We start from the raw sequence: 67,137 nt of genomic DNA on the forward strand, positions 1-67,137 counted from the left end.
CAAGTTAAGATTGTGGCATTGCATCCTTATTCTACATGCAGCCCTAGCCTGGTTCCGGCTTGGTTAAGAACAAGCATTCCCATAGACATACCAAAATGGTTAGTTAACTAGTAACTATGGTGCCATTATTTTGGCACACGATTGTAGAACCATCATCTCTGGAGATGAGCAAAACGATTGTACAGTTGTTCATTAGGAAAATATGTACAGAATAATGAAGCACGACAACATTAATCAGTGGATGAGGGACATTTACATATGTACATATTTGACTCCATTAATTATTCTTTTGTATATTTGTTCTTGTATTAGAGGCTAGACAAATTTTGAGCATTCCATACATTTTTCATTAAAATGGTCTCCCCTGAAATGAAAAGATAGATACAGAGTCTATCTAGGCTCACGTCCCACGTCTCATGGTACATTTTTTATAAGCAATGCACTGGCTGGTTGGTGAATTGTTTTATGAGAAAGTAAATCACCCTTTCTATGTTGGAATTATGAATAAAAAGCACTAGAGTGCAGCATATAAAATCAATGATGGCGGCACACAGCTGATATTTCAGTTTATGTTGGAGAACATGATGATGTCAAATCGCTCAAATAACAGCATAGATGGTAGCTATCAGGCATGGAAGGTACTGGGAGTCTGTGGTATGCCCTATTTGTTTGGTTCTGTACAGCAATGACCCTATGGGCTAGAATAGGTGCTGATGATGGTGGACAATCTTCAACCAATCAGCCAGCAGCAAAGAGGGCCAGGATAGGTGGTGATGATGATTTGGGATATATGTTGCTAAGTGGTCTTGAAAAACTCTCAAATGCTATTGTGCAAACTGCTGTTGCTTCTGTAGATAGTGAGCTCCCAAAAGACCTATATGACAATCTGATGGTTGTCCCTGGATTCGAAGAAGCCCATCTGGTCCACTACTATGCTTACTTATGTGACCATCCTTCAGTAGCAAGGGCGTTCAACAGGTTATCGTTGCCAAACAAAATGGTATGGGTTGCTCGATAAACCAAATATATAGTGGATTAAATTATTTTTAACTATATGGTCAATCCATGTCATTATGTCGTTTTCTAATCTATTCCATAAACTCTTGTTTGTGCTGTAAGGTTGTCATAGTGCTTGCAGCCAAAAAAATTTAGTCGTCTTTTTCCAGTTCAGTCTATGGACTTGGTGATTGAAACATATGTGATTTTGGTATATTATAGACATATCATTACTTAACTTGTGGATTATATGCATTATTTGAATTTTTGAGAGCATCATGAATTTGGTTCTGGATTATGTATCATAGACAGTGTTTGGCTTGATTTATTTGGAACTGCATTACAAACCATGAACCTGTACATCCATCCAACCAAACAATAACCTGTATGAACCTGTACATCTTATATACAAGCAACCAAACACAAGTAGGTGTACCATCCTGTGCTGGATCATCCCATCCAAAATGTACCATTCTGTCTATGAACAATTTAATTCAACAAACCAAACACATCCTGAGGAAACATACCAGGGCTCAGATACTGATGTCTGCAAGTCTGCTGCTCTGATCCTTGTAATGTCCAGGTCCCTCGCTTGAATTCTTCTAGTGTCTGTGGTTCCTAGGTATGGCATCACATGAAAACAGTATTTGACTTAAAATAATTAGGATGGGCAGGATCTAGTTGATCATAGAGTTCGAATATAATGGAATGCCCATAATCCCTAGAGGATCCGTGCTGGGTTTTTTCTTAAAGAAAGCTTTACTAATTTCTATGATCATTACGTCAAGACATACATGAATTTTGAGAGGCGATTCATTGATGTCCGTTTTCAATCACAAGTCTCAAAAAATAGCGATCTCTTTGGTTCGGAATATATTCACGTGACATAAACTTAGCAGCATTGTAACTTTACTCAATTGTGTACTCACTACCATCCACCGCAACTTTATTATAACCTCAATATTGTGTAGGTGTGCGCCTATTCAACTTGCCGATCTGAAGCCAAGCACAAGTTTGAAGAGCATGAGTACCACTTACGGTATTGTTAGGTCACATAGCCATAACTAACACAGTGCGGGCCGGTGTAAAATTCTGGATATTCAATTTCATCCGTTAAGGGCTGCGACAATGTTGCATAAAGGTAACCTTAAGCCATAAATGCAGAGGCAATGACCATTGTGGGCATGCACCATTAGTCAGAAAACGCTAAGGTGCACCGTAAGCTTACGGTGCAACCATAAGCAATAAAAAAACAATTTCTCCCTCTTCCTCCCTTCCTTTCACTCCTCTGTAGACATGGTCGTTGGTCTTGGCGCCACCGTCGGAAGCTCACCGAAAAATCTCTTCAGAAGTTGATGGAGATGTGGCATGGCTTGGTGAAGTCTTAACGCTGATTGCTGTCTGGGATTTGGCTGCGTGGAGGTCGTCTCTGGATGCTGCTCACTAAATCCAAGGCCAAAGCCAGGGACATCGGAAAAAGCTGATGTTACCACCAAGGATGCGGAGCAATGGGCGAGCTCGGCAAGGACCAAGGAGGGAGATAAGGAAGGCGATGGAATCCTCACCGACCTCAACGAAGAGCAGGCGCCTCCCAGAGTCAGGGATGAAGAGGGGAACGATCAATTTTGCAAGATCTGGTCGCCACACCAACGGATCTGGGGATGGTAGATATGGATTTCATGGATGCGGCGAGGAAGCGAGTGAGAGGGGTGGCGGGCGCGCAATGCAAGCGGGAGAGAGGATCAGCAGCAGCAGGATAAGACGATATGTCACATTGTGGGTGGGGCAGTAATAAAGGTTACCTTTTTCTGACCCCACCTTAATGCTACTTGAAATATAAGCATTGCCCTTACCTTAAGAATTATGTTACTAGACAACGATGGCCATGCCCACAGTTTAGCTCAAAGCATTCAACATCAGGCCAATTGTCCGGGTCAGCTATTGGTGATTTTTCCGGATCTCAATACTTTTCACTGCTATATGTAAAATTCTCCTTTGCCTCGCATACTACATATGGTAGTTTCCACTGTAAGTCAAGAGTTAGCCCTCGAATTTAACCACAGACTTGAAAAGGCACCTATACATATGCTTTAGCCCAATCATTCTGGACAAAACTCTTGCATCCTCCATCATACCACGGCTGCTGGCACAACAGTTAGCATGCAATACTTGTTTCTTAGAGATTGCTTCGTGCAGGATTATTGGCAGAGCTCGGCACGGAGAAGCCCAGCGCGGTGTGAAGCTTGACCCCGAGCACCTCTGTGCATGCCCACAGGAGTGGCACCCCATAGCCAGCGGCGACGGGTCATGGCAAGCTCCCGCGCGATGGATTGGGGCTAGGGGTGCCGGAGCGGCACCGCGAGGTGTAGGCGGCCTAGAGGCCACAGCAAGCGGTTCCGGGCTGCGCAGACGAGTACGCTGGGAAATAGGAAATGTCGGCGGGACCAATATAATTGATGTGAGACCACCGAATCCTCTCACCGGGTGGCATTTTTTCTATTGTTCCTTTTTTCAAAGTTATTCCTACGATCGAGTAGTGACATTAGATTCTGACACCCTTGTGGGTTGAAACACAAAGGTACCATCAGGCTGCCGGTTATACACCAACCAACAACAAGGGCAAACCATAACATATTTCTAGTTTCAGATTAGCAATGAAAAGTGAAAATAGATGACTACACCGCATAAAAGGTAATTGAGGTTGCTCCGAGAGTCCGATGTGATGGCGCCTAGAGGTGATGGGAATTCTCAAGGTGTAGGACCAAATCATCGAGGGGTGTCCAGTCCATCCCGATCTCCATGATGGAGCAGAGCACCTCGCATTGTTCTGTGCTGGGAAGTTATTCGATTCCCTTGTGGTGTGTTCACAGTATTGTCCTCCTACAGTAGGCATGATTATTTTTTATCGTCAAGATGGTGTTGTTGCACGCCAACTTGATAGCTTTTCTCCCTCGCCACCAACAAAACAGTTAGTGTAGTTAACACGTACGTGCCTCACATGTAGTAATACCTTTTTCTCCCACTGTTGAGTGCAACTATGACATTTATTTTGTTGGAAAAGTCTTGGATGACATTAAATTTTCAATAGATGTTTGGTCATTCGTGGGGTGCCCAAGGTATGTACCCCATATTTACTTATGTGAAGAATAAGCTATACTAATTAGTCTAAAGTAAACTGATCATGTTATGTATCTTGTTCTATAGATTGTTGAATATTTAAATACTCTAAGTAATTATTCTAAAGGTACCTTTTAGTACCGCATGGTGTTATTGCCCGGTACTAAAAGTCTGTCCATAGATTACTTAAAAAAGAAAGCATACACTAGTAGAGAAATGACTTTCGATCCTCAATAAAAATCTCAGAATGAATTGAACCCGGGACTAAAGAGTCCCAGGTCTAAATTTCGTAGTCTGTGTAGACCCCTTTAGTCCCCGTTAGTGATACAAACCCGGACTAAAGTCTCTCGGGGTAGTCCCGGTTGGTGGTATAAACTGGGACTAAAGGGTCCACCATGGGCAACTACAAAAGGATAGCATCCTTCTACTTAGTCAGATGTGCTGTGTAAGTGAGATGATAAGGAAGCTAAGCGTGAGGCAAGAGGTTGTCGGTTCAAATCCCATGCACCGCGCACACGTATATTTCGCATGAAAAAATCGTGTGACTTGTGACATGTGCGTGTGTGGGGGCTTCCCGAGAATTTCTAATATTTTTTGGCAGAAAATCCTTTAGTCTCGGTTGGAACTTCGAGCTCTATGCGGCTCTCTAACCGGAACTAAAGCCCGTTTTAACCGGGACTAAAGGTCGGGACCTTTAGTCCCAAATTGTTAGTCTTGGTTGGAATTTTGAGCTCTATGTGGCTCTCTAATCGGGACTAAAGCCTAGTTTTCTACCAGTGATATCTAACTCCAGCACATGTGCAGTGTAGGTGAGATGGTAAAGGAGGTTTGCTTGAGGTTTGAAGTCGTGGGTTTGAATCAAACAGACTGCGCACGTGCATATTACCTGTGACTTGTGACTTGTGGCATGGTCACGTGTGTGGGAGCCTCCCAGCTGTTAAAAAAATTTCTTTATTTTTTGGGCGCAAAGCCACCAACGGGTGGCGCATTTAGTACCCGTTGAACTACCTGGTACTAAAATACATTGCATTTAGTACTGAACTAGCTATACCAGTCGGGCATCCGGCACTAAATGGGATTCCCAACCGGTACCAGAGGTCGATCGTTCAGCAGCGCTGAAATCTTAGTTGCATGCTATTCATGATGTCATGTTTCTTTATATTGAACGGGTGGCCTGCATATGTTGAGCTCTCAGAGGTTAACAACCCACGGAGAGTATATGAAGCTATTTGTGCTACCTGAATGGAGGACCAATGGATTTTTGGCATCTGATAAACGTCCTGCTGCAGGTGAACACTTCGCTGCTATTTGTTGTGATCAAGGACCTCTCTCTGGAAATACGCACTTTTTAACTTATTCAAAGAATGCCAATTACACTAAAGCGTTCAATTTATCATCTTTTTGGTGAGCTTTTTCTTCTTCTTCTTTTGATGTTGGAAGATCTATTGTTTTCTTCTTTTGCGAATATCTACCATTAGCACCGAAAAATTTACTGATTTGAGAAAATGTATGACTCGACAATTCAAAGATTCTCACGGCAGAACAGCCTCTTTAATTTTTCCATGGATGAAATGAATCTGCAGTTAAGGAAAAAGACAGCTTTTTGCAAGCTTTGATGCAATAGAACAAGTATACTATCCCAAAATTCTTCAATGAAATGCCAAATCGTATGGTTGTTAATGAGCATTCGTTAGTATAATTAATTTTTATCACCAACAAATTGCTTATCTGGAAGCTTCTTTCCTTTCTGCAAAATCTAACACAGAGACAATGTTCAGGACCATTGTTAGACATATACTTGTGGGGCTTATACGGCTGCCCTATGGGCCTTGGAGGTTGCCGCACAGGCCCTTGTCCGTGCACCCTCCTTCATGGGATAGATAATAGATTGTCATCTATTAGGCAAAGATCTCCGTTGATTGGTTCTATTGCTATAAACCCATCCTTGCCGATATATGTACCCTGTATGGACAATTCATCTAATCTATTATTTTGCCCAGCCACACAATTCTACTTTCAACAATAATTACTTATATTCCTATCAACTTTGGTCTATATGCTGCTGGGTTGTTATTGGTGATTTTAAGCTTAATGAAGTAGGCACCAAACTGTTGGTCCAGCAAAGCACTGTAAATTGGTTCCACTAGATATCATAACTAATTGGGGGTTTCATAACAGAGGCAATTTTGTAGAAAAGCAGCAGTCACCAAGGCAGCACCCTGACGATGAAGTTTGCATCAACGACGACTACATCATCAACTGTCCATAAAGATATACATTCTGACTACGGTGTCTTTGGAGACTGAAAACGTTTCTTCATCTTGATGATATCCAAGCTGACCATGGTGTCACAGCTGGAAAAGAAGTACATGACGTGGAGAGTGGGCGGACAAGGGCATAACTGGACAAGATAATAAATAGCCTACTGGTTTAACCAGGCTGTCTTGTTACTACTCAGCCTCCATTTTACCAGGATTGGCGCATTATTGCACACACCAGCATACTCTTCTGCGCGAAACTGTAGGAGTAGGTGAGAGAGGAACAGCAGCATGTGTAAGAGCTCTGCATAAATAGCCTACTGATTTAGCCAGGCTCTCTCGTTACAACCAGCATATGCAAAACTGTAGGAGTAGGGAGAAAGGGAGAGGACCATGTGGAAGAACTACTCTAGTTATGCTTTAGATGATCATATTTGGCTGCCCACATGGAATGGGAGGTCTCGGAAACCTCAATTGCACAATCATAAAAAGTCCGCTCTTCACCTATTAATGTATGGATCACGCATCTGTTTCGAACTGGAATGCATTGAGCAACACAGGTCCGTGAGGTCAACAAGGTGCGTCAATGGATAGACAGTGGCCAGTCAGTCTGTCAGTGCAATTCAACAAATTTGGGTAATTGGCTTCAAGGTAATCTCACAACTTGCTAGCCAGGTGTTCTAGGGCACTATGGAGTGCTACGGCATCGTACATATATGTTAACTCTAATAAACTAATAACAACTCACCCTTTTATTGTAAGCAGAAAATGGGCTTCATTCTTTTTTGCTATATTTTCTGATGATTATTGTTAATTTTTTCTGTCTATATGTACTTTGAAGTACTGTAGTTTTTACAATCTCAACTAAAAGGCTTCAGCAAAAACGGGACGATTTATCATTCAGCTTTCTATGTATATATTGCTTTAGGATTTCTTTTTCCACCAACAGAAGTGATTCCAACAGTTGATGTTTCATAACCAGCACGTATTTGGTATGCTTTATTTACTATGCTTTTCCCAAAAAGTTTCCGTAAAGAAAGGCATTCATATGAACAGGCAAATAAAATTGTTGATGAAGAACATATGAACAAGCGAGATTGACATCAATTTTAATATGAAAACATTGATGATGTGCATGTTGATGTGCACAAATGGGAAATTCATATTGATACATACTCCCTCCGTCTTGAAATATAAGGCATCCTTGAGATTTTATGACATATTAGCAGGAGTAGCAAAAGATGCATCTACCCCTGAGTTAATGGTAGTTGCAGATAATAAGGAATTTATTTTTAATAATAATTCACCAATCATCCACCCTTATATTGTCAATTATAGAAAGAAGTAAATGAGCAATTATCCAAATATGCCTACAATGTCTTATATTTGAGGATAAATTTTGAGTGCTTGGATGCCTTGTATTACAATACAGGGTGGAAGGAGTATTAATAATCACCTCTAAAAGTTTGAAATAAATAATCATGCAGAAAATCATAGGTTAGGACTCTCAAAATGGCTCCTCGAATGGCTTCACGTGAAGCTAGCCAAACAGCAAAAAAAAAAAAGAAATAGCTTCACACGTGAAGCCCTTATGAAGCCGTTTTCGCCTTCCACTGCACAGGAGGAGGTCCAAATACTGGCTCCAACCAGCTCCTCTTCAATTCACACGTGATCGAAGCACCTCATGAAGTCATTATGATAAACGTTTTCCAAAACGGCTTCAGCTTCACTAGAAAAAGTTGCTCCACCAAAAAAGCTAGAGCCGACCATTTTAGGAGAAGCCGAAGCTTTGCCAAAGGGACCCCAAAATGAAAGAACGAATTAATATGCCTTTACAGAACAGAAATAAACGTGCTTTAGTTTCATGTGGAGCAGAAGCGTGGAACAACACCTAATATCTCAATGCCTGTCATGGATTTCAGTCTTCAAGTACTATTGATGGTGTCATCAAACAATCTGATTGAAGTAAGACTAATTGAAAAGAATAAGTTCTATCCGCAGGCGAGAAGCAACAGCATGACTGCATATTAGAATCAACAGCTCCTTTCAGAAAATTAAAATATCAATAACTGGAAGGCAAATATAGGTTCATCTTCTTCACCTTGAGTTTAATGGACTCTAAGAATCCACCCCAATCCTCAGACGGAGAAGCATGAATGAAACACAAGAAATCTGAGGTCCGATCTTGCCATTCAGGTTATGAGCTAGAAGGCACAGAGCAGAACCCATCTGGGCACAGCAAAAATACGATGGGAGAGGTAGATTCGTGTAGGACGGATAGTTTCCATCTCAAAATATCGTTCAATGTCTTAACTAAATGTTACAGTCAATAAGGACCATTGATACTTCATCAAATGGTTAATTTTTTAGTTTTTCTCCCATTAAGATGGGATTTTCCTGGGAATCTGTAATTAGTATAGGTATAGTGGTATAGATATTATTGTCACTCAAGCCCACATCTTATATATGAATGCATCCACTAAAAACAGAGTTAAGGTGTCTCTGTGCTGTTTATACAGAGAGTGGAGGTGTCTGGCATAATCTTTTTTGACATTCCAATTTTCTTTCCGTGTATGTTATATACAATAATTCTAGTTATTGCAATGCATGGGAGCAGCAAAACTGCTATACTTTTTTGTAATTACTTTCACAACTTCTTAAAATTATCACTTCATGCTAACAGAATTTATGGTTTTAGCTACACCTGGAGCAGCATACTGTGGGTAGAGTTGTGCTAACGAAACATAGCTTGACTGGAAATTTGTACTGAGGTAGGAAATGAGGTAGCCTGAGTCCGTAAAAAACTGAGGACCAATGGTCGTCACCTTTGTATGATAAGTGATTGACAATGTTGTATTAGATTGATGTTGCTCTTAGCTTATAATGTGCAGGTGTAGGATGCGACGTGGCAGCTGACGGCGTACGGTGAAGGTCAAACGAAAGGTTCATGCCGATGGACCAAGGGCGGTGAAGGGTGAACGCGAGTAGGCTTGGACCGAGAGACCCGAGGAGTCCGGGCGGAGTCATGGGCGATCCACATAGTGCACGGAAGAGCATGAGAACATGACGGGATGGGGACGGCGTCGGTCGAGTCAAGCGGGACGGGCGTCAGAGGCTTGGTGGAGGCCGGACACGCGTCGACATCGAGGAGGTCGCGTGGCGGCCCAGTGGAGATGCACGGTTTGGGTGGTTTGGGCCTCAAAACCACCGTATAGGCAGGTTTCCCGGTTTGGATCGAGGGCGAGCCCGGTGCAGCCGAAGCTTTGAGAAGGAGGGCTCGTGGTGCCATCACGAAGCTTGCGTCGAGACGAAGTAAAGTCGTGAAGGCGGCGTGTCCGTCCGATGCGTATACAAAAAATTTGGACCAAAATACCTTTGCGTGGGCAGTTATCTTAGTTGTAGCTGTAGGGGTTTTTTCATCATCAGTCATGGACTATATATATTAGAGTTGGCTGGTTTGGGAAGTGTTTGTAACCCTAATTTGATTTGCTTAGAGGCTAACCAAGTGCTTAGTGAGAGGAGAGGAGGGAGATGAGAGGGTGAGAGCTTCTTTTCTCTTGATTTCTTCATTTTAGAGGGAGGAGGAAGGGAGGAGGCTAGTCCTCATCTTGTAAAGATATTGCCTTCGTGATTTAGTCGAATTTGTGTCTCAAATCCGTGGCTAAATCTTGTTGTTTCTTTCATTTTTTTAGGATTTTTAGGGTATTTTTGTGGGAATTTTCGTACTTTGAGTTTGAACCCAAATCCCGCGAGGTTTGCAGGGGAATTTATTGCTAGGATACTTGTGAGCATCTACGATATGATCCCTCATCAAATCTCCACAGATTCGGCTTGAATTTGAAGTTTTTCCAAAAACTCGTGTTCTGCAAAATTCGCGATAGATACTCGTGCTTTTCGAGATCTTTTTCATGGATCTATTAGGCCTTGGGTTGTGCATATATGGCTCAAATTTTGTCCGAATCGTTGAGTTTTGCGGGAGGATTTTAGAGTTGAAGTATCGTTTCTTTTGTTCTTGGTGCTCTTGTTTCCTACTCTGTTATTCGTGCTACAGGGGGCGAGCGCGAGCTGCTGGAGGACCAGGCGCCAGCGCGCAAGCGCGTGCGGCAGCGGCAGTTGCTCGCAGGCCAGCGCAGGCTCGCGGCCCAGGCCAGGCCCTGCAGGCCGGCGCAGCAGGCTGGTAGCCCAGTTGCCCGCCCGTGTAGCAGGCCACGGCCCAGCGTGCGTCGCAGGCCGGCCCAAGCGGAGCAGTCCACCCGGACGGAGCAGCCAGTAGCAGGCGGCCCAGTGCGTGGCACATCAAGCAGCCCAGCTTGCCCAGGCCGGCAGCCACAGCCCACAGCACGCACGGTGCATCTCGCCCCTGGCAGGGTTGCAGGGCCACAGTTCGTTTTGCTTCTATGGGACCGTTCGGTTGAGCTGGCTGTTGCTGTTAAGCAGCACAGCTGATCAGCCGGCCATGCAGCTGCTACAGCAGCGCATCAGCTAGGCAGTGGCGTATGAGCTAGGCAGCAGCGGCTGCAGGCAGCTATTTTTGTACCCAGCGATCAAGTCGAGTTTTGAAAACAAACAATGTTGTAAACTCAGTTGGAACTGGATTATATAAAATGCAAAATTCAATGAGCAAACAAAGGTCACTTTAAACAATCATTGAAAGAGCAAGTACAAATATTTTTTGATTGGGGCTTCAGAATATAATTGCAACAAATTACAGTACAGAACCACATTGATAATATTCAGATGACTGACCTATTAAAATAAGATCACAAATGCATACCATATTTCATGATAATGTCTCCAGTGAATCATTAATTCATCTAAAAGACACATTTTTTTCAGCTCCTTGAGAAAAAAGAAATACCGTGACAAGCATTGCCGTCTCAGCTCCTTGATTGTCTTTAAAAGTAACGTAGGCAAGCAAACAAACAGAGAAATAGGCCCAAGATATTGACTAAATATATGATATAAGCATAACCAAACATCTGCAGACGGTGATATGAACGAAATCACCAGAAGCGCTATCCATAACTCTCAAACACCTCATTTTAGTTTCCAGGACCTGGGCACCCTGATAACAGTCTAGTCTAGCACAAAATAAATGACATGCATATTGAACTCAAGAGTACACAGGGCATACAATTAGAACATTTCAGCCCTACAATAGTTGATCAGTGCTTTCTCAAGTCACAACAACAACAAATTAGAAAGAAATTGATAGGTTATATTCATAACAACTAATTAGCAAATTGAGAAAAGATCTCCGTCATGTCAACCCATAAAGTCCTGCTGCAATCCAATCACGAACTTTACTAATATCATCGTTGGCAGTAGCGGCAAACCAATCTGATGCAGGATCATTTTCATCACTTGTCCTACTAAGGTAGGTCCCATGAGCAAACATGTCAGCACCAACCATTCCCAGTTCGTTGTTGTCCAATGCAAAATTGTGTAGCGCAAAGCATGCAACAATAATCTTTGATTGCTTCTCCATATTATATAACGGTATACCTCTTAGAATCTGCCACTTATTCTTTAGCACTACAAAAGATCGTTCCACAACATTCCGAAGGCACGAATGATGGTAGTTAAAAATTTCATTCAAATTCTCAGGACCTTTGGCATTAAACTCCGATAAATGGTACCTGCCCTTGCGATATGGCGCCATATAACCCTCACGCAGTGGGTAACCAGAATCCACCAAATAGTACTTTCCTACATATCAACATTGTTATACACATAGCAATTTAGATTGGCACTCCCATATGTTGCATACTATAAAACTTACAAACAACATAAGATCACCTTGGGGTGGGTGAGGGAAATGCTCAGCTTGGTTTAAAGCCTCCCTCAAAACAGCAGTGTCATGCACAACACCCTTTTTCCCCGTAGCGACAAATGTGAACCTCATGCCCATGTCACAAACAGCTAAGACATTCTGGCTGGTGAACCCCTTTCTATTGATAAAATCATCATGTGCGTGCTCAGGGACTGACACCGGAATATGGGTTCCATCTATAGCTCCTATGCACCCATCAAAATATGGTGAGAATTGATGCAGCTTAGGATGCACATACCTGAACAGTGGATCCATTGGCCTAATAATAGTACGTGCAAAAGAGACCACGGCATCTAACACTTCACCGAACTTCCGACTCACGGTGTCTAGTGACCTACGGAATCTATCCGACATTTGTCTCTGGCATTGTCTTGTGCCACATGCCCATAGGAACATCCCTAATGCCTCAACTGAATCACATTGTGGTGATGGCCGCATTTGTGGCATTCTAGAGTAGCAGCAGTGCACGTGCACCGTCCAGTTCAGTCAGATAGATGAGCATCAGTTGATTTCCGAGGGCAAGGCAGAGCAAGTAGGCAATGCAACAAGCAGGCAGAGGTAGCCAACAATGCAGCCCTTTCAATTAGAGGTACTGGTCAGTGCAGCTGACAAAAGCACACCAGAATAAGGTTACTTTAGCTAAAGCGACTAAACCTCTAGTCAGAAACTCAGAATTTAATAACTGCAGGAGATTCTTTCATAATTTACAGCAGAACCATGTCTACCACAACTATTGCCAAGAAACAAAAAAAACACAATCCCACGTTAGAGATGGTTGTCAAAAATCCAAAGTAGTACTAAACAAGCTCAAAAACAATGAAAAATTTATGTGCTTGCCAATTTCATGAGTTACTTTGCAAACCTCACACTTACGAGCGAAATCGTACCTGGAAAACAAGAGGCTTGTTCAGATCAACAGTGAACTCCTGGACAACCATCTTCCCCAACCAGAGCTGCACCACAGAATTCCACATTACATGCCAAACAGAACAGTCAAGAAAAAATAAACAGCTTCGGAAAAATACAGCACATACAGCACAGAGGCACTCCTACGCGCAAGACAGGTGATGACTGAAACCAATTATGAATGACAACGGAGAGAGCTGGTGCCATACCAAACTACTAGTGAGTATCAGGCCTAAACGCAAATGCGGATGCCATGATTGCCACCTTTTCCCCCAGCCCTTGACAAGGTTCCTCTTACTGAGCAATCCTCAGCATGTGGCTCCAGGCACAAAACAGGCAATCTTTATCTCCTTCTCACCCACACTGGATGTTCACACGAATTTGGCAACCAATACTTCAGTGCTATAAGAGTGTGCTACACGATTTTTTTTCTCAGGCAAATGTTTACGCGAATTTGAACAGAATGACAACACCGTCGCAGCAAAATGCGGCCACAGAAATCTCGGCCTAGATCCAAAACTTCAGGTCAAAAAGCGCGCTGCCCTCGAGTCACCATTGCTGAACCACGAAGATCCCGAAAAATCGATGCAATGTCCTACATCTAGGAAACTATACACCAAGCGCCATGCGCGCGAATACAACCAATGCGGCCGCGAGGTCTACGACACAGAACCCGGAACAGCACGATGGGATCGAGATATGGGTTCAGGGGGACCTCACCAGCAGTGGCAGCAATGGCGGCCTCTTCCCCGGAGCCGGAGACGCCCTCCTCCCCGGGCGGCGAGAGAGAGAACGAGCGAACGACGACGAAGAGGAGCAGTGGAGCGGATGACGCGAGAGGGAGCGGCGGGGCGGATCTAGCCGGCGGCGGGGGAGGGGCGGAGCTGGGTGGGCCTTCGACGGTGGGGCGGCGACGGCGGGGGCGAGGCCAGCCAGAGGCGGACTGGGCGGCGGGGTCGAGAGGAGTGCGGGGCGGCGGGGCGCAGTTCGGGAGACGGGAATAAGTGCAGCTGTTCGGCTGCCGTGGTGGGCTGTTGCTGTTGGGCCGCAGCCGAACGGCTGGGCTGAACAGCAACAGCTGCAGCCGCCCAAATAGCTTAAGCGAACAGGCCCTATATCAGTTGCTTAGTTGTTTAATCCATGCAATTAGTTAGTTAATCACTGTTACATGTTTTAGCTACTTACTCAGTCATATCTTTTGCTAATCATGTCTAGTGTTTGATTAATTGATTATCATGCTTGGTTGAGTAAGTGGTTAGTAGTGGTTCCTTGATTTCGTTACGCAAGCTTTTCCGAGTCACGTTGTGCTTTGCTTCCGTGAACGTGTCTAATTGTTCTTAGGGTGAACTTTTGAAGCGTCCCCACATAAGTAGAGACTAAATGTGATCCAATTATCAGTCCCAGGAGGCTGATAACATATTTATTCAACAGATAGTTCAGAAACCGTACAGCTTCCAAAGGAGCGGGCGGGCAAGCTACACCCAAAGTAAAACTAAAGCGATAACAATACAAATCCAAGTTGCAGTCCAGTCGGACTCCGGGCTGTACTCGGAACTATGCGTCAGTGGAAGCATCCTGCAAAAGGGCCAACACCGCAGACAGCGTTGGGTGCAGACGCAACCTCTTACTCGAGATCCTCGGCGACGTAGTCCGGATTCTCCTCTGAAGCAACAAAACAGGGGTGAGTGCAAAGGTACTCAACAAGTCCAACCCCATCCACGGAGGGGGATACAGCAAGAATATGCACAGGATATAACAATGATGAGGTTAAGGTTCATTTGCAATAAAGCTAGATTTTTAACTCATGCATGGGTTCATTTTCAAAGAGTTTTTGCAAAGTATTTTATTTAGTAACCGAAACATTGAGTGGGGTTTATCCTACACAAAGGATCCAAGTTTTATCGCTACCGGACTCCCCGTCCGCCATAGCGCACGGCACAACTGCCGGACACTTCCAAAATCAAACACACGCCATAAAAACCAACCATCTCCAAAAGCTAGTTATGTGACCAAGCCGTAACTCGTCCAATACCGTGGACACGGCTACCCGGATAGGTTTTAACTCTGCAGAAGTTGTACACTTTTCCCACAAGTAGGGTACCGCAGCACGATCACCTTAGTGACGGTGCGGATCCTAGCAAAGCCATTACCCACCTTAGCCAAAACTGACTAGTCATCACGGAAGCACCCAAGGGGTTAACGACATATCCACGAGGCCAGAACCGGGACCTAAGTCACCAAGAGCTTACTCCTTTTCCATGGGCTCCCGTTGCTCATCAGCACACCTGAAGCCTAGCAGTTTAGCTAGTAGGATTTATGCTAAGCCGTTGCCCATACAACGGTCGAGTGGTTGCATGATGGTTGAATTAGGCAAGATGACACATCAACTCGGTCCTTAAACATGACAAGATGGATATCTCCCAACCTTGCTCAACCACTAAGGTACGAGCCCAACATTCTGGCATTTCACACAAGAAACACCCATCCATCTCATCTATGCATCCCGTCTCTTTACACCCGAGAACCCATTTTCTCAGTTGAACACACTCACACATTTATTTTCTGAATAAACAAGTGTAGTCGTGTTTCAAATTGAGTAACGAGTTCCTAAGCATTCTAGCAGTATTTATCATCTAAACAAAGCAATTCATATTTAGAGACAAATATGGGACAATAAGGAATAATCATAACAATCAAGGGGTGGCTATCCAACCATGTCTTCCGATAAAACAATATGCATTTTATAAAACAGGCCAATAGGTGGTGTTTGAAAAAAACTAGGTATTAAATATGCATCAAAGGGTGAGATTGGACTTGCCGTTCTCGAAGCCCTCCGGGAGCTCCTACTCGCGGTACTGGTCCTCGGGCTCGGGCTCGCGGTCGAACTCCTCCTCGTGCTCCTCCTCGGGTACTCTGCGATCTACGGCACACACAAACAAGCACACAATAAATAAAAAGGAAATAAGATTTTACCTGTTGAGCTCTGAACAGAAAATGCAAACAGAAAATAGGTAGGAAGGGTATTTTCATGAAATTTGGATATGCCTCGGCGGGATTATTGAGAGGAGGCCGTGGTCGAATTTGGGATCGATTGGAGGAAGTTTGGCGCATGAAATGACGAGTTAAATTGGTGTTAGGGGCTTAAAAGAGAGTTTAGGACTAAACCGCGAGAAACCAGGGACCTATTTGCAATTATTTATGAAATGGTGGAAGGGCTTATTTGTGAATATAGGAAACTAGAGGGTCAGATCGAGAGGGGGGGAATTTATCCCTTCTTATTTCTTTGGCTCGGAACAGAGGTGGGGGAGGGCACGACCGGCGGCGGACCGGCAGGCCTAGCTCGCCGGTGGTGAGGTCGAGCGACGGGGGAGGGGGAGGAGAGTGTGGGGGACCCATTTTGGTCCTCACCTTGGCCGGCTAGTGATGCGAAAGGGGGGCGCCGGTGGTGATTCTGGAGGTGGCGGCGGCTCGGCGGTGGCGCGTGAGGCGGCGGCGCAGCGAGGCGGGAGGTGGATGGTCGGGCGAGCTCGAGGCGTGGGAGGTGGAGGCCGGCCTCGGGCGGCTTTTATAGCCGGCGGGAGGAGGCGGGCGGAGGGCAGAGGTGATGATGGCGGCCGGACTTTCAGCCAGTAGCATGCCGGAGTAGCGAAGCTCATGGATGGCGTGGGCTCGGTCGACGAGGGGGCGCAGCGGCGACGACTGCTTGGGGAGGCGCGCCGGGAGGGGCGGCGTGCGGTGGCCGGCGGGCGGGCCGGCACACAGGGCGGTGACGCGACGGTGGCTTGGCGCGGAGCGAGCGGCGCGGCGCGGTTGATCGAGTGCGGGCTCGGGTGTGCAGGCGAGCGCGTGGGGCAGGCAGGCGCGCGCGGCGTGGGGCCGGCGCGGCAGGAGGCGGTGCAGGGCAGCGCGGCGCCGCCAGGCTAGGTGCGCGTGCGCGCAGCGCGCGGCCAGGCGCGCGGCCCAGCGCGTGTGCGTGCGTCCAGCGGTAGGCGCCCAGGAGGGAGGCGCCAGGGGAAAAAGAAGGAAAGAGAGGAAGAAGGAAGAAGGAAGAAAGAAGAAAGAGAAAGGAAGAGAGGAAAAAAAAGAAAAGGAAAAAAGAAAAGGAAAAGGGAGAAGGAAAAGGGGAAACGGCGAAAGTTGCGGGATTGGACCGGCACGCGTGATGGATTTGACGGGCACACGGTGAAAAATACGGGGAACAGAAAAAGAGGGTTGACGACATCGAGGGTTGAAACGATGGGTCCGACGGGAAGGAAAGGATTTGTCGGGAGCTCAACGGTCGGAAAAAATTTGGAATGCATTTTTAACGAGTGAATTAAATTAGTAATTTTTATGGGCATTACAAACCTACCCCACTTAATTTGAATGTCATCCTCGAGATTCGGCTGAATTTTGAAAAGATGGGGAAACTCCTTCTTTAACGCATCCTCGCGTTCCCAAGTAGCTTCTTCTTCACCATGCCTACTCCATTGGACTCTGCAAATCCGTACTACTGAATTCCTTGTCCTCCCGGTGACGGTGTCCTGAATCTTGACCGGCACCTCCTGATACCGCAGATCCTTTTGGAAATCTATGGTTTCCACCGGTACTTGCTCTTCTGGTACTCTCAGGCATTTTCTTAGCTGGGACACATAGAACACCGGGTGTATATCCGACATTTCTTCGGGCAGCTGAATACGGTATGCTACAGCTCCAACACTTTTTAACACCTGGTATGGTCCAATATACCGAGGGGCTAATTTTCCTTGCACTTGGAACCTTCGGGTACCTCGAATCGGGGAGACCTTGAGGTAGACGAAGTCCCCTTCATTGAAAATCAATTCTCGTCTTCTTTTATCTGAGTAACTCTTCTGTCTAGACTGTGTTGCCTTTAGCTTCTCTCGTATTTCGGCCACTCGATCTTCTGCTTCTTTGATAAAGGCGGGTCCCAATAGAGTGCGCTCTCCTACTTCTGACCACATCAACGGGGTCCTGCACTTCCTTCCGTACAAAGCTTCAAATAGTGACATGCCTAAGCTAGCTTGGTAACTGTTGTTGTATGAGAACTCTGCATAGGGTAGACTCTGTTCCCAGTCCTTGCCATAAGTAAGGACACATGCCCTCAACATATCTTCCATAATCTGATTTACTCTTTCTGTTTGGCCATCGGTCTGGGGGTGATAGGCTGAACTGAAGTCCAATTTGGTGCCCATAGCTTTATGCAAACTTTTCCAGAATTTAGAGGTACATTGGGTCTCTCTATCCAAAACAATTCTGCTAGGCACACCGTGCAGCTTCACTATGTTGTCCACATAGAGCCGAGCTAGCCTTTCTCCACCATAGGTGGTCTGTACAGGTAAGTAGTGGGCAACTTTAGTGAGTCGATCCACTATTACCCATATGGAGTCATTCCCTTTCTGAGTTTTGGGTAAACCCACTACAAAATCCATGCCAATCTCGTCCTATTTCCAAACTGGGATGGGTAGTGGTTGTAGTAAGCCGGCTGGCTTCTGATGTTCAGCCTTAACCCTTTGGCAAATATCGCAATGAGCGACGAACTGGGCTATGTCCGCTTTCATCCCATTCCACCAGTATTTCTGCTTTAGGTCCATATACATCTTGGTGGATCCCGGGTGGATGGAGTATGCTGAGTTATGGGCCTCATCCATGATGGTTTGCTAGAAATCACCTTCCTTGGGCACACAAATCCTATCCTTGTACCACAAGGTCCCTTTGTTATCCACTCTAAAGTCTGGGGCTTTATTCTCTCCGGTTTGCTTGCGAATCCTTACCAAGTCCTGATCTGAACCTTGGACCTTTCGGGTTCGATCCTCCAAAGTGGGCTGAACACTTAGCTTGCGGCTGGTATTTTGGGGAATAATGTGTACATTTAATCAGGCCATTTCCTCTTGCAAGTGGGTGTCCTTAGGTCCGATCTGTCCATAGGATTTTCTGCTTAAGGCATCCGCTACCATGTTAGCCTTACCGGGGTGGTAGTGAATTTCCAGATTATAATCCTTGACCAACTCTAACCACCTTCTTTGTCTTAAATTCAGATCTGGTTGAGTGAAGATATATTTTAGGCTCTTGTGGTCTGTGTAAATCTAACACTTGTTCCCAATTAGATAGTGCCTCCAGATCTTGAGAGCATGCACTACTGCTGCAAATTCCAAATCATGAGTGGGGTAATTTTGTTCATGGGGCTTAAGCTGGCAGGAAGCATATGCCACTACCTTCCCATCCTACATCAGGACGCACCCTAACCTAACCCTTGTCGGGAAGCATCACAATAAATGACGAAGTCCCGCTGGATATCCGGTAGGGTTAATACTGGGGTGGTCGTCAATCTTCTCTTTAGTTCTTGAAAACTCCTCTCACATGACTCTGTCCAATTAAATTTCTTATCCTTCTTAAGTAGCTCTGTCATGGGCTGGGCTATCTTAGAGAATCCTTCAATAAACCTCCGATAGTACCTAGCTAGACCAAGAAAACTCCTGATTTCACTAACATTGGTGGGTTGCTGCCAGTTGGAGACAGCTTCCACTTTCTCAGGATCAACTGCTACTCCTTCTGCGGTCAAAATATGACCAAGAAATGCCACTTTCTCGAGCCAAAATTCGCATTTGCTAAATTTAGCATAGAGTCGGTAGGCTCTCAATTTCTCCAACACCACTCGTAGATGTTGTTCATGCTCTTGGACACTCTTGGAGTAAATAAGTATGTCGTCGATAAAGACTACGACAAACTTATCTAACTCCTCCATAAACACCTTGTTCATAAGGTTCATGAAGTAAGTAGGGGCATTGGTCAGTCCAAAGGACATCACTGTAAATTCAAACTGGCCATAGCGGGTGACAAAAGCTGTCTTTGGGATAACACTTTCCTTGATCTTGAGCTGATGCTACCCTGACCTCAAATCTATTTTGGAGAAATACTTGGCTCCTTTCAACTGGTCAAATAGGTCATCTATTCTGGGAAGGGGATATTTATTCTTGATGGTTACTTCATTCAGTGCACGATAATCCACGCACATCCTCATGCTTCCGTCTTTCTTCTTGACAAAGAGCACTGGGGCTCCCCACGGGGATGAGCTAGGTCTGATAAAGCCACACTGTTGCAGTTCACCTAACTGTTTCTTCAGCTCTGCCAACTCAGATGCTGCCATTCTATAGGGTCTCTTGGCTATAGGGGAGGTTCCAGGGATAAGGTCGATTACAAATTCTATATCCCTGTCTGGGGGCATTCCAGGTAGTTCTTCAGGAAAGACATCAGGGTATTCACTCACTGCCGGGACTCCTCCTATGGTCTTGGCTCCCATGCTAAAAACTATTGGGTCGGGTCCACTTCCCCGAGTGTGACAGGTCACTTGTACACCATCTTGATTAACCAGGCGCACTACCTTATCAGCACACCCTATGTGACCATCATGTAGGCTTAACCAATCCATTCCAAGGATCACATCTATCCCCTTAGATTCAAGTACTACTAAGTCTGCTAGGAATTCTACCCCACTTAAATTGATCCTTACTTGGGAACAACCTAGTCGACACTGGATGTCGGCTCCAGGTGTCCGGGTTATTAGGGGTACCTTTAGTAGTACTGTAGGTATGTGGTGCTTATCCACAAAGCTTGATGATATAAATGAATGTGATGCTCCAGAATCGAAGAGTATTGTTGCCAAGACTGAGCTGACTAGAAACTCACCGAGTACCATGCCCTAAGCTTCTTGAGCCTCTTGCGCGCTGATGTGGTTGACGCGGGCTCGTCCGAACGACTGCTGAGGCTGCCTCATCTGCTGGCTGTTGTTGTTGTTGCCAGGGTTATTGTTGCTATGGACGGGGACAAGGTTGGCTCCTGACACTGCTGCCCTTAGCCCAGTCACTGCGTTGGAGAAGGCTGATGTAGCTGGCTTGTTGGCGTAGGGGCAGTTGGCGATGAAATGCCCCGGCTCACGGCAGTTAAAGCAGGCCCTGCTGTTGTTTGTGACTTGACTGGCACTGTTCTATGGGGCCTTGGAAGGGTTCTGGCTTCTGAATGGGGCATTGGGCTGATGGGAACCGGAGGCTTGAGACTGGGTTTGGTACTGCATGGAAGCTTGGGACCTAGGCATGGGGTGACCAAAGCTTCTTGGTTTCTTGAACCTGTCCTGCTGGTGGGCCTTGCTGTCCAGGAACCGGTGCTTGTTGTCCCTCCTTTCATCTGCTTTGGCCCTCTTAGTCAGGATGGCCATGTTTATCAGAGTGTTGAAATCAGGGTAGATCTGAGGAGTAAGCAGGGTCCTCAGCTCTACGCTCAAACCCTTCTTGAACATATCTTGCTTCTTCTCATCCTTGTCTACTTCTTCTGGAGCATAGCGGGCCAACTCCATGAACTGATAGGTGTATTCTTCCACGGACTTGTTGCCTTGGTGCAGTTCACGGAACTCATTCGTCTTGCGCTTCATGGTGGCCGCAGGGATGTGATAGCGGCGGAATTCAGTCACGAACTCATCCCAGGTGATAGTTGAGGCATCCTGCGCGGCAGTGCTGTAGTTCTCCCACCAAGCTAGAGCAGTCCCAGTGAGTTGATGAGAAGCCAGGAGAACCTTGTCCCTACTCTCACAGCCGAACGGCTCTAACTTCCTCTGGATGACCCGCAGCCAGTAATCTGCATCCAGAGGGTTGATGGACCCGCCAAAAGTGGGTGGCTTGGTTCGGAGGAAGTCTGTCAGCTTCTCATTCATGCCCTATCCGCGAGGCCTTTGGCGGGTGATGGCATTGGACAAGGCTTCCAGCAGAAGGGTCTGGTTGTTCATTACTTGTACCAAATCAATGACCGGTGGGGGCGGTAGCTGCTGTGCTCCCACTTGACTTTCTTCCCTGCCCTCGGGCTGATTCACATCTTGCTCCTCATGGTGCACCGCCGGTGGTGGTTCCTGCCTTTCCAGCTGTCCTTCTGCACTAGGGGTGGCACGTGCTTGACTCGGGGAGGTCTTGGTAGCATGCTTGGGAGGCATCTTGCAGATTGAGTGAACTTTCATGAGACTTGGATTTGGATATTAAAGTGATGTTTAGTTAATTAGTTCGGATTTTCGAAGAGACAGAATCCACCTCCTGTCGACAAGCACACAGACTAACAAACAACAAGCACAAATAATTTTATTATTTTGCCGGGGCTGTTACAACACTTGGGGTGAGGCTAAAACATGCACTACACGGCCGGTACAACAACACAACTGGGGTACAAGTCTAGACTCAGGACAGCTTCTGGGGTACAACTCTAGGTGAGGCACTCTACTCGCGGGATGAATCTTCACCCTGCACGGAGTGGTCTTCTGGCGGAACAAGGAGGGCCAGCACCTCGTCCTTTAAGGTCCCACCTGCAGGAGGAGGTTCCGAGGCTTCTCCGTTGGTCACCTCAGAGTCCCATTCCGAAGGCGGTGGTGCTGGTGGGGCATCAGGGCTCTTCCGTTTCCGAACCCCTGGGCAACAGGGACTCCATCCAAGACTGGGGCCTCGTCGTCCTCCACGACCTGCATCTTCCTTCTCGCGCGGTTCGAGTGGTGGACCTCCTTCAATGCCCAAGCGTGCCGATCTTTGGCCTCCTTGAGGGCCTCAATGGCGACGGCCTCATTGCTCTGGGTGGCCGCGGCTCGTGCCTCAGCTGCTGCCAACCTCACCTGGAGTCTCCTCACCATAACCTCCGCGTCCTCGGCTCTATGGATCTGCTGCTTCAGATGGGCGGTCTGCTCATCGTAGAGCTTATCCAAAGTGAGGAGGTAGTCAGCCATGTGGAGCACGGTGGGGTCATCCTCGCGCTGTCCACGTCCTTCCAAAGTCCTCACCCGGACCAGCCAAACCGGGCGGTTCTTCTTGACAGGCGGGTAAAACCTCATCGGTGTGCGGCCGATGTGCCTCTCATAAATCTGGCATAAGTAGCGCAGGGTTTTCCGAGTTGCCACCTCGTAAGTGTCTTTCCGTCGGAAACCAGTGGCAGACACGTTCCAAGGCTGAATGTCGGGGAAGTGACTGCTCCTACCAACGTAGATGGTCATCTCATACCGGAGAGTTCCACGGTCTTCATACTCCCGGCTAGTGTACTCCGGGTGCTCATAAATCTCGAGGCGGTCCATGCAGGCGAACAGCAACCTAGGAAAACCGGGCTCCTCCAGGCAATGGCTGTTGACCCAACCTTCTTCGGCCATCTGGAAAGAATCGGGGTGTAAATCAGTTTTGCAATTGAGCAGAGGAAGCAGGAAATTTTGTAAATTATTTATTTTGGTCAAAAAGGCTTTTCCGGTCCTAATGGTTACGTCCTACGGCCAACAATGGCTCTGATACCACCTGAAGCGTCCCCACATAAGTAGAGACTAAATGTGATCCAATTATCAGTCCCAGGAGGCTGATAACACATTCATTCAACAGATAGTTCAGAAACCGTACAGCTCCCGAAGGAGCGGGCGGGCAAGCCACACCCAAAGTAAAACTAAAGCGATAACAATACAAATCCAAGTTGTAGTCCAGTCGAACTCCGGGCTGCAATCGGAACTATGCGTCAGTGGAAGCATCCTGCAAAAGGACCAACACCGTAGGCAGCGTTGGTGCAGACGCAACCTCCTACTCGAGATCCTTGGCGACGTAGTCCGGATCCTCCTCTGAAGCAACAAAATAGGGGTGAGTACAAAGGTACTCAACAAGTCCAACCCCATCCACAGAGGGGGATACAGCAAGAATATGCATAGGATATAACAAGGATGAGGTTAAGGTTCATTTGCAATAAAGCTAGATTTTTAACTCATGCATGGCTTCATTTTCAAAGAGTTTTCGCAATGTATTTTATTTAGTAACTGAAACATTGATTGGGGTTGATCCTACACAAAGGATCCAAGTTTTATCGCTACCGGACTCCCCGTCCACCGTAGTGCACGGCAGAACTGTCGGACACTTCCAAAATCCAATACACGCCATAAAAACCAACCATCTCCAAAAGCTAGTTATGTGACCAAGCCGTAACTCATCCAATGCCGTGGACACGGCTACCCGGATAGGTTTTAACTCTGCAGAGGTTGTATACTTTTCCCACAAGTCGGGTACCGCAGCACGATCACCTTAGTGACGGTGCAGATCCTAGCAAAGCCATTACCCACCTTAGCCAAAACTGACTAGTCATCACAGACGCACCCAAGGGGTTAACGACCTATCCACGAGGCCGGAACCGGGACCTAAGTCACCAAGAGCTTACTCCTTTTCCATGGGCTCCCGTTGCTCACCAGCACACCTGAAGCCTAGCAGTTTAGCTAGTGGGATTTATGCTAAGCCGTTGCCCATACAACGGTCGAGTGGTTGCACGATGGTTGAATTAGGCAATATGATACATCAACTCGGTCCTTAAACATGACAAGATGGATATCTCCCAACCTTGCTCAACACTAAGGTACGAGCCCAACATTCTGGCATTTCACACAAGAAACACCCATCCATCTCATCTATGCATCCTGTCTCTTTACACCCGAGAACCTATTTTCTCAGTTGAACACACTCACACATTTATTTTCTGAATAAACAAGTGTAGTCATGATTGAAATTGAGTAACGAGTTCCTAAGCATTCTAGCAGTATTTATCATCTAAACAGAGCAACTCATATTTAGAGACAAATATGGGACAACAAGGAATAATCATAACAATCAAGGGGTGGCTATCCAACCATGTCTTGTGATAAAACAATATGCATTTTATAAAACAGGCCAATAGGTGGTGTTTGAAAAAAACTAGGTAATAAATATGCATCAAAGGGTGAGATTGGACTTGCCGTTCTCAAAGCCCTTCGGGAGCTCCTACTCGCGGTACTGGTCCTCGGGCTCAGGCTCACGGTCGAACTCCTCCTCGTGCTCCTCCTCGGGTACTCCGCGATCTACGGCACACACAAACGAGCACACAATAAATAAAATGGAAATAAGATTTTACCCGCTGAGCTCTGAACAGAAAATGGGAATGGAAAATAGGTAGGAAAGGTATTTTCATGAAATTTGGATATGCCTCGGGGGGATTATATGAGAGGAGGCCGTGGTCGAATTTGGGATCGATTGGAGGAAGTTTGGCGCATGAAATGACGAGTTAAAGTGGTGTTAGGGGGCTTAAAAGAGAGTTTAGGACTAAACCGCGAGAAACCAGGGACCTATTTGCAATTATTTCTGAAATGGTGGAAGGTCTTATTTGTGAATATAGGAAACTAGAGGGTGAGATCGAGAGGGGGGGAATTTGTCCCTTCTTCTTTCTTTGGCTTGGAACAGAAGTGGGGGAGGGCACGGCCGGCGGCGGACCGGCAGACCTAGCTTGCCTGTGGCGAGGTCGAGCGGCGGGGGAGGGGGAGGAGAGTGTGGGGGACCTATTTTGGTCCTCACCTTGGCTGGCTAGTGATGGGAAAGGGGGGCATCGGTGGTGATTCTGGAGGCGGCAGCGGCTCGGCGGCGGTGCGTGAGGCGGCGGCGCAGGGAGGTGGGAGGTGGATGGTCGGCCGAGCTCGAGGTGTGGGAGGAGGAGGACGGCCTCGGGCGGCTTTTATAGCCGGCGAGAGGAGGAGGACGGCCTCGGGCGGCTTTTATAGCCGGCGGGAGGAGGTGGGCGGAGGGCGGAGGTGATGATGGCGGCTGGACTTTCGGCCGGTAGCATGCCGGAGTAGCGAAGCTCATGGATGGCGTGGGCTCGGTCGACGAGGGGGCGCAAGGGCGACGACCGCTTGGGGAGGCGCGCCGGATGGGCGGTGTGCGGTGGCCGGCGGGCGGGCTGGCGCACAGGGCGGCGACGCGATGGCGGCTTGGTGCGGAGCGAGCGGCGCGGCGCGGCGCGGTTGACCGAGTACGGGCTCGGGCGTGCGGGCGAGCGCGTGGGGCGAGCAGGTGCGCGCGGCGTGGGGCCAGCGCAGTAGGAGGCAGCGCGGCGCGCGCGGGGCAGGCAGGTGCGCACGCGGGTGGCAGGTGGCGCGGCGTGGCGCGAGCAGGGCCGGCGCAACGCGGCCAGGCCAGGCGTGTGGGCGTGCAACGCGCGGCCAGGCGCACGGCCCGGCGCGCGTGCGGGCGTCTGGCAGTAGGCGCCCAGGAGGGAGGTGCCAGAGGCAGAGCGCCAGGGTAAAAAGAAGGAAAGGGAGGAAGAAGGAAGAAGGAAGAAAGAAGAAAGAGAAAGGAAGAGAGGAAAAAAAAGAAAAGGGAAAAAGGAAAGGAAAAGAGAGAAGGAAAAGGGGAAACGGCGAAAGTTGCAGGATTTGACCGGCACGCGTGATGGATTTGACGGGCACGTGGTGAAAAATACGGGGAACGGAAAAAGAGGGTTGACGATGTCGGGGACCGAAACAGCAAGTCCGACGGGAAGGAAAGGATTTGTTGGGAGCTCAACGATCGGAAAAAAATTTGGAATGCATTTTTAACGAGTGAATTAAATTGGTAATTTTTACGGGCGTTACAACTTTTCACAAGATGATTAGTGTCATCTTGGAGATGTGACACGAGATGTATTTTGGGGTGGCAACGGAGATATATGACTTGTTCTCGGAGAGAATGTCAAAGACTCTCATTCACCCTCCCTCTGGTCGCCCGTTCCGATCCCTTAATTGGTATCAAAGTCGGTTAAAGTTTTTGCATACTCTAATCTGTTTCGAGATCCCAAACGGTGACCTCTGAGCGTTCTTCCTCGACTGCACCTCCCTACTTTGATGGGTCTGATTATCGATATTGAAAAACACACATGAGAGCCCATCTCAATAGTACAGGAGCAGGGGTTTGGGAAATCACTCAGGATGATACTTATGTGATTCCTACCACTCGCTTGACTCAAGAAGAAAGAGATAAATATCACACCAACAGCAAGGCGGTGGTGTTGGTATTTTATACCCGGCAACCTACCGAGTTGTATCCCGAGGTAGTAGATTGGTTGGTGGGGGATCATCGGATTTGGAACTCGAAGGTAGAAGCGAGGACACAAGACACGGATTTATACAAGTTCGGGCCACCAGAGTAGCGTAATACCCTACATCCTGTTTGGGATGTTGCATATTGCGCTCTGCACTTGGGTGTTGCGTAGCCTAATTGTTGGCTATTGATGATGGTTCTATGAGGTCTTGGCCTCTGTTGGTCTGAGCTCTGACGATCTAGATACACCTACGCTCCTTTATATACTCCAGAGGGCGGGATAACTAGTTTGTTATAAGGAAGAGTCCTAGTAGGATTACATGGTATGAGTCCTAATAGGATTATAGAGGAATCCTAGCTAGTAGGAGTCCGTCTTCTTCCTTCCTTGCGGGTACTGGGGATCTATCCCTGATAGGTGGATATCCTGTTTGCTATTCTGTGCCATGCTAAGTTTGATCGTGTCGAAGATCTATCTCTTGCTCATGGGAATTTGTGCCTCCTTAGGGTGTAGGTGCTATGAGCCTGTAGTATTCAGTGCATCAAATCTGTGGTCATTGCCTCCATATTTCGATTTACCAAACTCGTGGCAGAGTCTCCGAAACTCAGTGCACCAAACCCATGGCTATAGCCTCTGTAATTAAGTGTACCAAACCGTGGGTGTCGGTCAACATGCCCCAGGAATAATTGGCAAAGTGTAGCTCTGGAGGGTAATTTCCAATGAGAGGCATACACAAATAAGTAGTCGGCACATTGCCCTGCATGCGGAAAACAAGTCAAAAAATTATATAAAATAATTAAAAAAGTGACATAGCTTGATTCGTGGACAATTGTTGACGAAACCGTGTCGATTGTTGATGAAGCCAACTAGTCGGAGTCGATTCCGACTAGTTATTGATCTTGCGAGACCTGTCCCTGATAAGTTTCTAGTCGAGACAATTAGTCAAATTAGTCGTCAGCGAGCTGATGATGAAGCCGACTAATCGAAGTTGATTTCAACAAGTTGTTGATGGTGTGAAACCCGCCCTCGACTAGTTTTCTAGTTGAGATGAGTAGTCGAAGTAGTCCTTCCTCGACTAGTTTTCTGTCAAGACGAGTAGTTGAAGTAGTCGTCGGTGATTTGACGCGACCGAACGTCGGGGTAGCAGTGCTCGTGTACATATTCTATGTACATTAGGCGATGATCTTGAAGCTTCCTGGTATCCCTCATGTGCATGTACAAAATTCAGGCTGAATTTTATCTTCTTCATGCACCACGGCAACCGGTTTTCTTGGTCATGATGATGCTCTACTTCGAATTGGAACTTGGCGATTTGCTTTTGGTCGAGTAGATTGATCTTGATGATGAGGTCCTTCAAGCTCGCCCGATGATCTCGACGATCACCCTTACCTGGCGTGCCAGATGTCAGTGTTTTATACCCGGCAACCTACCGAGGGGTGTCCTGAGGTAGTAGATTGGTTGGTGGGGATCGTCAGGCCTGGAACTTGAAGGTAGAAGCGAGGACACAAGGCACGGATTTATACAGGTTCGGGTCGTCAGAGTAGCATAATACCCTACATCCTATTTGGGATGTTGTATATTGTGCCCTGTGCTTGGGTGTTGTGTAGCCTGATTGTTGGCTATTGATGATGGTTCTATGATGTCTTGGACTCTATTGGTCTGAGCTCTAATGATCTAGGTACACCTTCCCTCCTTTATATATTCCAGGCGGTGGGATAACTAGTTGGTTATAAGGAGGAGTCCTAGTAGGATTACATGGTATGAGTTCTAGTAGGATTATAGAGGAATCCTAGTAGGAGTCTGTCTTCTTTCTTCCTTGTGGGTACTGGGGATCCATCCTCGACAGGTGGATATCCTGGTTGCTAGTCTGTGCCGTGCTGAGTTTGATCGTGTCGAGGATCTATCTCTTGCTCATGGGATTTGGTTCAAACTCCAGAGTTTCCATGAGGGGAACAGTCAGATGAAGGCACGACTCTTTGAGACTTACCGACGTGAGTATGAAAACTTTGTTCATTTGCCCGGTGGGTCAGCTGATGTTTTGTTCCAGCGCTTTCCTGCTATTGTGAACAAGATGAAAGCAAACATCACGATCTTACCCTACACTGATCATGATAGGGCTTTAAAACTCCTGCATGCTTTGTATCACGAGGTGTGGGGTACGAAGGTTGATGATATCATCGAGTCCACAAGCTATGAGACTCTTACAATTGATGAAATTTTCGCCAAGCTGAAATCGATAGAGGTTGACAAGAGGCTCCGAGCAAAACAAGGGAGCCCTACTAATCCTCATAGTTGGCTCTTGTGTCAGACTCTGGACAGTCTACATCTTTGGCTAACCCTTCTACCATGTCCTTTGCTTTGTCTTCTTTGTTGTTTGTTTCAGAGGAGCAGTTGGAAGTTCTTGAGGATGAGGAGCTCGCCTTGATCACGAGACGGTTCATGCGCTTCAACGACAACTACAAGAACCGGCGAAGGAACAACAACAACTGCTTCGAGTGTGGCAAGTCAGGATACTTCGCTGCCGACTGCCCCGACAAGAACAAGTCCAAGAATGGGTACGACTATAGCAAGTACAAGGACAAGGATAACAAGAATAAAAAGAAGTACACCGATCGTGAGAAAAACGAGCACCGCAAGAAAGCTAAAGCGCGCGCCTTCATCGCCTCCCTCAGCAAGAACGGGTACTACTTGTTTGTATGGAATTCCCATAACAAATTTGCATAACATTTCATTCTTTACAACCTGAAGAGCATATACAGACGCGTGTTACACAAGAACACAATTAAAACACCTTCCATGTATCTACATATACTTAAATACTACTTATGCAATATGCCACTGTTGCCACAATAGATGTCACGGAAATTTTTATCTTGCAAATTCTATGCTCATTGCGGCTTCCTTTGTCGGGCTGTAATAATCAGTGGTTGCTTCAGCAGTACAGTCATATGATGCATTCGAAGACCACCCTGCCTGCACTTTGAATGGACTACCAAGGAGTTCACCAGTGCCACACGAATCTCTGGACCGACCAATCGTTGGCCTGCTAGCACCAGTCATAGCCAAACACTTGTCTGCCAGGCTAGCAACTTGACAAAGTACCATGTTATCCTGCTCGGCTATCTCCCTATCCACGAGTTCCAAAAGCTTGCCCTCCTTTGCTGCCTCCTTGAACACGGCTCTTCTTATGTTTCGATAGAGTGGCATCCTGCGTGTTAATAGTTCAAGAAGAACAACACCAAAGCTGTATACATCACTCTTATCAGTGAGCTCAAAGTTTAATAGGTACTCTGGATCTATGTAGCCCATTGTCCCTTTAACTGCTTGAAGGTTTTCTTCAGCTGATATAATCATCGAGCACCCAAAATCAGATACCTTAGCGGAAAGATTGTGGTCTAGGAGAATGTTTGCAGACTTGACATGCCCATGAAAGATTGGGTGGCTAAGTGTATGTAGGTAGGCAAGGGCTTTAGCAGCTTGAGCTGCAATCCTGAAACGGATCTCCAGTGTTCTAATGGATGCCTTGTCCTAGACATGGATTATATAGTGTAGAGTATTATTTGGAACGAATTCATACACTAGAAGAAGTGGAGCTTCAAAATGTGAACTGCAACTAACAAGCTTGACAATATTTTTGTGTGTGACTCGAGAAAGTATGAGTAGCTCCTGTCCAAATTCTAGGATCCTATCTGCGTCGAATCTCTTGCATCTCTTTATTGCAACTAGATTATTGTCTGAATCAATATTATACCCTTTAAAAACTGTCCCCTGACCTACTTCACCAATGACCTCCCGGTTATGAAAGTTGTTTGTTGCCAATTCAATTTCTTCTCTACCATAAAACTTAAAAGGAAATGTTTTCTATTTTCGGGCCGCGCTAATTAGCGTGTGCGCGCCAGGAGGGCTGCCGGCGCTCGATCCCTGACAGCTCACTCCCATCACGTGACTTTCTTTTTTTTTTGAAAATTTTCCATTTTCAGAATATCATAACTTATACACATAACTTCGATGCATAACTCCACAATATAACTTTTTATGAGATAATTTTTTAGCAAAACTTCGATAGCGTGCAGAAGTTCTGTGTACAACTTCTAGGTACAATTTGTAAGAATAACTTCGAATTTTGTTTATTAGAAAGCTGTAACATATGCATACAATTTATACCTATAACTTTTTTCTGGTGATAAATTTTGTAATACAACTTGCATGATATACATAACTTATACGTGTAACATTTATCATAACTTTTATAACTTTTATGCACATAACTTATACACGTATATAAAATATTTACCTGGTATAGAAAAAAAATTGAAAAGAAAAAAAAACACACGCGGGGCGCACAGCGGGGCCAGCACATGGGCGGGAGCCGCGTGGGATCCACCGGCCGTTCGCGTCACGCGCCGCTTCGCCTTGCAGCGCGCGCGATCACCTTCGAGTTTTTACCTACAAATCAACCACTTGGTAACGTCTAGTAAACTATCGGACTTATAAATCCGACAGCAAGCCGGTGAAGTAAAATTAGGCAAGTGCAAAACTGGCAGCTACCATATATATAAGGCCCTATTTGGATACACCCTCCTAAAGATTAGGAGTCCACTTTCAGGATACTTTTAGGACTTGTACATCCAAACATGGGTCCTAAAAATGCACTCCTAAACTTTAGGAGGGCCATTTTCATTAGGAGGACCAAGGTGTACTAATGGATCCTATTTCTCCTAGAAGTGGTTCCCAAGTCCCCTTTACCCCTATTGCCCTCGCATGCATTAATGACGTGAACAGTGTAGGGGTAGTTTAGAAGAGTAATTAGGAGGTAAAAATGATATTTTCCCTCTAAGATCCTAAAGATTAGTAGTCCATCAAAACAAACCTGTTCTAAACTTTAGGACTAGCAATTTGAGAGTCCTAAACTTTAGTACACTACTAAACTTTAGGAGTTTGTATCCAAACACGACCTAATACAACTTCCATTAGAACATGTCGGCATCGGCGGAGCTACAGGGTATGCCGGGTGGGCCCTGGCATACCCTGGGACCCAGCACTTTACCTGTACATCCGTGAGAAATCAAGCTGCAAAAAATGATTCTCAGGCTCAGCAGACGATGCAAGGCAAATGATGCCCAGGCCCAGCTTTTGGCCCCCCGCTGGTTGTGACTTGCTTGCGTGGATACGACGTGCTGTGTGCGGACTGCTTGCTTTGCTTGTCTCTAGTACAAGATTGGCCCACGATTTGACGCATCAGACTCCACATCTCGACGATTACAACTTCTCCGCTCGCTAGGACTCCTCCTGTCCTCTCACGGCTCCGCCGCAGCGCCGCCGGCCGCCGCACCAGGCCACCAGGGACAGCGCGTCAGCGCGTCTGCGCAAGTGCGCAACTGCGTGGGGGATTTTGTGCCCGAAAACTTCTGATGGTCCATAAGGAAAACTTCTCATTGTCCACAAACCACAAGGAGGTTTAAGATGAATCTATCTTCTATTTTTTTTCTTATTTGAAAAGACATATATTCTTAAATATTTTTATTTATTTATGTATGAGTGCTTTTTTTATTTCAGTTCGTGAGTTTATTGAACAGACCGTCAATCCATCAACATTCTTAACTTAATATCGTGTGAGGTTGTGATTTGTAAGTTTTCTATCCGAAAATTTAAAACATGATTCTATCGTTACATGTTTGTTTTGCTATAATGTCTAGTTAGTTATTGTACTTACATTACATAGACATTGTTTTTTCAGAACAGTTGGATTATGAAGAGAGGCGGAGATATTGCATCTCTTTTTCAGAAACATGCAGCAAAGAAGGCACCAGCTGCTTCAAACACTATCCCATCTCCAGTTGAAACTTTTGTGGAAGAACAGAATCAGGAGCATGACAGAGTGGTAGTTGAAGAAATCGTGGATCCTGTGTCCTTGCCTCCGCCACTGCAACCACCCACATCACAGCCGCCGGTTTATGACATCAATCGCCTTCCACATGATCCAGGTGAAAGGCAGCCCATTGAAAGTTATCATGTTAATGATCAAGATGCAATTCGAAGAGCATATATTATTAAAGGTCGATTCAAACCTGTTAATCATGATTTTCCATCAAGAAAAATTGGAGGTAGGGATTGCCAATTCAATTATGTATGGATGTATAATCATGAGTGGCTTGAATATAGTATCAAGAAGGATTCTGCGTTTTGCTTTATATGCTACTTGTTCAAGAAGGGTGCTGGGGTCAAATACATTTATTGTTGGAGGATGGAATAATTGGAATATAGGAAACAAAGCACTTCTCAAACATAGTGGTTCTATGGCACACAATGCAGCTCAGGAGAGATACATTGGTTTTATAAATCCCAAGGTAGCAATTGATTATCACATTGAGAAGTGGACTGATGAGGATCTTCGTCTTTATAAGAAAAGGTTGACATATTCACTTAGATGTATCAAGTTTCTTTTGCATCAAGGATTGGCATTTCGTGGACATGATGAAAATGAAGAATCTAGCAACAGAGGAAATTTCATTGAACTTTTGAAGTTTCTTGCAGGAAATAGTGATGAAGTGAACAAGTATGTCTTGAATAATGCTCCAGGTAATTGCACCTTAACTAGCCCAGAGATACAAAAGCAAATTATTCATTGTTGTGCCATAGAAACTAGAAAGAAAATAATTGAAGAACTTGATGATGAGCCCTATGCAATTTTAGCTGATGAGTCCAGTGACATATCACATAAAGAACAACTAGCTCTTTGTTTACGTTATGTTGATAAACTTGGAAGGCCTTGTGAACACTTTATTGGAGTTGTTCATGTAGATGATACTACCTCTTTGTCACTTAAGGAAGCTATTGAGGGTTTACTTGTTAGTCATGGATTGACTATGACTCAAATTAGAGGTCAAGGTTATGATGGGTCCAGTAATATGAAAGGAGATATTAAAGGGCTAAAAACATTGATTATGCAAGAATCACCTTGTGCGTATTATATTCATTGCTTTGCACATCAACTCCAACTAGTTCTTGTTGCTGTTGCCAAGAGAAATACTGATTGTAAGAGCTTTTTTGATCAAGTATCTATCTTATTGAATATTATTGGAGTTTCTTGCAAGCGTCATGGTATGCTTCGAACTGCTAGGCTTGAGAATATTAAGAAAGCACTTGAGTGTGGTGAACTTGAATCAGGGAGTGGATTAAATCAAGAGATGAGTTTGCCTAGGCCTGGTGAAACTAGATGGGGCTCTCATTACAAAACTATATGCAGCATCATTACAATGTATTCCTCAATCCATGATGTGCTCATTGATCTTGGTGATGATATTTCACATAAGGATGATTGGACAAAGATACATTTTGTGCTTGGAGCATTTGAAACTTTTGAGTTCATTTTCTTTGTGCACTTAATGTTTGTTATTCTTGGATACACAAATGAGTTATCAGAGTGTTTGCAGAGAAGGGATCAAGATATTCTTAATGCAATCTCCCTTGATAATGTGGCAAAGAACAAAATGCAACAGTTAAGGTCTGATGGTTGGGACCACTTCCTTGAGAGGGTCACTTCTTTTTGCATTAAACATGATGTTGAAGTTCCTGCTATGGATGGTGATTATGTGCCGTATGGAAAATCAGCAAGGTATGCCCGTGCTCGAAACCAAACAAATGATGATCATTTTAGAAGAGAAGTATATATTGGTGTTATTGATCAAATTAGGCAAGAGCTTGATAATCGGTTTGATGAGATCAATATGGAGCTACTTTTGTGTATGTCAGCCTTCAGTCCTTCCAATTCATTTGCTTCGTTTGATGCACAGAAGGTACGCAGATTGGCTGAATTTTATCCTAAGGATTTCTCTAACAATGATTTGCTAAAACTTGAATTACAACTTGATAATTATATTGATGACATGCGACGAGATGATAGCTTCAAGGGTCTAGACAGCAACGTTGATCTCTCAGTTAAACTTGTTCAAACACGGAGGCACAAAGTGTATGATATGGTTTACTTGCTTCTCAAATTGATATTGCTTTTACCAGTGGCAACAGCGAGTGTTGAAAGGGTATTTTCTGCCATGGTTAAAGTGAAAACAAAGTCAAGGAATAAGCTAAGTGACAGTGTTTTGGATGATTGTCTAGTCACATTCATTGAGCGGGATATTTTCTTCCAAGTGAATGAAGAAGATATAATCAAGACATTCATGTCATTCAAAAAGCGGCGGGTAAACAAAGGAGACAAGTAACATTGTAAGTTTCTTTTATGCTATATTTTGAACTATTTATATTGTGATTTGTTATTGTTTCTAGCTTAATCTTTGAATTTATCGAATTGTAAATGGTTTTATCGAATTGCATAAATTTTTTTTTGGCATACCCTATGATAAAATTCTAGATCCGCCGCTGTGTGAGGACACACATGAATATTAGACTAGCACATGTATTAGTTGATGACTATTTTTTCACAAGTCATGGACATGGAGATGTTGAACTAATAATGTGGACACATGTGGAGACATGTGCTAGGACTGACCCAACACGAGAAGTAGTTCTCTCTTTAAACAACATATACGCTTTGTCCTTAGACCTGAGATTGTCGCATGTATTCTAGATGTGGATCGACCTACTTAGGGGCTATCAAACGCTACGCCGTAACAGGGTAGTTATAAAGGTAGCTTTCGGGTTTGTCAAGAAGCATGCTATGAGACATGGTCAATCAAGATGGGATTTGCCCCTCTCTGATTGAGAGTGATATCTTTGGGCCCCTCGAGTAATCGGATCCGAAAATGCATGGCCATGCTATGTACGGTTAAGAGTTAACCCACAAAGGGATTCCGAATCACAGGATCGAGAAAGAGCGGTCAGCTTGAAGCTAGACCAAATATCGTGAGGCAAAGGGAATAGCATGTATATTATGTTGTGATGGTTCGTCTGATATGATTTTCGTGTGCGTATAGGAGTTGGCACGTCTTGCTAGAGGCTGCTACCGACTATTGGGCCGAGTAGGAGTACTCGGGCCATGTCTATACGTATCCGAACCCATAGGGTCACACACTTAAGGGGCTGGAAGCCCAATTCGGATCTGATCCGAGTTGGATTAGGTTTAGAAGTACTAATGGGCCTCGGACCCAGAGGCCCGTTAGGAACCTCTATAAATAGAGGGGTGGGGGCGCCCTAGGGTTTACACTTTTTGGCGAAACACACCTGCCGCGCCTCCCACGCCCTCGCCTGTTGCAACTCGCGGATCTAGCAGTCCGGCTTGCGACGCTTCCTCCCTGCACGTGTGGATACATTGGAGGTGTTGCGCCTGCAGCACTTGGACGAGCCGCCGACGAGCCACGACGAGCCGACGACGAGCCGCGACACCGGGGGCGATCTTGCTTCACGTGGACGAGCTGCTGAGGAGCTGATGGACGTTGACGTGATCGACTACGTACGACTACGTTGATCGACTACGTACGACTACGTGATCGTCTTCACTGCATCGACGCATATGTACATCTTCCGCACCAGTAGTGCGTCGAGTGGTAATCCCGTGATCCTTATACGGCAGTTCTTCCTGGTTTACGCGGTAGAAATTTTGGTTTGCGCTAGTGTAGCCTACCTCGTATCCCTACATCTTTTACATCCATTATTTTGCTTATCAATTGCAGCTGGTGGTAGTTTCTTTAGCCAAGAGCGTTGCGGTTCTGTTTATGATTTCCTTTATTACACCACTATGGTTGTCAACACTGTTAGTGCCTCTTTTAAGAGGAGGGATCACCTTCAGGATCACCATGAGGGATCACCTTCAAGATCACCATACCAAACTTGTTGACAAATTAGATAGTGACGCTATTTTTGCTGGGAGGGGGAAAACTCAAACTCAAGAAACTAGTCTTACAAGGCCTTGTGATATACGGTGGGGTACAAATCACAAGCTCGTCTTCAGTTGATCTGGTCTTCTATATTGGTGGTGCTAGAGAATATTAGTGAAGATGGGAAAAGAAAACACGAGCATCTGGTTTAATATAAAGAATGGAGGCATTTAAATTTGTGATTATATTACATCTTATAATAGGGTATTACGGAAGACTCGTGAGCTGTCCCAATCTTACTATTACTAATTGGAGGCTTCTTTTGAAGCCTCCAGGTGAAGTCACCTAGGATTCCTAGGTGGACAATCTAGAAAAAGAGAGAAGTCCTTGAAATTCTTACAAAAAAAATAAAACATCTAGCCATCAATCGGTAGACTCAACTCATCATAGCCATTGGATCTATTATATTTTATGAAAAATTACCCACCTATATCATTATAAAAATAGCCTAAAGTAACCCCTAAATCTATATCTAAATTACCCACCTCTACCATTATATAAAATTAACTAAAGTAACCCCCTAATCTTCATCAAAATTACCCACTCATGCTATTATAAACAATATTTAAAATAACATCCTAAATTTGAAACTAAATTGCCCACAACTAATACTTCAAAAAAACTTAAAGTAACCCTTAAATTTGCATCTATATTACCCACATATGCTATTATTAAAAAATAATATGAGGTAACCCTACATTTAAATCCAATCACCTTAATTAAAAATATACATCAATATATGAACCTAAATCATCTATTTCTTACACTATTAGTATATGATATAATAACTAAGGTATGTACGCATGACGTGGGTCACCATTTATAAAGATATAGGCAAGTGATGAGAATATAGGTTTTAATGTTAAAATACAGCTCAAACTTAGGGTCCATTAAACAAATTCAAGCGCATACCTGCGATGCAAAGTGAAAAGTTAAAGATTATAAATGTGGATGAAAATATTATAGAGTAATTAGTAACTAAATCTATCACAATCGGATGAAGATACTAAGTATATATCTACATAGGTATTGTGTTAGAATATTTAACAAATGAGATGTAGCTCATGTTAATAGTTTTGTAGCTATGTAGCCTCATTTTTTTTTCCATTGGAGACTCCGCATTAGTTCCCACGAGATACGTTAGAAAAAAACAAATCCTAAAAATTCTCACAAAAATCAGAAACATCAAACATCAATCCTACTCTAATAATCATTGTCATTAGTCTATTATATTTTTTAAAAACTTACGCACCACTATCATTATAAAGATATTCTAAAATAAACCCTAAACCTATAACTCTACAATTATAAAAAATAATCTTAAGTAACTCCATAATCTTCATCCAATTTACTCATGCATATCATTATAAAGTATAACTTAAAATATCATTCTAAATTTGTATTTAAGTTACTCACCTATGACGTTATTAAAAATAATCTAAATTAAATACTTAAATCTTAATCTAATTATCTTCACGTGCCATAAAGAAATGTCCAAAAGCAAACTAATATATGATTCTAAATTATCTATTTATATCATTGTTAGTATAGAAATACTAAGTTAAGGTACATGCATATGATGAGTGTCACCATGTAGACCATTTATACATCTACGTGAGGAAGTGATGGAAAAATATTAATTTTTATGCTAGGCACAATGTATGGAGGTGCTATACAAAATGAAAAAAAGTGAGAATGTGCATGAAAAAGTGTATAGAGTAATTATTAATTAAAAATCAATCACAACTGGATAAAGATAAGTACACATCTATATGAGTATTATGTTGAAGTATTGAAAAATGAGAGAGTAGTAGTAAACAATTTTGATTATTAGCTAGGATTCTAATTTCTAAATAATTTTAAAATATAATAGCTTTTAAAAATATTAGCCCGTGCGGGAGCACTAATAATTGCAATGGAAAAATCAGAATATTTTTCATGCAATATGATGAATTTGATCTGTGTTGAAGAATATGAATGACATGAGTGAGAATGGTTAGATACACAGTACCAACTAGGGGTTGTTCTAGGTATCGTGGTGCTAAATTGGTCAGCTACTAGCATCATTTCTATAATGGAATTTTATTGTTGTGATTGATCATATACTTGCTGGGTTAAACCACCATTTTCCAGAAAGGTCAACTCAATTATGGAGATGTATAGCTTGTCTTGATACAAAGAATTCTTTTGCCAACTGTGTGGTTCAGAAATTAGTTGACCTAGCTAGGATGTATGCCGTTAACTTCTGTGATTATGATTGCCTAAGACTTCGAGGACCAACTTGTCATATGCATTGATGAAGTTAGATCCTGATTCCTCAAGCTGTACTGATTTGGGGAACCTTGCTGTGAGGATGGTTGAAAGTACATGCACATTTCGCTTTGGTGTATCGATTTATTGAACTTTCACTAATTTTGCCGTTGGCAACAACAGTTGAAAGGGCCTTCTCTTATGAGTATTGTATGAGTATTGTTAAGAATGAACGCAGAAATAAAATGGGTAATGAATGGATGGATGATAGCATGATGATGAGGACATGACTATTTCGATAATATATCGCTACCTAATGATATTAATATGACTAGGAACAATGGAAAGGAGAAGAAATACTTAAAGAGAGGCATGGGGACGATGGAGACGATCAGCATGGGGGCGTCCAAACCATGTAGAGGCCCAAAGAATATTAAGGTCGAGCCTGTCTCGGAATCCAAAAGTAGCCTGCACTAAAATCAATGCGGCCGCATATGGACGTTGTTTTGGACGTTCTACATATTCATGGAAAGCTAAGGAGATAAGCTTTCCAATAGCACTAGTCCCTCATCAAAATTCATTCGGAATCGACGAGAATCGTCAAAACAATTGAGTGTACAGAATTGGTTAAGAAGCGGTGTCACCATCTTTTGAGCCGGTGAGCCGTGTATCGTATTGGGGTCTATTAGGGACGTGTCCAGGGAGTGGAGCTCACCCCTAACAGCTTGTATTCAGTAGCCGCCACCTACAATAGGATTTGGGTGCTTAGATTAATTTATCTTTGAATAGTTTTGCCCTTTATCGATTTGTGAGACCCCAACTCGCGTGCTCCATATTATTAGCAATATTCAGATTGTATCTATCTTGTTCTTATTTGTGTTCTTCGATTCGTAGGTAGGAATTAGCCTTCGTGGTGAGGTCAACCGGGCACGTGGTGCTTCGGTTGCGGGGTTCGGATCTTTCTAATCAGAAACCGGATCGAGTGTGTTGCTACTCCACCACCAAATCGAGAGTTATCCTTCACCTGATGGAAGATCAGACACCCTAGTTCCCATCACATGACATGCTTTACCGAGGGGTATGTGTTTTCATCCATTGAATATGAAAAACTTTAAAGCGCTTTCAAGCGATAAGAAACCATATGATAGATGTGCCCGCAAGCAATGAGTGGTATGTATTGTATTCCTTAAATTTCAACCCATAATACTATCTTCCATACATGGAGTATTATAACAGTTCAAATTTTAATGTAGGATGGCGAACTAGTGGGCAAAGTGGTCATGTATGTTGGACTGAAATGGAGATAGAAGGCATGTATGATCTTTTGGTTATCAAAACTTGTTGATTTGATAGTTTTCTACCCACAAAATTATTTTCCATGTTGCTTGAGCATTTAAAATTAATACCTAACACTAGTGAGATTCCTAGCCTCTTGTCAACATTCCAAGTACCCAACGACTTGCCCGAAGTCTTCCCATCTTGTCCTGCTCGGTTGATGATGCATGCAGCTGTTTCATAGATGGATGATTCACTATGGAAACAGCGACCCTCTACCGAATGTTGACCCAGCCGGTGTGTACTGGACAAATAATCAGCTTGTACCTACCTGGAAGCCTACCAATAGGAGAAGACTGCAGGTCTTGCTTCAGCAGTGCCTGCCAGGTCTTCCACGGCTATGAAGTTGACCCACAGATAATAAAGCCAGTCAAGCATCCCTCGAGCGAGCATCACAGGTTTTTCCCAAGACTGTTTAACTTAAAATACGAAGGAATAGCATCAATATGTCTATATATGTGATCACTACATGTACAACTATGGTTAAAAAATAATAGCAGCTTTCGTTAGACCCATTAGTTTAATTAATATCAGAATGTCAATGATGTCCGCAGTTAAAAAATTATCCTTTTTGGTGAATATGCAGAAACTAACTTTACATCGTCAATCTATGTATGTACATGCAGTGAAAGGGGATGAACTGTGGACATGCAAACCAATCCACAGTTAACTTTACCACGCGCACAGCATGCTTTGCGCGAAGGCGACGAGAGGAAGTATTTGGGCAAGACGACTCGTACAGCCAAGGGAAGGGCGGAGGGTCATGACACAGTCAACACTTGAACAAAGTACCCAATAACGATGCAGCTGTTTCGTACATGCATGAGCCAATTAGCATGGCAAGCAGACTACTGATAGTTACGTTACTGGACAACTAATAAGAAGCAGCTTCTGCGTACCTGCAAGCTAACGGATAGAAAAAAGGAGACTGATTCCTGGCAGGTCTTCCCCTAGCAATCAAGCCAAGTTGCAAGTACGACTGTGCACGCCTGTACACTTGCGAGTTGCAAAAAACACATGCCAAGTTGTGGTAATGGAGAGACCAAAGACTTGGTGTGTGGTTCGTTGACTTGGTCAGGCTTCTGTACTCTAGAAAGAACATGCATGTTGGTTCGCGTATTTATGCCCCCTTACTTCCTCTTTTGTTCCTCTAACCACTTAGGAAAAGAACTTCCCTCCAATCTTTGAAAGCCCAAACCTTCGATCTTCGTTAAGCCGAAAGACTGATCTAGCCTATCCATGCCATCACTAGTGCCCAAATTATCACAAGTGCTATGGCTGGCCTCAGCGCTCGCAGCAATTCACCCCGTTGTTGGAGCGCTGCCGCAGCCAAGTAGCAACTGCCAGAGAAGATGTGGCCAACTCGAGATCCCCTACCCGTTTGGCATCGGATCAGGCGACTCGCCTGACCACTGTGCCATGCCTGGCTTCTACCTGAACTGCAGCGACTCCAGGACATTTCTTTTTAATGTCGAGGTGCTTAACATCTCGATACAAAGCAGCACTGCACGGATGAGGGTGACCATGGCCTCATCTTGCTACAACACCTCCACTAAGGACATGGACTACGACGATCGGGCGTTGAACCTTACAGGTACGCCCTACAGGCTCTCCGACACGGCGAACAAGTTCACGGTTGTTGGGTGCAGAACATTGGCATACATTGCTGATCAGGACAACGTGGGAAAGTACGCGAGCGGCTGCGTGTCCATATGCCGGCGAGGTGATGTGAGCATCCTCACCGATGGCTTATGCTCTGGAATTGGCTGCTGCCAGACAGCCATCCCCAAGGGGCTACAATACTACAAAGTGTGGTTCGATGGCGGCTTCAACACATCCCAGATCTACAACATCAGCCGCTGCAGCTACGCGGCGCTGGTCGAGGCATCCAACTTTACATTCTCCACAAGCTATGCTACATCGTCGGTGTTCTATGACACTTATGGCAGGAAGCCGCCGTTGGTGGTGGACTGGGCTATCGGGAATGGAACGTGTGAGGAAGCCCGTAACAAGCCTGGATCATATGCTTGTGTCAGCAGCAACAGCCAGTGCTTCAATTCCACAAACGGACCAGGCTACGTCTGCAATTGCTCCAAAGGGTTCCAAGGCAATCCATACCTTGTCGACGGATGCCAAGGTAACGAATCTGCATAAACATACAGGCTACATAATTGAAACATGAAAGATGCTGATGAGTAGAGCTCTAGAATCTGAAGCTTAATTATGATATGTATAAATGTTACTGAAAACATAGTAGTAGTACAGTTTCACCAGAAGCTACAAGCTAAGTTTATTCCTGGTCTCTGAAGTAAAATTTGACGCTCTAAACATGTTAAATGTTCCATATTATCAATCAATATTGCAAATTTTTGACAAAATATTTTTTATGCAATTGCTAATACTGCAGATGTTGATGAGTGCAAGGATCTGGAAACCAACCCTTGCTCTGTGAAGGAAGCTTGCAAGAATACTCATGGTGGATTTGAATGCACTTGTCCTCAACAGTCCCCCAAAGGAAACGCCTACAACGGGACATGTGAGAAAGACCAATCATCAATTCCACATGAAGTCACAATTCCAATAGGTACACCTATCTTTCCTCTTTCAATACATTTATTATGTTTTAGAAGTATATATGTTCAAAATAGATCCACGATCGTGAGAAGTTGGTGGATATTATAAGGAGTATCAAGCTCATAACGTATCCACGGACATGGAGACGTACATAACCACGAAGCCACAAATATTAAAAAAATTGCATACCAATTATTAATTGTTTCAGCTAACCAGAGTACTTTTCAGACTCTTTTTTCCAGCCGTCTAACAACTTAAAGTTTCCATACATGTCTGATCTGCAGGAATTTTTGGCTGTCTTTTGGTTGGTCTTTTACTTTTCCTTATTAAAGAATGGATCAAGCACAAACGACGAATAATCAGGCACGAATACCAAAGGAAGATGAACGAATGTTTTCAGCAGAACGGTGGCCAACTTCTAATGGATATGATGAAAGTAGAGAGTAACAATTCACTTCAGTTGTATGACCGGGAAGAAATTGAGGTGGCCACAAACAACTTTGACGACAGATCAATCATTGGAGAAGGTGGTCAGGGAACCGTTTATATGGGGCAAAATCTTGATGCACAAAACAATCCTGTTGCAATCAAGATCTGCAAGGGATTCGATGAGAGTAGGAGAAGGGAATTTGGTCAGGAGCTGCTTATACTTTCTCGAGTAAAACATGGAAACATTGTCCAGCTTCTAGGTTGCAGCTTGCAGTTTGAAGCTCCAGTTCTGGTGTACGAATTTGTGCCGAATCAAACCCTGCACTACCTGATCCATAGACAAGATGATGCATCCATCAGAACTCTGGAAATCCGTCTTAAAATTGCCACTGAAATTGCTTCTGCACTAGCATACCTACATTCACTTAGTCACCCTATCTTTCATGGAGATATCAAATCTGTCAACATTCTTATAGGCCACAATCTCTCCGCTAAACTTTCTGATTTTGGATGCTCAATGATTAGGTCTGCTGATGACAATGTTCAAGTAGTGAAGGGGACAATGGGCTACTTAGATCCAGAGTACCTTTTGAACTTTGAGCTTACTGATAAGAGTGATGTTTACAGTTTTGGTGTTGTCCTTTTGGAGCTCCTAACACGTAGGAAGGCACTGTCCGAAACAAAGGAGAGCCTCGTGTCTGTCTTCACGGAAGCCATGAAGGAGGGCAAGCTTGTGGAGCTCATAGACACGGAGTTAGCCAACCAAGAAAACATGGATTTATTACATCAAATGGCTGCATTAGCAAGAGAATGCTTGGCCATGACTGGTCAACATCGACCAATGATGAGCCAGGTAGCCGAGGAACTCCAACGATTGGCAGGCCCGGTGCCACAGCGCACTCGACTGTTTCATGGTGTTAACGCACTCATGTTGCAGGGACGGTCGTCTAACAATGCAGCAGGTGACTATACTAGTGAAGAAAGCACAGATTACTACAACCTCCAGCAGAAAGCCTCCATGAGCACAGAGTTTGCACGATGAAATCAGTACGCATTAGTTGGTTGCGGCAGTGTAGACATGCATAGTATATTGACGTGTGTGTCCTATTTAGATACGTTCACAATGTCATAACATAATTTTGTTGAACTTAATACTTCCTCAGTAAAGATTTGTATAGTTTCTATATATACTGAAATTACATTGTATCAGGAAAGTGGCTTTTGCCGTTCAAAATTATTGCATTTAAATATGGTATAAAGACTACTTTACAGCCGGCCGTATTTTTGTTAAACGGAACGGCCGGTTCCATCCACCGTCCAGCCAGGATCTAACAGCCACGGAAGCTAGCGCTCGCGGGGTCCACAGGTCAGACCAGACGTTTGCTCCCCAAGGCATACTATAGAAAATCTCGGGGCGCACCTGTTCGTCTTCATCCGCTCTCGTTTTCATTTCGCACCGCCGACTCTCTCTCTCTCTCCGTCCCCGGCGATTTCTCCACTGCACCTTCAATCCACTCGAACCAGACAAATCGCGAGGGGCGGAATTGCACAGCGAAGACGGAGAAGCGATTTGAGCGCACACGGAGGTGAGTCGTTCGTCGATTTGCTGCGGGTTTCTCTCTCAATCCCCCCGAATGCGCACTAATTTGGATTCATTGTCTCCAACATTTTTTTCCGATGGATAGACGACGGGCATGAGACCACGGAGGTGAGGATGAGCTGGGGTGGGGGGCCAAGGGGAGCGCAGTTCTTACCCTGAGATCCACGCATGTTAGTGATTTTTGTGTTTTTGGTTTTGTTGCTAGATGCCCTTCTAAAATCTGTCCTCCCATCGAGCAATCCCAACTTTTACGTGTGCGTTTTTTACTGCAGAGATCTCAGCGGAGCGAGGAAGGATACTTCTGGCACACCAAGGTGTGCTCGCAAATCCACCTCCCCCATCGAGCATAGGACGCAAAAACAACGCTGAGGTATCTAAGGTTCCCCCTGAATCCCTGCTTGGATGCTGCGTAAGAGGACTGTTTTTTCTGATGCAGACAATATCATTCTTGTTTTACTATTTTTTATTTGTGCAATAGCATTTGTTAGTTTTGGGGATTAGGCAGAATATTGAGTTTTTGGGGACTGGTACGATGTTTGTCCTGAGGAGAAATCTGAGTTCATGCACGTGACACTGCTGCAGTGATGTTTAGGCCTACTATAGGTTCCATTGCATGCAAATAATTTTACAATAAAAGTGGCATGGACAATAGTACTCTTTTTTTCTTATTGGCTCTTTACAGTGGTGATCAAATTAACCAAAAATGTGAAGTCGGAGATTTAGTGGTTCAGTAGCTGACCCAATAACTCGTACTGCTTTTTTGGTATGACAAAGATAAAGGTACCCTACATGTCAGTTTGCTTTGCTTAAGTCTTCTCTTTTTCGGAGCCAACCAAAATATACAGGAATGATAGGCTTTACTGGAGTTGTGGGAGTTTTTTTTTTCCAATCTGACTAACCCCCAGCGTGGATCTAGGCTATCAATGCATGTTACTTAGCTGTGGTCTACACTATCAGCTAGCCTTTTTTACTCTGAAATATTCAATTTTTTAATCGAGTATATAATTGCGTACGTCATTATCATAATTTGCTTACGAGATTATATAAACTGTCTACAAAATTATTATAAATTGCTTGACAGATTATGTATTTTTCTATTGTTCTTAGAGTGCAAGAGAAGCATGATTAAAGGGTGTGAAAGTAGCAGCTTCTATACACAGTGGAGAGGGGCCTAGATGCACATAAATGTGAGACTCTGTTTCCATTCTTTTTGTTTTCTGATCTGAACTTTTTTTAAGTTTCTTTAATTGGTTTTCAGAGTAGTTGTAGTAACATTCTTCCTGTACACAGTTCTAGTAAATTTTCAGAATAGCTTTTAGAGTTGGAATTACCAACCGGGACTAAATGTTTTGTCCCGGTTGGAATTAGCAATCGGGACAAAAGTGGGGGGGGGGGGGGCTTTTGTCCCGGTTAGAATTTCTAACCGGCACAAAGGGGGGAGTGTCGGTGGGATTTTTTTTTGTACGCATTACAACTGGGACTAAAGGGGGCCGGGACTAAAGCCCCCCTCCCACGCTGGCCTTCGGTGGTACTTTTTTGACCCGGGACTAAAGCCACTTTAGTCACGGGTCCAATGTTAACCGGGACTAAAGGGGTTGGATGGAAGGTCAGTTCTCTACTAGTGATATTTGGTTATTACAGGACAAAGTAAAGAGACCTCCACGATTGCATTTTATCTCTAGTTCAAGTTTTGTATCTGATACTCCGTAGGATGTTTCTAAATTAAGTTTTGTATTTGGGGCTGCATCGCCCAGCACATATTTAGGTCTCGTTTGTTTTGGCCGGAACAGCCCGGAATGAGGCCCGTTCCGAGCGGTTTGGTCCGGCCCTGAATGAAGTTAGGCCTCAATTGGAATCGCTGTTCAGTTGGCCTGCCCTGAAACCAAACCTTGTACGGCTCCCCCCCCCTCATCCACATCCACGTCCCAGAACGAACCCGTGCCTCATCCCTCCGAGATCGGAGCCTGGCGGCGCACGACGCGAATACTTGAAGGCACACGAGGCGGCGGCGAGAGGTGGTAGCGCAAGGTGATTCCGTGGCGGCGTGGCACATCCCTGACGGTGACCGGCTCCCGTCCAGCCTCCACCCTCTCTGCCACCTTCTCCCCAGTAAGCGCCACCATCTCTCCCTCCCCCTCTCCCATCATCGCGTTCTTGTTCTGGAGGTTTCCAAGCCTAGGGTGTAGTGGATTCGATTGTTTGGGGTGTAGTGGACCTCCACTCCCTGTCGCCTAGGGTTCTTTAGTTTCATTGGATCTGCGTTGACCGGGTGGGCGATTCGTGAGTGGATGGAGACTGGGAGGGGGACGTCGCCGGTGACCTGCCTGAAACTAGAGCATCGCAATCTCACACCCAACCACGCCCTTCGCTTTGCTATCCAGGATTGGCTTCGTCACTCTCACTCCCTGATGATGTATATAGTAGTTGCTTTACTCTTGCTTTAAGTTTTTTCTGTACAAATTGACCAAGAGCACCTTGAATTCAGAGTAGAAATGGATGCCCAATGGGTTAGTGCAATGGAATACAAAAGCAGCTTTCAGTCTGAAACTCTGAATTCCCTTCTGGTGTATTCTGTTACCTGTATATATGATTTTACTTCATATATTTGTCTGATGGGGTGAGACTAATTAACAGACTATGTTGTGTTGATCTGGTGAACAAAGAACATGTTTTTCTCTAGAACTGCAGCTACATCTGAATCTTTTGATGGTGGTTTTCAGTAGTTCTTTTCAGTTTCATTGCAGTAGTTCTTTTGATGCTGGTTTTCATGGTGAGCATTTCAGAAGTTCCTTAGTTAGCTGATTGGGCTGTACTGCTAGTACTAGTACTGATTGGTTCTGTTAGTTTATTCATTTTGTTATAAAGCATGATGCTATACCAACAATTCTAGCAGTAGCAGTACATGAGTATAGTGGCATACCTGTTACTATTTTTTGCTTAACGAATACCTTTTCTTGTTACTTGTAGATCCCTCCAGCTCCACGAGCAGAAAACAGAGAGGCTTTCATATGTGCCTGTGAAGCAGATCAAGAATCAGCTTTGATTTGGCTAAGAAATGAGATGGCTTACCAGGTAAAGTCGTTGTCTACTTAGTTGCTATAAATAGCACTTGTTCTGTATATTTCAAGTGAGATGTCACCTATTATCAATTCACAAAGTGTCAAAATTGCGGAGTTTCAGTTCAAACTTTCAATTCTGAAACCATGTCTACAAATGGAATAATATGGCTGTAAACAAGTGCATGTTGTTTATCAATTTGGAATTAAACATGTGATCTGAGTTAACACTGTTTGAACAACTAAAATACCATAAAGATAGAACTTTGGAAGCATGTTGGTGCCTTTGGAAGTATATTTTCACTGCCAAGTACCTTTTATATCTGAATATTAGTCAGATTGTGATATACTGTGCTGCTGCTTTTTGTGTGTGCAGGTCTTGAAAGAACAGCAGTGAGTTCAGCCTCAGCTTTTGTTTTCTTTCATTCGTTCTAAATTGTAGCGTGAGGATTGTTCTGTTATATTAAGCAATATTGAAGCTTTTGTCGGTGCCATGGGACATGCAATATTGAAGCAATATATTAAGCGATGTCGTTCTAAATTACCATAAAGATAGAAATGTATGATGCAAGTGCTAGCATATGTATGCTCTGCCAACATGCATGCATATGAAGTATTCTGTATGGATAACGGACATGAACTTAATGATGCTTTTGCTGTAATTCAGTTTGAAGTATTCTGTATGCTCTGCCATCATGCATGGGTTTGACCTGGATTGATCCAATCTGTGCCAAATGATGGATTGACCTGTTCAGTTTGAGTGGATTTGGTAGGATTTAATCTTCCCTGGATTGAGTGATACAGGTGGAATCACTCAAACTGGGTCTGAAAGTAATCCTGGTCAGAATCTAGTCCGGCATTGCCGAAGGAGGTCTTAGGTGGAATCGAATCACGTGCGGAATTGAAGATTCTTCCACATCTTGCGTTCACACGTGCGAAATCGAAGATTCTTCCACATCTCGCATTTCGCTCCACGCTCCTTGCTGTTCACAGTGGGTGCTCCCTGAAGTGCTCTTTTCGAGTGTGGAATTCTACCTTCGTGCCATCGACGCTGAAAACGCGGAGACAAACACGCTCTAAAGAAATATTGCATTTGTTCATATTTGTGTAACGGGATGAAACCATATTTCCCTTTTCTATTCAAATACAAATGGACGAGACATGCACACTTAATCGTCCACATGACGAGATCTTTCTTACCGAAGAAAGGCTTAAAGTACTCTTGCTGCACGAGGTAGTTTGTATACATGTACGATTCTAGCTACGCAATTGAAAGATGGTGGTAGTATATATAGGAAAGTTACTCAGCCACTGCATAAGTAGCCTACTGGCATGTCCATGCCCTCTTGCTATTACCCAGCCTCGTTTTACCACCAGTACGCCCACCAGCATATACTCTTCTTTGTGAAATTGTAGTAGGGGAGAAAAAGGGAAGAGCATGTGTGCAAGAACTCCTCTTGTTGTGCATTAAATGATCAGATTTCCGGAATGGAAGGTCTCTGGAATCTCAGTTCGTTGCACAATTCTGATCGTCCTTCCTTCACAAATTTATGTATGGACCACCCATATGTTCTGACAAGCTAGAGCGAGATAAGTATGTGAGAAATTCAAGGTACGTGAGTGAATGGATAGTAGCTAATAGACGTTCCACTGCTATTCACCGAGCCTTCATGGTATTCCGGTACTCAACGCTTCTTGGGCTTGTTTTAGATCCATTTGTTCACATTTGTGTAAAGGGATGAAACCAAATTTTCCCCTTTTTCGGTTTTAACAGACGAGACGTGTACTTGTTCATTCCACAACACGATCTTTCTCATCCATGAAACGCTTACAGCAGTATCAGCTAGCCTGTATATATATACAATTCTAGGAACACAATTGAAAGATGATACTACGATATCATTGAAACAGTTTGGTGCGTTGTATAATATAGTTTAGTTACTCAACCACTGCATAAATAGTATATTCCCTCTGTTCTAAATTGTAGGTCGTTTTAACTTTTTAGGTTCATAGATATTATTATGCACCTATGAACCTAGAAAAGCTGACCTACAATTTGGAACGGATGGAGTACTAGTTTAACCATGCTCTCTTGTTACTCAGCCTCGTTTTACTATGACGAACATCAGTACACACACCAGCATACACTTCGTTGTGAAACTGCAGTAGGGAAGAAAGAGAGATCAGCATGTGCAAGAACTCTTCTAGTTGTGCTTCAAATGAGCAATTCTTCAGAATGGATGGTCTCTGGAATCTCAGTTGCACAATCCAGGACGATCTCCCTTTACCTAATTATGTATTAGAACATAGTTTTTATTTGTTATTAGGGCCTTTCAAAAGTATCCCCGCGAGCCTGTAGTGAGCACCGGTAGTGAGCCTAAAGCGCGGAGCTGTTGTGCACCTTAGCAGTCGTAACTCCCTGGCATGCATCATGACCGCTTGCTTCTACCTTGTACCATCCACCTAGAGTCGCCACATCTCATGTAGTTCTTCCAATTTGCATTTCACGTTCATAATTCTTAAAATCTCGAAAAAGATTCAATACTGAAAGAATTTTCAACAAATAATGCTAAAAGTTTGTCTAAAACACATTTAACAGCTGAAAATGAATCGGCACTGACTATAGTACTGTTTTCTGCCTTAGTAATCATTGTACTGTTTCTAGTCGCTACTTCCAGAAATAGGTGTACTTAAAATAAAAAATTTCAAGCATATTACTAGTTTTGACAAAATGACCTTGTTGTTCCTGATTACTCATGATTCAAAGTTGCGCTATCTCTAGCTACTTGTTATGTTGATCCTTAGTAGTCCAACCGTGAAAGAAGTTATAATTAGTAACTGGATTTGCGACATGCATTTCTCCAAATATATTTGGTTGTTGGTGTGAAAGTTTAATTAAATAGATATGCCCACAAGCTAGCTAAAAGTGCAGCCTTTGTAGGAAAAAATTTGAAATGCTCGAAATGCACTCATTTTAGGACAGAGGGTTAGTTCTTAAGTAAAATTTCCCTTTGAGCCATGTGTGCCAATTACGGGGTGTACAATTATGTGTCAGCTGGTTGGCAAGCTGTTTATGATACACACACACAACTTGCATCAGAATCTAACACCGAGAGAGTAGCAAGCTATTTGTGCTACATGCTAAATTAACCAATTACGGGCCTCTGATGACCTGCTGGTCGTGAACACACTCATCTGTTGTGCGTTGTTGTGGTCGAGGACATCTCGATAAGCACATACATGCAGTTTTTTCTTTGTATATACAATAAGATAAATAGTTCACTGGAAAAGAAAACAGACAATAATAAGAGCACATGCTTAGCTGTTGTGACAGCAAAACTAAGTATTAATATTAGAAGTGCAGTTGTGGACTCAATTTTTTTTAAAAATCTCAATATATATATATATATATATATTATATAATATGCTTAACAATCTGAATGTTATACCTTTTATCACTCTTGTTTCTACTACTCCTTTCTAGTTCTGTTAGTTGGTGATTGTATATATATAAATTTGACCAACGCCAAAGGTGATGATACGTGGACAATATATATAAATTTGATAACAATCGGTACTTTGTAACTGTGTAAGAATAGTACTTATTCATTATTTGGAAATTATTGGCTAGTGAATAAAAGTTACTTTTAGTCTACTGTGTATTTAAGCATAGTAATGGACAGTGGAACAGCGAAAGGAAATATTAACAAGCACAGCCATGTGCCCAAAGTTAAAAAGCTCGATATTTGCTAATCTATTTATAAAATTAAAATTAATTAAAGATTTTGATCATTTCATATAATTGAAGAGTTAATGACATATAATGATCAGTTGAGGTACAGAACACACATGCTTTACCAAATGGAAAATTGGAAATCTAATGTCGTCTCTTGAACTTTACCTGGTAATAACAACCCTCACATGAGATTTTCATTGGAACATGCAAATCAGTATATAAGTCAATCAACAGAATAATTAAATCATTTAAATATATAATCAAATCGGTAGAACACCTGCGTCTTATCTCAAGTTGAACCAGGGAAAACACACAAATCAAATGCTGATAATGAAGTGGTAACAGGGAGGGTGAACAGAGAGTACTAGATAGACCAAGGGGAAATGGAGAACAGAGGAGGGGGAGCAGAAATCAATTGCAAGCAGGGAGGTAGGGAGGCCAGCAGCAGCTATGCGGCGTGCCACGGCCGAGATGAAGGAGACGACGGTAGCGTCCAGCACCAGAGATCCGACAGGTATCCTGCGTGGTAGTGAGGTTGTATGCGGGTCTACGCATTGCCTCCGCCCCTCGGCGTCCGGGCCACGATCTCCATCGCCTAGCTAACGCTCATCACAACATGGGGCGGGCTCTCCTCTGCAGCCGCAACTGCAAGGAGGGAGTCAGCGACAGCTGCGGCTGTGAGGAAGGGGGCGACGGGTTCCGCCGATGCGAGCAGAGAAGGCCGATTTTCAGGAGACACCTCATGACGCTGCCAGAGAATCAGTCAGGTCATACTCTATAAAAAAAGATGTAAAACGTAAAATAGTGCAATTGTCTCAGGATATATACGCATTACAAATACCTACAGAGACAAACATTTCACTCCATACCAGAAGGTCTATCTACAATAATATACAGGCCAGTATATAAAGTTCCACTTAACTGATGCTTAGATGGATTATCACGAAGAACAACATATCGTTGGACTTGAGGCACGTCTAACGTGGCAAACCAGCAGTCGAGAGGAACTCTTGCTCCAGACTGTAGAACTTTTTGCTACCTTGAGATGAGGAAAGTTCAGATTTTTTCCCAAAATCAATGCCTGATAACTGATAGCTGTTTATATCACCTTTCATAAGCAAGGGTTGCCTCTCTTCATCTTTTCCAGCAGCAGGTTGATTGGACTCTGCTCGTTTTGTCCTCAGAAATTGTAGTGCCATCTCCACTTGCTTCATAGTAGGTCTTTGGTCACTTTGGAGTCTCACGCACATCTCCACAAGAGATGCAACACAATTTATTTCTTCTTCAGACGCTTCCTCGAGAACTTGAGGAGCTACTATTTCCGTAATAGGCCTAATCTTCATCTCCCACAGAAAGTAGTTAGACAAATTTTGCTTTGTGCCCGACTCACTTGTAAGAATAGGCTCCTTTCTTACAAGCAATTCCAAGAGTACCACACCAAAACTATAAACATCACTCTTTTCGTTTAACTGCCCAGTATGGTAATACTCTGGATCTAAGTATCCAAACGTTCCTTGGACATTGGTAACTACATGTGTTTGATCTATTGGAACCAATCTTGAAGCACCAAAATCTGACACTTTAGCGGTATAGTTGGAGTCAAGGAGAATGTTGGATGACTTCACATCACGATGGAAAACTGATACTGAAGCTGCAGAATGGAGATAACAAAGAGCCCCAGCAGCTTCGGCCGCAATCCGGAGGGAGCCATCCCATGACAAAACTAATTCGTTACTTGAACCACCATGGAGGAAGTCATAAAGTGAGCCATTAGGGATAAAATCATACACCAGTAGTGGGACCTCGGTCTCGAGACAACATCCAAATAACTTAACAATATTCCTATGGTTTATTTGAGAAAGAATTGCAACCTCATTTATGAACTGATTAATCTCACCTTCCTCAATAATTTTAGACCGCTTTATTGCAACCACACGTTGGTCTGATAAGATGCCTTTGTAAACCATACCATGTCCACCACGGCCTAGGATACGTGTGGAATCAAAATTATTTGTTGCCTTTTCAAGCTCCTCCAGAGAGAAAATCTTTGTCTTTTCACTAGCATTTTCATCAGATGATATTAGTTGTTCTAGGAGTAGGCCCTGGTTTCTACGGAAATACATCCTACACAGTCGTTTTTGGATGTTTCTTTTCCATCGACGAGTGAGGTATATTCCACCAACACTAAGAAGCAGAACTGTAAAACCGCTGCACAGACCGATAATAACACCTGAAAAATTGTACCTATGAGTTCCTTTTACATAAATAATAGGGAAATTTGTCTACAGGACACTAAATAAAAACAAACTTTTCTCGAGGACACAGCAGCAAGTTTTATTATCTGTAGGACACCGTCCAGTGTCCTCGAGATAACAAACTGAGTGTCATAGTGACAAAACCAGGTAAATGTAGTGTTCTGTAGATAAATTTCCACTAACAATATCTCAAAAAATATACTTCTTACCTAAGAGAGCATTTTGTTGTTTCATTGACGAGCACCGTAATTTGGTTGGATCATATACTGTCTTCTCAGGGCATGGGGTACAGTAGAAGCTTCCTATAGTATTGCGGCACATTCCTTGACATCTGTTTGGTTGTTTACACTCATCAACATCTGCAAATTAAGCACATGTATCTTTTTTAGGTAGCCAGAATTTGCTAAAACCTTTCAGGGTTTACTGATATAATAAAATGTAAAACCAAAGGAATAATTACTTCCCTATTTTAATACGGCACACGCACCATAATGTTGTATATCATCTTCACATTATTAAGACATCTATCGAAAAGTTCATATACTCCTTCCGTTTTTATTTTATAAGGCGTGATATGATATGGCACGGTCTCCCAAATTATACTTTGATCATTAATTTATCTTATATTATATTGTTTATGGTTACAAACTTATAATCATTGGACAGTATATTTGATTACAAGTCCAACTATGTCAAGTTTACACCATAAAAATAAAAAAAAAATTTGTTAAATTATTGGTCAAAGATAGCAATGTTTGAATCTAGGTATGCATGTACGCTTTATAAACATAAACGGAGGGAGTGTACACCATCATTAAATGCCTCAGGTTACAACTATACTATACCATTGACAAATTAGTTATTTAGACAATGCAAATATCATTTTTTTTGTCATCCATATGTAATGCATGGCAGTTCATAACTTCAGTACAAGGTAAATTCCGAATAAACTATAAATTGTAATATTTTACGAACACAATATTTATGCATATATCTTTTAAACTAACATGGATACTTGGGCAAAATTAAGGAAATAAGGAATTCAAAAGCCACCCCTGATCTAGCCACGCAGTAGAACGTTGTAAGACAAAAGTCGCATGTTTTTTGTGTGAAATACCCACATGTGTGGTTACCAAGCTTTAAACACATGACCGCCCCTCTGAAACAACCCCAGTTAGAATCCACAGTGTAAAACATTGTCATCTGGTACGAGTAAAAAGTTTACTACACAACTGAACTAGTCGGCCTAGGCATTTCTGATCTTTAATGCATGGGCTGTGCCATATGTATAATATGGCTGTGGTTACAAAACACTGAACCCAATCGGCCTTGGTCCATATTTCCAATACATGTACATCATTATTTTCAAGCATTCTTCTCCAAGGCTATTGGTACTAAGGTTGGATATTGTGCGCACACTCTTGTTTGGAAAGAGATATGGCTTCATGGGCATATAATCTCTTGCACTTTATCTCTTTGCTTTGGTGGCCAAGCGAAGGGATAATAAGCAAACTATATTGGAGGCTCTTAATGATAATGCCTCCATTGCTGACATGCAAGGGACCCTTACAGTGGGTGTAAGTGCTGGATATTTGGACCTTTGGGATCTCATCCTCAGGCTGTGTTGTTGCAGCCTTCTAGTGTGGAGGATAAACATGTTTGACGCCTATCTTCTTTAAGGGATTATTCAGCTAAGTCAGAATATGAGGGATTTTTATAAGGGGCGGTTCAGTTTGAACATTGGCAGTGTATTTGGATATGTCACTTCTTCATATGGCTTGTAGCATAATCCCTCCATCCCAAAAAGAATACCATCCTGAAATCAAATTTTGTCCAAAAAGAATGCAATCTGGGATTTAAGCATCGTGCATGCATAATCTAGCACGCTAATCTAGCTTGTGCATGCATGATTAAATCGAAATGGATTCCCTCCATCTTCTCTATGAAAAAACAACTAACTAAAGGCACATGCGTCTTTTTTATTCACCCCTAATTTGTATGAAAAATCCCACGATGTTGTTCATTTTTGGATGGAGGGAGTATGTGATAGATGTTGGATGGCTGATCGCCTTACTTGTCAAAGCTTACCGCATCCTGAGCTCTATCCTCTCTATGACCAAGAGGTGGGAACAATTAACCACTTGCTTGTACTGTGATTTTGCCCAACAGTTTTGTTTCAAAGAATGTCGGCCTACAAAGCTTGACTCGGCAACCTGCTGAATCTTCCTCTAATGGCTGCTGGTGGTCGTGGAGTAATGATTTGGTTGGACTGGCAAGTACTACAAGGATTAAATTCCATCATTATTCTAGGGCTTGGTATCCATGGAAACACATGAATCAGTGTGCTTTTTATGGAGGATCAAGCTAAGGGGCTCTCTCTCTTATTTGCCCCAAGCCTGAAAATGTAATGATGAGCTTAAGGTCATAGTGGGTTCTATTTTAGTTTAAAAGGTGCCCATGTTTTCCTGTAAATATCTAGGGTTTGTGGTGCATGGTGTTGTATGTGTTTATCATACACTATATATCCTTCTTAATATAATGATATCCAGCTTTCATACATGTCCTAGAAAAACAACTTTAAATGAAAAATATCAACTGCGAGAATGTAGATCTTGTTGATACTTATAATTTTTATAGAGTTTATTGTATCCATCAGAGTCTATATGGAAAATTATGAATTCTTTAAATAAGATAAAATTCAAATTACACGTAGGAAAATATGTGGGCCGGCTCATGGAGGTATCAGTAGCAGTGATGAGGAGAATAATACCACTGGTCCATATCTTTGACCAGCTGTGATTTTGCTGCTTGCAGGACAGCAGTTACCAAAAATCACAATTTCTGTAGTAGTATTAAGGACAAAAGTCACACATATAATCATGAAGATATTTTTGCTGGTGGATACCCATAAGGGTTTGTCTGGTACAACTTCCTTATTCGTGTTGGTACTTGGTTCCAAACTTTAAAATCACGGATGAGCTGCTAGAAAAAAAATGTTTTGTTGTAGTATCTAGTTGATACTAGAAACATTTTAGGTATGTAGTTAAGTAACGCTTAAAAATAACAATTTCCAATATAAAGGTATGTATTTAGCATATAGGATCGTAATTTTGTACAGGAAGGAGAGTTTAGTTACCTTCGCAACCACTATGGAGGTATGGATTTCCCTGGAACCCGTATGAGCAATTGCATCGGTAACCAACATAGCCACTTGTAGAATTAACTGGAATGCAATTGCTATTTGCGCTAACACATGCATATCCAGAGATATTTGCCTGTGCCTCTTGACAAGTTAGATTCGCAACAACCCATTTCAAAGAAACTGACTCACCTGAGCTAACAAAAATGCCAGGGTCATCATCAGAAATATGGTTAACAAATCCTTCATAATCATCAGCGATTGTGTACTTGATAAGCCCTTCGTCAATATTGATCTCTTTCACAAGATAGTATTCATCATGTTCCAGTTGCAGGGTAGAAGTTGTCACATTTGTGCAGTTGAGAAAAAATTGTTCTCTAGCAAAACAACCTTCTTCAATCCCAAATGGAAAAGGAACCGTGATGTTTCCACAAACACGGCTGCAATTGGCTTTTTGTTGCGCTGCAGGATTGTAACCTAATTCCAGTAGAAAAGTATTCACAATGAGTACTATAGAAAATTAATACTTTTTCTTTTGGCGGGTAATACCTTTATCTAATATGTATAAATAGATGCTGTAGTGTGACCCAGAATGGGATGATTACTATCTAGCTAGGTTGAATATAAGCCACCACAGTAGTTTTAAGATAAAGAAAATCTGGGACAAGTTCCTCCAAATTCTCTTACTACTTATTTTAGAGGACCCAAAGTTATAACTTTGAGGATATAGTTACCAATCTCAAAGACTCACGAAAACCTACCGCGCTTTGTACTCTGCTCCCCACGGGCGCATACTTCTAACACCCATATTTTGTATTCTGTTCCACACACCCTGACACCCACTATGGTTCTCTGGTATTTTTGACAACTGTGTCAATCCTAGGAGATCTTGTAATTCGGAAAGAAAATGAATGGAAGAAAAATAGTACATACTGAATATTGATTATGCAAATACATAAAGTATTGTAGTTTTGTTGGTCATATGGGTGACTATGCAGTTGGTATATCTACAACATCTGTAGAAAGTCAAGCAGGGCCATTTATAATTTGCTGAATTTCTATGGGTTCTTTTAACTGCCCTATATATTGTACCGTTTTTTTAAGATGTATATATCTGAATGGCTTTGGGCTTAAGTTCTCAATATAGAAATCGAGTGGAATGAAAGAAGAAGCTGGATTTCTTACAACGGGGTAGTGTTAATACCTCTGTCTCGCGAGCAGCCACTTAAAATGTATGGGTTGCCCACGTAACCTGAATTGCACTTGCAAGAATACCCAATATACCCAAAATCTTCAACGTCATCGATACATCGGCTATTGTTGCCAACACAAGCAAATGTCGCATTATTCTCCTTGGCACTCGCACAGTTTGGTTGATCGACGATGTTCCAGGAGAGGGAAGCAGAAACTGTAGTTACGTTGATGTAATCCCACAAAGAGCTCCGATTATAATTTACCTCTGGACTGCTTTCTCTGTGACGGACAAATGTGAGATTAAATGCTCGAACACTATTCTCCCAGAAGATCAGGCAACATCCTGTGCCGTTGCAGTTTTGCCTAGCCGCCATGTCCGTGATATCACTGGTAGGACATTTAAGTGTGCACATCGGCGATGTTATATTCGCATCCCGATCACTAAAATATATGTCAAAGTCGCAACCAGTGATATTCATCCAGATAGAAGAAAGTGTAAATGAATACCCTGGAGAATTCCACGACATGTTGTATGTGTGAACACCATAACTCACTGGGATCGTATATGGAAAATTGATCCCAATATATCTGCTCGAACTGTACGACCCTGTATCCACTGTGACAATATTGTAGGCAACCTGGGTGATGCCATCATGTAGAAGTAGAGTTGGGGGCTGAGCAGACTCGTTGCAGGTAAGCTCGAAGTCACCACCACGGGAACAATTAGGCCAGATGCCAAAAGGATAGCTGAAGGTCAAGTCTCCACAGCTCGTCTTGCAACCGGAGAGGGTGGGGATGGTGGAAACCGTGCCATTGCTCTCTGCTTGGCTTCCCAGCACGACGGATACCAGCATCAATAGTTGAATCCCCAGCAGTGAACGGAGGAGCAATAATGGAAACATCCTCCACGCTGGGACTTTTGTATGTTATGTGGTTTGCAGTTTCAATGATGAAGGAATAGCTCGAAAACAGGGTATGCATCATTATATAGAATTATGTTGGGGCAACTTAGTCATTTCCATTGACTACACAATATAATTGTGGGGCTAAAGGTTGTTGTCTTTTTTCTTTTTTTCCACATGCATTTCCAGTGGTCAAATTTGGCCGGTTCGAGAACAATAGTCTACTGCTTGCCTTTTTGGGTCCACAACACCAAAATATGGAGGCCCTAACAAAAAGATCAAAATATCAAGGGATTTGATACTTTTGTTTAACGAGAAAACAAATATGTGTGTACCCCTCCAAATCCAACCCAGTGCCTACTTGTAACATAAATGCAGTGTCGGTCTTGCCAATCTCAACTAGCCCCTTAATTTGATTTTCTGACTCCTCTTATGATTTCTCACATATATAACTCGGTGGGTGAGAAATCAAAAGAACGATTTAGATTCACCGTATGAAACACGTGGCATCCATCGGACCAGGTATGCACGCAGTTAGATTTGGACAGTCATGCATGTAAGTTTTTTTCATGTGTGGCGTAGCCTTTGTTTTCCATACACTTCAGTGTCACAACTATAATTAGCGATATGCAATTATATTACCTGCATTCAAATGTATTGGCAAAAAAATTGTTTTTTCCTGGACTTGAACTTTGTTGGGAGCTGGACCAATTAAGAAAGTCCCTACACGATTTAAATTAAAAACCCAATTAGCTATTATAGAGAATCATTTTCGTAAAACTTCATATATATGGTCAGTCAACTATTAGCGTGACAAATCAGCGAAACATTATTTTCCACACGAGACATGTATGGACCACAATAAGAGGCTTGATGCTCTTGTCGTTGGACCCATAACACCAAGTCGTCCAATGTTAGTCATCAGTTAGTCACATTGTTTCACTCCACGCGCTAAAACTATTCTAACCCGTAGAATGGGGCAGCAGCATTCATGATTTCGACACCTTCATTAGAGGCAGTAAATAGCATTGGACTGATGTGTGGTACAGTTGTTAACAAAAAAGACGTCAATTCGAAAAGGGACTAGATTTTTCCATGGAAACAAGCTGGAATTCCAATCTCTTAAGCGTTTGGATACTAAGTGCTAAACTTTAGCAGTGTCACATCGAATGTTCGGATACTAATTAGGAGGACTAAATATGAGCTAATTATAAAACTAATTGCAGAACCCCTGTGCTAATTCGCGAGACGAATCTATTAAGCCGAATTAATCCATCATTAGTAAATGGTTACCGTAGCACCACATTGTCAAATCATGGATTAATTAGGTTTAATAGATTCGTCTCGTGAATTAGACTCCATCTGTGCAATTAGTTTTGTAATTAACCTATGTTTAATACTTCTAATTAGCATCTAAACATCCGATGTGATAGGTACTGAACTTTAGCGGTGGTATCCAAACACCCTAGTGGGCGAGTTAGGCATTTAGTCCACGACTTAGAACAGTCTATAAAAAGACTTCAATACTACAGGCTTGGCCAACAACGTTGACGGATTTTTGTAGCCGTTATGTAACTATTTTTACTAGAGGTACGTGACGGTTATTTTGACGCCCATTACTCTGGTAAAGCTGGTAACGGACTATGTTAATGCCCATTACCTACAACATAGAGCTTGACAGCTGCTCCAGCAGGCACAGTAACTATGCGGCTATGCCCGCGACTGTAGTGGGCTAGCTGCCTTCGATTGGTTGGCTTGCTAGCTGGTAGGCACAAACTTTTGTCCAGTCCCCACCGGCTGCGTCAATATTGCTTGGCTAGCTGGTTGCTGGTTTCCGTAGCGAATCATGCATTTACAAAGTCGTTAGGTACTTACAATGTTGGCATCATGGACCCTCTCCCTGATACAGGTCGTTTTCCTTAAATATTTCCTCGTCGCCGTGAGGCGATCTTGAAGCTGCCTGATGCTCCTTGCTCTGAGGAACATGCTTGGTATTTCAATAACAACTTGTATGTCTCTCATGCAACACATATAATTAATGTTTCTTGTTTTGGTCCAGAATGACCACGCTCCGTTTGCTGCCACTGCCCATGTGCTGATTAATTTTGCTTGTTTACAGTGCAACAGAGGTGTATGTTTCGCAAACAAGATGAAACGTCTCTACATCTCTGCATATATATCCATAGTAGACATACAGGTAAAGAAACATGCATGTAAGGAAAATGGCTGTCAAAGTCATTGTTCTGATTTTAGGGATCGAGTGACATCAATGTCAATAGGACTGATATGTTTGTCAAAGTCTTTCATCCTTGTAGGATCTTTACCATGTCCATGTCCATGCCATAGGCCACGGCCGTGCCATGTCCCCTCCACTTACCGACACGCATGCGCTCGTGCTGGTGAGTGTAACACCCTAATTTTCAAACTTTGCAATTAATAAAATTTGTTAGAATTTAATTGCACATGACTAAGGAATTTTAAGGTTGCATTTAAATTTTCTTAGGCATTTAAATCTTTATCAAAGTAAATTAATGAACCATAAGAGTTCATTATAGCATTCATGCTGGTGCATTATTTTTTTTGTTGCTTTTTAAACAATAGGGAAACCATTTTCTTTTCCTTTCCCTTTCCTTTTTCCTCTTTCGGCCCGCTCTTCCTTTCAGCCTGGTTTTACCAGCGTAGCAGCAGCCCCAAGTCGGGCCAGCAGCACCCTCCGCGCAGTCCCGCTTCTAGCCCAGCTCCACAGCGCAGCCGCCTCGACCAATCTTCCCGCGTTGGCCCGCTCCCGTGCCGCCTTCGCTCCAGTTGCTGACAGGTGGGGCCCGCCTGTCATCCCTCTCCTCGTGCCACACCTGAACCGGACTCCAGTCTAAGTTCCGACCGCTCCCGTCCGCCCCCGCCTTCCTTGGCCCGCACGCCAAGACACCCTCCCCGAGCCTATTTGATCCGCCACCGTACCCCCTCAACCCTACCAAGAAAACCCTAAGCTCCCACGCCCTAGCTCTTGAGCTGCCGCAACCCTAGCTCGAGCCCGCCGCCGACAACCCACGCCACCGTTGCCTTCTAGTCACTAGAAGCACCACCCGGAGCACCGCAAGGAGGTGAAGAAACCTCCCATGAAGATCTCGTGTGCTCCCGTGCTTCCTTCCACGCGCACGAGCTCGCCGTAGTTGAGCTCCTCCGCCCGAGCCGCCCCACCACGTCGCCCTTTGCCTCCGTCACCTCGGCCGCCATGGGAACCACCTAGATTGATTCGCAAGCTCCCCAGCTTCGTCCCAAGCTAGTCCCCATCAAGTTTTGTGGCCGGGAACTTGAGCTTTGCTCGGTTACGGTGAACTTTGCCGCCCAGTGCCACCGAGCGCCACCGCCCGCCACCGTGTAGCGCCGCCAGCCGCCTGATCCCGATCCAACGGCTCAGATCAGATCTGCCTGGAGTCAATCCGACCGCGTACTGATCAACCCTACCGCGCCGTTGCTCTTTTGTTAAAGAGATCCCGAGTTTTCTTATTTTTGCACCCAAGGTCCAGCGCGGTTCAAAAGTAATTAGATCTAGGTCCTTTTTCTTCCATTTTAGCCCCTACCTTTCTTAGTTTTTATGCTCGCCATTCTAGATATGCTCTTTTGCACAGTAGACCTTCGGTTTCTATGCATAATTAGGTTTTAGCCCTCGGTTTCTTTAAGTTTAGCCCCTAAAAATTTACTTTTCCTGCAGATAAGCCCTTACATCTTGTCTAGGCTATATCTTTAGCGTTTTAGATCCATTTTGAATAATTTTTACGTCTACGAGTTCGTCTTAATCTGTAGACTAGTTTTATGAACTTGTTTTTCTTTGTTGCTACTGTTTGGTGTATTGTTTTCTTATTTTAGTTCTTTGTTTGCTTGTATGTACTTGTTTGATGCGAGTAGAAGGACCGCAGTTTGAGGGATTCAAAGATCAATCCTTTGAAGACTTCGAGTAGCAAGAGCAAGTTCAGGAAGGCAAGTCATGCCCTCGATGACAATTTGATCCTATGCAACCTTTACTTTTATGTTCAATACACATATGCTATGCACATTAGGTTATAAACACGATGGTTTCTATATAAGGTTTGCCTAGTTTTATCCTTATGCCTTGATCAACCTGAGTTTATATCCTATTGGATAATTCTTGCTTAGTTGCTCTATTTGGGTATGGTGGTATTAATGAACCAATGTTTAAACTTGTTTTATTTATGCTACACCTTTCATTAATACAAGATCACCATGCTTAATTGGAACATGGAGAACCACCTGGGAAAACAGTATAACCACAAGAACTATATGGCTCTGGTCTTGGCTAATTGATTAGAGACTCTATTCTGGGGTAACCATACCGAAAGGGCAAGAGGGGAGGCGTTGATAGGGTATAACCCAGCCCTCTAGCTGATCTGCTCTATGGTAGCTTCGCAGTTTTGAGAGAGATTTATGCTCTGCTTCAACCTGGAATCTTAGCGGGTTACTACTTACTAGGGAATCTTTGTAAAGGCCTCATAGCATCCCTATGTAATCACACCTCGGAAATGTGGTATTGTGCTTGGCCGGCACAGTATGGTTGGGTCTAAAATTCTTTTGAACTTTTATGTGACTTGTGGGTAAAGATGTGCAACCTCTGCAGAGTGTAAAACTGATCGATCAGCCGTGCTCATGGTCAAGAACGGCCTGGATCCTCACATGATTAATTTATCAGAAGTTGAATTAAGTAGAAGTTATTTATTTATTGTTATCTTTATGTATGTTCATGTTTAATTTGGGTGGTATAAACTTATACTTAGTAATTGTTAATAAAACTTGACCAACCAATTAAAATGCTGAAATGTTGTTAAACCTTAGCCTATCCTTGAACGGCCTTACACTACACATTTCCCATGCTTGCTGAGTACCAACCATAAGTGTACTCACACTTGCTAAAACTGCTACTCAGACCAAGTCAATCCCAAGGAGGTCCTTGAAGACTTTGAGGAGTTCTAGGCAAACATGTGCCACTAGTCAATTGTCTGTGGAGTCGTCGTCATCGTTGGAGTTCCGCTGCTAGAATAAAGACTCATTTGCTATTTTATTTAAATACCTTCGGTCATGTAATAAATTCAATACTCTCTTTATGTTTTGGCACTGTCTATGGTATTTACTGAAATTGTTGCATGTGTGAAACTTGATCCTAGCGCACATGTAATCTATTCATCTGCTTTGTTCTTAACCAGGTGTGACAGAAGTGGTATGAGAGCTAAGTTGACTGTAGGATGTTATCCTAGTTAGAAAATGGTCAAATTTAAGGATTATAATGCTTTAGTAGCCATTCTTACTTAATGTTTGTTTTAAATCTGCTTTAATATGCTTATCCTTGCTATTATCCTATCTCCATTGCTCTACTTGTTTCTTTATCTTGTTTTAAACATTTTTTTCACTCTATGCTTCTTGATGATCTTGATGATGAGGTCCTTCAAGCTCACCCGATGATCTCGATGATCACTCCTACCTAGCGCGCCAGATGTTGGTGTTTTATACCTGGGAACCTACCAAGGGGTATCCCGAGGTAGTAGATTGGTTAGTGGGGGATCATCGGACCTGAAACTCGAAGGTAGAAGCGAGGACATAAGATACGGATTTATACAGGTTCAGGCTGCTAGAGTAGCGTAATACCCTACGTCCTATTTGGGATGTTATATATTACGCCCTACGCTTGGGTGTTGTGTAGCCTTATTGTTGGCTATTAATGATGGTTCTATGAGGTCTTAGTCTCTATTGGTCTGAGCTCTGATGATCTAGGTACCCCTGCCCTCCTTTATATACTCCAAGGGGTGGGATAACTAGTCGGTTACAAGGAGGAGTCCCAGTAGGATTACATGGTATGAGTCCTAGTAGGATTATAGAGAAACCCTAGTAGGAGACCGTCTTCTTCCTTCCTTGCGGGTACTAGGGATCTATCCCCGACAGGTGGATATCCTGTTTGCTAGTCCATGCCGTGCTGAGTTTGATCGTGTCAATGATCTATGTCTTGCTCATGAGATTTGGTCCAAACTCTAGAGTTTCCATGAGGGGAACAGTCAGGTGAAGGTACGACTCTTTGAGACTTACCGGCGTGAGTATGGAAACTTTGTTCATTTGTCCGGTGAGTTAGCTGATGCTTTGTTCCAACGCTTTCTTGCTATTATGAACAAGATGAAAGCAAACATCACCATCTTACCCTACACTAATCATGATAGAGCTTTAAAGCTCCTGCATGCCTTGGATCATGAGGTGTGGGGTATGAAGGTTGACACTATCATCGAATCCACAAGCTATGAGACTCTTACAGTTGATGAACTTTTCACCAAGCTGAAATTGACAGAGGTTGACAAGAGGCTCCGAGCAAAATAAGGGAGCCCTACTAATCCTCATAGTATGACTCTTGTGTCATGCTCTGGACAGTCTACGTCTTTGGCTAATCCTTCCACCATGTCCTTTGCTTTATCTTCTTTGTTGTCCGTTTCAGAGCAGCAGTTGGAGGTTCTTAAGGATGAGGAGCTCGCCTTGATCATGAGACGGTTCATGCGCTTCAACGACAACTGCAAGAACCGACGAAGGAACAATAACAACTGCTTTGAGTGTGGCAATCCAGGACACTTTTCCACCGACTACCCCGACAAGAACAAGTCCAAGAACGGGTATGACTACAACAAGTACAAGGATAAGGACAACAATATGAAGAAGTACACCGATCGTGAGAAGAACGAGTAATGCAAGAAGACCAAAGCGCGTGCCTTCATCGCCTCCCTTAGCAAGATCGGGTACTACTCATTTGTATGGAATTCCCATAACAAATTTGCATAATATTTCATTCTTTACAACCTGAAGAGCATATACAGATCGCGTGTTACACAAGAACACAATTAAAACACCTTCCACGTATCTACATATACTTAAATACTACTTATGCAATATGCCACTGTTGCGACAATAGATGTCACGGAAATTTTTATCTTGCAAATTCTATGCTCATTGCGGCTTCCTTTGTCGGGCTGTAATAATCAGTGGTTGCTTCACTAGTACAGTCATACGATGCATTCGAAGACAAACCTGCGTGCACTGTGAATGGACTACCAGCAAGGAGTTCACCAGTGCCATGAATCTCTGGACCGACCAGTAGTTGGCGTAGTTCCTGTGCCACTTGGCTCATCGTTGGCCTGCTAGCACTAGTCATAGGCAAACACTTGTCTGCCAGGCTAGCAACTTGACAAAGTACCATGTTATCTTGCTCGGCTATCTCCCTGTCCACGAGTTCCAAAAGCTTGCCCTCCTTTGCGGCCTCCTTGAACACAGATACAAGGCTCTTCTTATGTTTCGATATAGAGTTCCAAAAGCTTGCCCTCCTTTGCAGCCTCCTTGAACACAGATACAAGGCTCTTCTTATGTTTCGATATAGTGGCATCCTGCGTGTTAATAGTTCAAGAAGAACAACACCAAAACTGTATAAATCACTCTTATCAGTGAGCTCAAAGTTAAATAGGTACTCTGGATCTATGTAGCCCATTGTCCCTTTAACTGCTTGAAGGTTTTCTTCAGCTGATATAATCATCGAGCACCCAAAATCAGATACCTTTGCGGAAAGATTGTGGTCTAGGAGAATGTTTGCAGACTTGACATGCCCATGAAAGATTGGGTTGTTGGATTTGTTCCAAATTCACTCCAGGATATAGGCCGGGCACTCCCGACCCCAGGATTCTGGGTCGGGCGAGGTAGAGCTTCACTCGGGGTTCCGCTCAAGGGTCGGACACACCCGACCCCAGGACTCAGGGTCGGGCGAGGCGGAGTTCCACCCGACCCCAGGACTCAGGGTCGGTCGAGGTGGAGTTCCACCTGACCCCAGGACTCAGGG

General features: G+C 43.7%; 2 protein-coding genes and 1 pseudogene across 5 annotated transcripts; 2 read left to right on the top strand and 1 right to left on the bottom strand.

The window, feature by feature from the left end:
* The first annotated feature begins 32,716 nt into the window (after positions 1–32,716).
* On the top strand, positions 32,717–35,186 carry LOC140223448 (uncharacterized; annotated as a pseudogene).
* A 6,310-nt stretch (positions 35,187–41,496) lies between these two features.
* Positions 41,497–44,633, top strand: LOC117863414 (wall-associated receptor kinase 2). Its single transcript, XM_034747108.2, has 3 exons — positions 41,497–42,519; positions 42,790–42,966; positions 43,241–44,633. The coding sequence occupies exons 1-3, from the start codon at positions 41,622–41,624 to the stop codon at positions 44,425–44,427; spliced, it is 2,262 nt and encodes a 753-aa protein (XP_034602999.1). The 5' UTR covers positions 41,497–41,621; the 3' UTR covers positions 44,428–44,633.
* A 7,363-nt stretch (positions 44,634–51,996) lies between these two features.
* Positions 51,997–59,318, bottom strand: LOC117863413 (wall-associated receptor kinase 5). Of its 4 annotated transcripts, XR_004642217.2 has the most exons (6): positions 58,376–59,318; positions 57,169–57,648; positions 54,242–54,391; positions 52,886–54,007; positions 52,700–52,816; positions 51,997–52,525 (listed from the first exon to the last, which is right to left on the bottom strand). XR_004642217.2 is itself a non-coding variant. In XM_034747107.2 (5 exons), exons 1-5 carry the CDS (start codon positions 59,265–59,267, stop codon positions 52,755–52,757), a joined length of 2,706 nt encoding a protein of 901 aa, XP_034602998.1. In that variant the 5' UTR covers positions 59,268–59,318; the 3' UTR covers positions 51,997–52,754. The 4 variants fall into 4 exon arrangements, 2 of the variants coding, with proteins under 2 accessions (XP_034602998.1, XP_034602997.1); XR_004642216.2 differs by having other exon boundaries at positions 52,700–54,007; XM_034747107.2 differs by having other exon boundaries at positions 51,997–52,816.
* Between the last annotated feature and the right edge of the window lie 7,819 nt (positions 59,319–67,137).

This window comes from Setaria viridis, chromosome 7 (assembly GCF_005286985.2).
Source record: "Setaria viridis chromosome 7, Setaria_viridis_v4.0, whole genome shotgun sequence".
Lineage (NCBI taxonomy): Eukaryota > Viridiplantae > Streptophyta > Magnoliopsida > Poales > Poaceae > Setaria > Setaria viridis.

Excerpts from the sequence above, each read along its gene's own strand:
- LOC117863413 (XM_034747106.2), bottom strand. The coding sequence starts at position 59,267 with ATGTTTCCATTATTGCTCCTCCGTTCACTGCTGGGGATTCAACTATTG. Across the intron at positions 57,649-58,375 it reads TGGCTGCTCGCGAGACAGAG|GTTACAATCCTGCAGCGCAA; the intron begins GTATTAACACTA and ends TACTGGAATTAG. Across the intron at positions 54,008-54,241 it reads ACAACAAAATGCTCTCTTAG|GTGTTATTATCGGTCTGTGC; the intron begins GTAAGAAGTATA and ends ACAATTTTTCAG.
- LOC117863414 (XM_034747108.2), top strand. The coding sequence starts at position 41,622 with ATGCCATCACTAGTGCCCAAATTATCACAAGTGCTATGGCTGGCCTCA. Across the intron at positions 42,520-42,789 it reads CCTTGTCGACGGATGCCAAG|ATGTTGATGAGTGCAAGGAT; the intron begins GTAACGAATCTG and ends CTAATACTGCAG. Across the intron at positions 42,967-43,240 it reads TGAAGTCACAATTCCAATAG|GAATTTTTGGCTGTCTTTTG; the intron begins GTACACCTATCT and ends TCTGATCTGCAG.